Source organism: Bos mutus, chromosome 13 (genome assembly GCF_027580195.1).
Source record: "Bos mutus isolate GX-2022 chromosome 13, NWIPB_WYAK_1.1, whole genome shotgun sequence".
Taxonomy (NCBI): domain Eukaryota; kingdom Metazoa; phylum Chordata; class Mammalia; order Artiodactyla; family Bovidae; genus Bos; species Bos mutus.
In genome coordinates, this window is record NC_091629.1 from 76,501,465 (window position 1) to 76,573,553 (window position 72,089).

Below are 72,089 nucleotides of genomic sequence, written 5' to 3' on the forward strand. Positions count from 1 at the left end.
TTTGAGTACAACTGCACAGCAATGCCAAGGGCAGGTATACAAGAGCAGAAGGGATGCTGTAAGTGACAAGACAAATCTGACACTGAGGTGTCTGCTAGCTCCAGGTGAAGACTCCAGGGTGAGGAGCTGGAGCTAGCGGGCAAGAAGTGGTCTGGGGAGAAGACACAGTTGTGCCTGGGGGACTGGGAACCTCTTGGTAGAACAACCAACTAGTTACCTGGGGAGGAGACCTGCTAAGGGAATGTTTTGGCAGTTTAAGGGCACGAAAGGGATTCCTTCTCCTCTCCCCTACAAAATAATCATGTTCACTAGTGCCTTTTGCTCAAGTGGAGTCTCTGTGGACAACTTCAGCAGGAACTGAGTCTGGGGCCAAGTTAGAAGCAGCACTGTATGCTCGTGTGGGCCCCTCCCACATTCCAGGCACATGTGCTCACTGCCTGATGGCATAAATGGTCCAATTAAATGAAACTGGGTCATTTGTAGAGACACGGATGGACACAGAGTGTCCTGTCCTACAGAGTGAAGTCAGTTAGAAAAACAAACATCCTACACTAATGCATATATGTGGGATCTAGAAAAATTATATAGAAGACCTTACTGACAAAGCAGAAATACAGACACGGATGATAAACGTATGGACACCGAGGGGGAAAGGCGGGGGGTGCAATTGGGGTTGACACATACATACACTATCGATGCTGTGCCGTGCCGTGCCCAACTGTGTCTGACTCTTTGCAACCCCACGGACTGTAGCCCGCCAGGCTCCCCGGTCCATGAGATTTCCCAGGTGAGAATACTGGAGTGGGTTGCCATTTCCTCCTCCAGGGAATCTTCCCCATAGGCATCAAACTCTTGTCTCCTGCACTGGCAGGCAGATTCTTTACTGCCGCACCACCTGGGAATCCAAAGCAACTACACTCCAGTAAAACTTAATTTTAAAAATTTACTAAAAAAATTTTTAAAAGGAAATGTGAACATAAATAAATGGTCTGATTAGCCACCCCTACTTACTCACAGCCTCCGCCACGTGCCTTTGCTGCACTTCTCAGTAAAGAGATGGAGCCTAAATCCCCCTACCCCCCGTATCGGGGGGTCTTCTGACCTATTCTGGCTGCTGCTGCTGCTAAGTCGCTTCAGTCGTGTCCGACTGTGCGATCCCATAGACAAATGATGATATGCAAATTCTGAACCCAAGCCTCGAGAGGCCCCCCGTTTCCTCCTGCATCAGCAGGTGACTTTCCTGGCCTCGGTCATCACCATGGGACCAAACCCAGGCTAGCTTGCTGGAGGACAGACAGAGCAAAGCCGCCCAGCCGAAGGCGGCCAGCCCTCACACGTGAGGCCGTCAGTGTGCAGAGCTGCCCAGACTGCCCGCATAGCTCCAAAACTTGGGAGCACAGATGGATTTCTGTGGTATTGTAAGTATGCCATTCTAGGGGGTCGGGTCAGAGGTACGAAGAAATGAACAGAGAGCAACAGCTACAGGACAGGCTGGACAGGAGTTTCCCCTAGGACCAGGGAGTGGATCTCCTGATCCACTGGGCCTGGAGTGGAGATCAGCCTGAGCCTGGAGGCTGGGAGAGGATATGTCAGCCCGAGTGGCCAGCATACTCCTGAAGGAGGTGGAATGTTCCAGAGAAAGGGCTGAGAACTGGAATCCCAAACGAGGGCAGGCACTGACACCAGTTAATGGTGATCTGAACTTAAACAAGTGGCATGGTCCGTGAGCCAGACATTGATGAAAGAGCTGGGTCTCTAAAGTTTGGGGCACAGGTTAGAGGGCTGGGGTACAGGAAGATTGACACGAGTGAGCCCAACAGGCAGAGGTCAGGGTCAAGAGGTCAGGGAATCAGAGACTGGGCCTTCTGAAAGCCCGCATTTATTTCATACACTAACGCCACCAACAGTGGTTTGGTTGCATTTGGGGTTCACTGCAGCACCCATGGTTTCAGAACATAAGCATCAGACCGATTTCAGGGCATGTGTGATGCCGGAGTCCCCAGCAGGGAAAAGAGTGCAGAAGCTAGACGTGCACGTGTGTAAAAGTTTTAGCACAACTTATCTACACCAGGGGTTCTCAACCTTTCATGGGCGTCAGTCACTCATTCATGCTGTCAGCTTTGCAAAGAAGTGACTGGCCCCTAAAAGAGAATCTCTGGGGGTGAGGCTCCTGAAGTAATATTTTGTAAAACAGAGAATACAGAAGAAAGGGATCAGAAATGAACTTCTGGGAAACCAGGGCCCAGTACTGATCCTGCAGATGGGTGTATAGTGGTGGGGGGGTGGTGGAGTGCCACCCTCGGGGGACACGACTCAGCTGCCAGGGCTCCTGACACACCTGTGTTTACCCGAGTGAAAACAATCAGCCATTGAAACAGTCCCTGTAATAGTCACATCACTCATAATAAAGGTCAAACCTGCTCTCAACACACAGCAAATAATGTCAAAGCTAAAACCCATTTTAATTCCCAAATATTTGGAGAAGGGGTTATGTCCAAAATTGTCTAAGACTCTTAGCCAAGAAAAGAGCTTACTTTGACTCTAGCAGAACTAGGAAAGGGGGCTATTCTTTTACCTGCAAAACAGACTCCTCCTGGAAAATGTCTTCAAAAGGTCTTTCAAAAACTCACCAAGTACTCTCACACCCAGCTTTTCCAGGGTACTTTTCTGAAGAATCCTAGATAATTTCCTAGCACAGAAGCCACTGATACACTAGAATCCATCTATCTCATTTGCCTCTCATTACCATCACAGAATTTAAATAATTATTAAAAATTCAGTTACAATATGAGAATTTCACAACAACACAGCTCCTTGTAACTTTATATACTCCTAGTCACTGGATATTTTAAAGGATAGCAACAAAATGACTTTAATTTTCAGCACTGACAACTTATTAAAAGTGTGTGCAAACTGGTTTTCATACAAGCGTACATAAGAGGAAAATGCATGGGTTTCATTTGTGGCCTTTTATATTTGGTTTCACATAATACTATAATGATGCTTCCTGTTTGCCAGGTACTGTCATAAGCTCTTTAGAAATATTAATTTATTTAATCATCAACATAACTTTGTGAGGAAGCAGTTATTACTGCCTTAAGAGAACTGAGGCTCAGAGAGGTTAAGTAACTTGCCTGAAGCCACATGCAATTAGAGCTTCAAATCCAGGTAGTCTTCCTGCAGCCTGTTATGAACCAGCACTCTAAGTGGACTCTCTTGTTTTTCTTCTTCCTAAAAAGTCCTGAGTGTTCACTGGGAGGACTAATGTTGAAGCTGAAACTCCAATACTTTGGCCACCTGATGTGAAGAGCTGACTCACTGGAAAAGACCCTGATGCTGGGAAAGACTGAAGGCAGGAGAAGGGGACGACAGAGGATGAGATGGTTGGATGGCATCACCAACTCGATGGAAATGAGTGTGAGTAAATTCCAGGAGTTGGTGATGGACAGGGAGGCCTGGTGTGCTGCAGTCCATGGGGTTGCAAAGAGTTGGACATGACTGAGCGACTGAACTGAACTGAAAAGAATCTTAGAATCAAGGATGGGTACCTATAAACCATCTATAGAGGATGGTAGAATAAAAGCTGTTTTCTTTCCCTCTCCATAAAGGTAAATATAAGACAAGAGGCTTCACTCCAGTCTCACAAGCCCGCTTCTGCCTGGATGTTGCAGCCACTGGACCCTGACTGTCTCTCCTCTGTTCCTCTGGAATCCTCATCCTCCTCTCCATTCCCCAGCCTTCTTTGATCTTTGCATGCATTACTCATAGGTCCACCCTCTCCTCCTGCCTCTAATCTGATCCAGGCTGGCCTTCCTTAAGTTCAGAAAAATGGTTTTAAAACAAGAAACTGCTGCCTTATCTATCTCAAATATCTTCAGTGTCACTGCTTTATTCTGCAGATGAAAGCCAGTAATTCAGCCAAACGTATAAGTGCTCCCCGTGCCTGCCCAGTTCATTATCCCGTACCACAGCTGGCACACAGGAGGCGCTCTTGTTCTCTCATAGGTGCCCTTTATGTGAGCTGTATTAAGCTGTTTCCAATACTATCCCTCTGCTCTCTCTTCTGGAATTCCCTTCATCCCTATCTGTGTGTGTGTGTGCTAAGTCACTTCAGTTGTGTCCCACTCTGTGACCCTATGGATGGTAGCCCACCAGACTCTTCTGTCCATGGAATTCTCCAGGCAAGAATATTGGGTTGCCATTTCCTCCTCCAGGGAAATCTTCCCAACCCAGGATCAAACCCGCGTCTCATGTCTCTTGCATTAACAGGGTTCTTTACCATCAGCACCACATGGAAAGCCCCAATCCTTATTCCTTCCCTTCTAATTTGTGTCATGAGTCTTCACTAGATGATTCTAACACATCCTTCAAAGTCCAGCTCAGCATCGCTTTTTCTTCTACCAGAGGTAGGTGGGAGCTACTCAAAGTGTGATCTGCAGACAAGGCTGTCAGTCAGCATCGTGTGCATGCTCCCAGGAGAGGCAGTTTCCGAGGCTCCACTCAATAGCCACCGTATCAGCACTTCTGTGGGTGGAGGCAGCCGTGCACAATGCTTGGCGCTAACAGGAGGGCAGCACTGCACTGAACCAGAAGCCGCTGAAAGCACTTGTTTCCTAGCACCTTATGCCTGGGATGAAGCCAAGGATCCATGAATGGTCAATGAATGAATGAACGTTGAGTTAACCCCCCGAATGATTCATTAAACCTATCTTTCCTGGGAAGCTGCTGCTGCTGCTGCTGCTAAGTCACTTCAGTCGTGTCCAACTCTTTGCGACCCCATAGATGGCAGCCCACCAGGCTCCCCCGTCCCTGGGATTCTCCAGGCAAGAACACTGGAGTGGGTTGCCATTTCCTTCTCCAGTGCATGAAAGTGAAAAGTGAAAGTGAAGTCGCTCAGTTGAGTCTGACTCTTTGAGACCCCGTGAACTGCAGCCTACCAGGCTCCTCTGTCCATGGGATTTTCCAGGCAAGAGTACTGGAGTGGGGTGCCATTGCCTTCTCCGTCCTGGGAAGCTACAATACTAAAATTCCTTAGTCCACTAATGCCTCCAAATATTCTCAGAATTGAAATTTTTCTTGAGTTTTGAACTGGATAAGGCTCAGGTGTTCTGAGTGTTTCTGCACTACTGGACAAGGTGCAGAAAAAAAATTTAAGTTTGGAGCTGGTTAAGGGAAGCACAAAAGTGAAAATTCTCTAAGATGTAAAGAATCTCAGAAGTGTGATTTTATGGATTCTACTATATAGCAGAAGGTGGTACTCTCCATTTCAAGCTTTGAAAGATTATTTGAAGCTTCCTTAAATAGTTATTATCTTCCTTTTGATTACCTTTTGAACATAATAGCTTAGGAAGGAAAATGCAAATTGTACAGACACAGTGAAGACTGCTACATATCAAAATATTATTTTGTACTTTTCTAGTTTCTTGCAAAACAGTCTTTATGCTCTATACTGGTCATGAAGACTTACTGCAACACTTCTTGTTAAAATGAACAAGGCCTTCAATGAGGTAACGCCTCAAATCAGTCAGAATGGCCAATATGCTGGAGAGGGTGTGAAGAAAAGAGAACCCCGCTATACTGCTGGGGGCAATGTAAATTGGTACAGCCACTATGGAAAACAGTGTGGAATTTTCCATAAAAAACTAGTGTTGCCATATGATTTAGCAATTTCACCCCTGAGCAAGTATCTGGACAAAACTGTAATAGTAAAATATAAAAAAAAAGATAATTCAAAAATATACTATATTCATAGCAGCAGTATTTGCAATAGCAAAGACAAGGAAGCAACCTAACTGTCCATCAACAGATGAGTGGATAGAGATGTGGTGTACACACAGTGAAATACTACTCAGCCATAAAAAAGAATGAAATAATGCCACTGGAAGCAACACAGATGGACCTAGAGATTATCATACTAAATCAAGTCTGAAGGAGAATACCATGTGATAAGGCTTACATGTGGAATCTAAAATATAACGTAAGTGAACTTCTCTCTGAAACAGAAATAGACTCACAGATAAAGCACAGACTTGTGGTTGCCAAGAGGAAGGGGGTGGGGGTAGGATGGATTGGGAGCTTGAGATGATCAGATGCAAACTGCTATAAAGAACGAATAAATAACAAGGTCCTGCTGTATAGCACAGGGAATTGTATTCCCCAACACTCTATAGTAAGCCATAATGGAAAAAGGATGTATGTGTTCAGCTCAGTTGCTCAGTTGTGTCCAACTCTTTGTGACCCCATGGACTGCAGCACGCCAGGCCCCCCTGTCCACCACCAACTCCCAGAGTTTAATCAAACTCATGTCCATTGAGTTGGTGATGCCATCCAACTGTCTCATACTCTGTCATCCCCTTCTCCTCCTGCCCTCAACCTTTCCCAACATCAGCGAACAGTAGCATCTGCTGGTACAACTGCTGTCCAATGGACATTTAAGTAAACAGGCAAATAGAAAACTACCATTATAAGGACATTTAAGATCTGCATAAATATCTGCATAAATTATCAGGGTCTTTTCATATGAGTCAGCTCGTCACATCAGGTGGCCAAAGTATTGGAGTTTCAGCTTCAGCATCAGTCCTTTCAATGAATATTCAGGACTGATTTCCTTTAGGATGGATTGGTTGGATCTCCTTTCTGTCCAAGGGACTCTCAAGTCTTCTCCAACACCACAGTTCAAAAGCATCAATTCTTCAGTGCTCAGCTAGCTTTATAGTCCAACTGTCACATCCATACATGACTACTGGAAAAACCATCACTTTGACTAGACAGACCTTTATTGGCAAAGTAATGTCTTTGCTTTTTAATATGCTGTCTAGGTTGGTTCTAACTTTTCTTCCAAGGAGCATCTTTTAATTTCATGGCTGCAGTCACCATCTGCAGTGATTTTGGAGCCCCCCAAAATAAAGTCTGCCACTGTTTCTATTGTTTCCCCAACTATTTGCCATGAAGTGATGGGACCAGATGCCATGATCTTAAGTCTTCTGAATGTTGAGCTTTAAGCCAACTTTTCACTCTCTTCTTTCACTTTCATCAAGAGGCTTTTTAGTTCCTCTTCACTTTCTGCCATAAGGGTGGTGTCATCTGCATATCTGAGGTGATTGATATTTCTCCTGGCAATCTTGATTCCAGCTTGTGCTTCATCCAGTGCAGCATTTCTCATGATGTACTCTGCATATAAGTTAAGTAAGCAGGGTGACAATATACATGATGTACCCCTTTCCCGATTTGGAACCAGTCTATTGTTCCATGTCCAGTTCTAAATGTTGCTTCCTGACTTGCATACAGATTTCTCAGGAGGCAGGTCAGGTGGTCTGGTATTCCCATCTCTTTAAGTACTTTCCACTTTGTTGTGAACCACACAGTCAAAGGCTTTGGCATAGTCAATAAAGGAGAAGTAGATGTTTTTCTGGAATTCTGCTGCTTTATTGATGATTCAGTGGATGTTGGCAATTTGATCTCTGGTTCCTCTGCCTTTTCTAAATCCAGCTTGAACATCTGGAAATTCAAGGTTCACATACTGTTGAAGCCTGGCTTGGAGAATTTTGAGCAATACTTTGCTAGAACGTGAGATGAGTGCAATCATGCAGTAGTTTGAGCATTCTTTGGCATTTGTATATTTACATATATAGGCGATGGCACCCCACTCCAGTACTCTTGCCTGGAAAATCCCATGGACGGAGGAGCCTGGTGGGCTGCCGTCTATGGGGTCGCACAGAGTCGGACAGGACTTAAGTGACTTAGCAGCAGCAGCAGCATATGTGTATATATGTACACACACATATGTGTGTGTGACTGTAGCTGTACAGCAAAAGCTAATAACACTGTAGATCAACTATACTTCAATAAGTTAAAAAGTACAAAATTAAATTAACAAGCCCACTAGTACGACTTTAAAAAATTTTCCAGGTATAGTTTCATTCTTCTAAAAATAAACTGATGTGAAAGAGATGGTCTACTGAATACAAACTGTTCATCAAAGTCATAAAAACAAAAAAAATACACCTCCATTTTGAAACAATTTCTGTACTGCTGCTGCATGAAGTGAAAAAATCATCCCTGCCATCTAAAGCACAGCCCCTCGTCTTACAACTCAGCTTGGTTACTACTGGAGTTAGTGGGAACAAACCAACGATTCAGGGGTAGCAGTTTAACAGGAAACGTAAACTATATCCTATACACAAAGTATGGATTTGACAAAGTAAATGGTGGGTTTTCTGTTTAACTATCTCTCTTGATATTTGGCTTTTCAGATGGCCAAGTATAAAACAGTAGCATCTGCTGGTACAACTGCTGTCCAATGGACATTTAAGTAAACAGGCAAATAGAAAACTACCATTATAAGGACATTTAAGATCTGCATAAATAGGAATGGTACCTTCCCCACCTCTCCCACTCAAAAAGGCCGAGATGAAACAACAGGGGGGGTGCCTACGTTAGGCAAACGCACCCAGACTCTTCAGTGACTCACCTACAGATGCTACCGTCATATACTGCGTGGTGTGTGTGTGTGTGACCAAGGCAACCATTGTCTTCCTCACAAATAATTTCTTTACACTTACCGAACTGTATCTTGGTTGAGAGACTTTTCTCACCAGCCCTTAGGGTAGTTATAGAAATAAACAAAGTGATTCTATTGTGGAAATTTCCCCCTGGTTTTAGTTTTGTCAGATGATCTTTTCTTAAAAAAATGGAGGATAACGTGAAGTTTTGAGCAAAGAAAGTAGCTAACCAATAAATGTAAATGGCTTAGAAAATATGCTGAAACGTATTGATTAGAAATCAAAAAATACAGTCATCTTCTACTGCAGCACCTCAAAGGCACACAAAGCCCTCTCTAATCAAGATACTGCAGGCTCTCAGAGTCACTTGCTTGTTTTGGCCTCTAAGTTTCATGCTACTTACTTCCTCAGGAGTAATTTTTCTCCTTCCTGTTCTGTGTTTTTGTTTTTTCCTCCTCAACATTAAGTCTATGGCTTTTGTAGGGAAGTCAGAGTCATTGGGAAGAAAGTGTAATTTCAGTGAAGTGTTGACTCTGAGTACCAAAAATAAAGGAGGATCATTTTGAATTGTCTTGGGATATTGAAAACAAACACATGTGGGTTAAGCTTAAAGAGCGCCAGAGAGGACATAAAGGCTAAGACTCTGCTGGATTAAAGACCTTTGCAATTCAGGTGGTAATTAAGCTGATGAGAATGGGTATTTCCAGTTCTCTTATTCTATGGAATAATTCCAAAATTTCTTTGAGCAGGTATGTTATAGAAACTGAACTAAGGGTAGATGAAGTAGTTAAGCAAATACACAGGGCTTTACAATAAACTCTAGTATATAAGTAACAAAGTTATAGTGAAAAAAAATGCATGTATATAGTTATGTGTGTATATAAATGTACTTGATATAGGGAAATATAATGGAAAACCAGTTGAAGACATAAAATTATATTCATCACTGTCATGTCACACTGATCTTTATTCCTAGTGTAAGCTATTATAACAGCAGGGATAAGCAGCACTGGCCACGCTAATGCTAGATGTGATCTGCCATCAACAGCAGTGAGCTCAGGGAGCTCTACAGGCATGTGAGCAACTAAGCCATCAGAATACCAGCCAACTACAAAGTTCCGCAACTGGAACATAAACGCATCCACTCACTCTCGTGCATCGACTTAACACTCAGGTTTTCAACAATGCAACCAATTAACATATTCATTATTCTATTATTCTTTACCGGATTTTTACTTCTTTAGGGATCAATGATATGTGTTAGCTTAGCAAACAAATGCTCCTGAAAAAACCATCTCTAAACGGTTAAGTGGCACCAAAATGCCAGAATGGGTTTTTTTTACTACTTTAAGGAACCTACAAAAATGTTAAGGAAGACAAATATATGAACCGGTTTTATTTTATTTGCATTTAACATGATTACACACATTCATGTGTCTAACAAGATCTGCACTGTTACATTAAAAATACAGTACAATAACATTCAACATGAGGTACTTCATATTTATATATTTTTCCTTCATAAATAATGCGGTAAGCTCCTGAATTCAAGCACTCTGATGCACAACTGGCTAGTGTCTTGAATTAGCAAGCTTATTTAGACACCTTAAAAAAAAAGACAGTTCAGTGCAATAATTATGTAGAAATTAGACCATTTACTTAAATACTATATTAAGATATGCTTAAAGAATGTTACATTAGAACTGCTAGCCTAGTTCCCCTTATCCCCAGGATATAAACGACAACAAAGACTGCCAGATACGTGGGGAAAAGCATCTACAGGGCAGTGTTTAATAAAATTGTGTTTATGCATTGCAGTTGCCTGCCTTGTCAGAACAATGGTTTCTAGTTTTGAAAGCTACAAAATTTGAGATTACCAAAGAAAATAAAGCAAGCATATTAGCCTTAATTCCATGTCATTGAAAATGCAGAAGGAAGAATAGGATTTAAAAGATAACATTTTCTTATTTTAAATACAATCTTCAAATTTATACCACAGCTCTTGGCACCAGCCAATGAGATGACGGTTTTTTTATTTTTCTTCAAGTGACAGCAATTATCATAAAATTAAGTTCTTCCATACCCAGTATATAGGATCTCATGGGGCTCTCACCCAGCAGATTCCCAGCCTCTGGAGGGTAGCTACTAATAGGAGCACTGATCGTGGGTGTTACTGAATGAACAAGGTTATCACACTCCCCTCCAAAACAATCTAGTATGATGAAATTAGTGCTAAAAAGTTTCTTCTCCTCTGGCTTATAAATAAGTGCCTTCCAATCAGGTAAATCTACAGTCTACCAATTGCAAGGTAGCTATGAGTTACCGAAATGTTTAACCATAATTTATAAACAAAACCCTTTGTAGAAATATTTTTTTAATTGAAAACCTACCTCCGTTTCATAGACGGTTTGCCACAACTACTACCTGTCATCTTGCTAATAAGAAATAACTGTTAGATAATTTTGGAAGCTTGTCCTGGGAGCACGCATCTGTTAATCACTGGTAACAGCTTCTGAACCTCCATGCTAACAGACATGGGTAGGGGTAAAGATGATTAAAACATTTCTGTAATCCAGTGTTTTTCTCCATTGGGGAAGCTGGCTGAAGCAGCAGCCCACGTCTACGGGAGAGAAGCGGCCCGGAAACACAGGCAGTCTCCCTCTGCGGGCCGGGTGGGCCCGGCAGGGGGCCCCTTCTGTCCCAGCCCCGCTGGCCGGGCAGCAGGAGACAGCTCCTGAGCCGGCGCGCACCGCATGCGCACGGGCACCCACGCACACACCCACCCCGGGACTAGCCCCCGCTCCAGAGCCAGCTTCGGGCTCAGAACAGGAGAAGGAGGTGGCCAGGGACCACACTCTGGGTGGCGGGGAAGCCATCTCAGGATCACACTGGGCAGAAAAGTTGCCCAGAAACACGTGGATACTTCAACTGGGAGCGACCACAGTGTACACCACTAGGGTCACGGGCACTAAGCCAGCACAAGCCTTTGTGAAGGAGAATGTTTTGACGAGCTTTTCCCGCCTTTGTTTACACTATCCATGGGAAAAAAACAAAAAAGAGAGAACTGGATGTGATGCTGAGGCACTGAACATTAAGGTATCATCGAGTTTATTACTCCAGACCACTTTTTAAAAACCCTGCAGGCATATATGGCTCGTTCAGATGGTCACAGGCCAGATTCTAGCAGTCCAGGAATGGGACAGAATCATAATTAACGAAGAAGAGACAGTGTGGTCAAAGCAGATTAAGTAAAATATATTTCAGATTAAAAATAAAAAATCAATGCATAAAGTATCTTATTACATTAACATGTGGCACTACAAAACTAACCGTTATTCTATTCATCTGAAGAAATCGTTTGGTCCTCTTTTCATGGGAATGGGGGAATAGGAATTCTATACAGTACAACTTTTGAAAACCAGCAAGTGGCAGGGATCAGAAGCTAAGCAGGGAGAAAAGAGCTTGACTTTTTCAAACTCTGGATTATAATGTGCCATCAATTAAACTATTTGTCATGTGGGACTTTTTCAGGCTTCAAGATTATTTGAGTTTCAATTAACAGACCTGCAATTTTTCTCTAGTTGACAATAAAGTTTTGCAATTTAGTTACTTCCAAAAGAAGCCTCTGTACTGGAATTGCCTGTCTTCTAAACTAAAAGAACACAAATCTGCTTGTAGCAAAAGTCGTGATCTAAAACTTCCATTTTTCTTGTTTTACCTTCCGTTGACAGCTGCAGTTTAAAAATCTGACAAACTTATGAATTTAGGATTTAAGAAAAAGCAATGTCCAAAAGCAAATGCCCAAAATATTTAAAAGGAAATAAGAAGGTAAAGATGACTACTGTCTACTTTCTAAATTATTACTTATTATCAAGCAAAATGTCTTTCAAAATTGTACACTGAGGTTTATCTGTTTGGGGAGAGGGAGGGTTTCCGTTTAAAAATAATTGCTACTGTTACTTTAGAGTATTTCTTTCTCTTTGTCAAAATAAAGCCCAAAAGGAAATCTGAGGTGATCCAAAAATCTTCTTAAACTGGGAGGTCAGTGGGGCAGTCGGAAAAGAATGCAAAATCTCCCTGGGTGGATAGGTGCAACTCTAAGAACCACAAGCCTTGCTAAGAATTTGGCTTTCCGACATACAGTTAAAAGCTGAGTGCTGCATTTTTGCCTGTACATAACGAAAAAGGTTGAAAGAAATCAGAACCGGCGCATAGCTCTGTTCCTTACGAACAGCCCGCGCCGATGGCTGGCTGCGGCCGAGCTGAGCGTGAAGCGGGGAGCCGGAGCGCTCAGGCGTAGAAGATGAGCTCGGGGATCTGGCCGCCCTGCACGCCCGTGCCGTTGGTGCTGTCCGACGAGCACTGGAACTGCACGGTGACCTTGCCGCACTGCACCTCCGTCATGCCCTCCTGCCCGAAGTAGCTGAGCTCGTTGCCGTCCAGGATGACGCTGGCCGTGTAGAATGTGTCCGGCTCGATCTGCACCGGGTACTCGAACCACACGGGGAACGTGCTGCTCGAGCCGTCCGAGAAGTACTTGCTGAGGTTCTGCCCCAGGACCACGCCCTGCCGCTTGAGCTCGATCTTGGCGCTGTACTCGGCCGAGCCGCAGCTGGAGCCATACAGCCCGAAGCCCGCGATGAAGACCCTCTTGTCCACGGCGAACTGGATGCTGTCACAGCGGCCCCGGTAGCGCCACTGGTTGCTCCGGTAGGCGCAGGACTGGAAGCGGTGGCAGCGCTGAGGCACCAGCCCCTTGCGGGCCTTGCTCACGAACTGCAGCTCGGGCTTCTTGGCCGCCGTGTACCAGAGGAAGATGTCGTTGGTCTCGTTCAGAGTCAAGACGCCGGACTGTGCAGCACCGTTGGCGAAATCGTCCAGGGCCATGGTCGGGATGCGGATCAAGTAGAGCGCCTTGCCCAGCACCTTGCGCTTGTTCTCAATGCTCAAAGCCAGATCCTGTCGCTGGCATTCCACCTCAGCCCAGTTGAGAGCGGCCTCGAAGACCACAATTTCTTTGGCATTCAGAGTTTCCCTGCGGAGGATGCTTTCCAGGGTCTGGAAGTCGATGTCGCAGAACCCCTCGGACTTGAGCGCCAGCTCGGCCTGGGCGTCGATCACCTCCCAGCAGCGCTGGGTGAGGTCCGGCTCCTCGAACAAACAGCTCTGGGACAGGAGCACACAGGCGTTCTTGGCACTCAGGCTGGTCTCCAGGAAATTGACGCAGGCCCTGGCGAGGTGAGGGACGATGTACTTTTTGGCAGCATAAAGAGTGGCCAAGACCGTGTCAGCAGCCAAGTCAATTTCATCACAATAGATGTATCTGCAAGAAAGAGTCCGGCGTGTAAATCGAATTTTCACCAAATGACTGTGTCCAGCAAGAAAAGATGCAGCTACTTTCAAGTTAGTTCCAAGAAAATCATCTTTAAGTGACAGTTATTACAAAAATGATTAGACATTACAGCAACATCTGAAATACATTCATAAATCATCAACACTTCAATTTAGTAGAAAGTGTGTATAATTAAAGACATTAACTTCATGTAATTATTCTAGCCTCTATTTTAAAGCTATGTTCCCTGTCCTCTCAAAGGGGGGCGAAATTGAGGATTCGAGAACTGTTTGAGAAAGGACTGAGATCAAAGACAGTTAATATTAGGGAAAAAATAGCAAAATTTTATATATATATATATATATATATACTGTATTATATTAGAAATAATCCCCATGTTTTAGGAGAAATATATGTATATAGTTTTACTTAAAAGTGTTTCTGTGCATTCAGATGGAAACAAATATCTTTAATACTATAATGTTAGCAATGATTGCATCTTAATGCTTTTAATTAAGAATGACTTGGATTTTCCTGAAGCACAAAATAAAATCTGATCTTAAAAAGATATTTTTGAAGTAGTCCCAAGTTCAATGGATTTTTAAGTATGGGCTTCGATGCTTGATGCTATCTCACAGTTAACTTTATGTAGAATCCAATGCAGGCTTTGTATCTGCTCTTTTTTTAAACTCTAAATTCTTTCCTCTCCTCCACACATTCCTTCCACCTTCAGAATTAAAGAATACATTATTTCTAGATATATTTAATTAAAAGACAAATAAAAAAGTCTAAATATGCACTATTTGTGTGCTTCTCTCAAGTGTCTGTATTTCAGGAGACACTTCTTACTGTTTTAGGGGACAGTGGCAATCTCCCAGGATGGTATGTCAAGGTAGAAATCATCTGCTTCTTTCATATTCTATTGTTGATCAAGAGATAAGTCAGTGAGAACTGCACACAGGTGAAAAATACATACTAATAAACATAATTTTTTAAAAATTTCTAGCTAAGGTGTTTAGCAACTTGCTATTAAGTTTTCCTTAGTGAAACAAGAAATTAGAGGGCTTCTGGAAGAAAATACAAAAAATATAAGGATGGCAATGAGAAAAAGGACCGCAATCACAAATGGAAGCTGCATTTTTGCGCCGAGGAAGCCCTTCCTTGTCTCTGAGACTAAGACAGCTACTGGCAAGATGGCAAGACTGCTGGACAAAATACCCGCAGCAGTGATGCTCTGCCCGGAGCACGGGGACCGTAGGAGGACTCTGCAGCACGGTCAGCGCTTTGCAGCTCTCTCCCTGGAATGGGCAAGTGAGCAGTCTTCTCTTCCTTCCTGACAGCGCCCTTCCCAGTAGTCCTGGCGCTTCACCCACGAGGCAGGGGTGAAGCGAGCCTGGCCTCCGCTCGCCCAGGTGATCACGCAGTGCTGATCCAGCATGGCACGGCAGTAAACGGCACCTGCTATTCTTCTGATTCTCGCCGCTTTATGTGGACTGCACGTATAATTTTAAAAGCTGTGTCAAGATATATTCTAGGCAACACATTTATAAGAAAAGATGCTTGTCAAATGATGAATCAAACGGCTTTGGTGAAATGGAACTTTGTGACTAGTACTCGGGCTTTCTAATTATGTACATATTTCTGCAGCAACAGAACACTCTACTTGACTACAGTGACGCCGAAACACCAAACTAGTGTCAGCATTCTCCTCTGCAACAGAAACAATGTCAAACATACAAAGCTAACTTCACGGGGGAAAAACAGCACACAAAAATTCCTACAGGTAAGACAGGTTTCTGCAAGTAGATCTCTAAGAGATTACAAAAGTCATAAAGTCTCTGTTGGTTGAAAGTGGTGGATTAGTTTATGTTTTGGTACTTTACATGCTCATTTGCCTCTAATTTTCCAACCTCTCCCACTGTGAAAGTTCTAAAGAGTAGCAGATGGATTTCAAAACTAGACTATAAATAAAGAATTACAACACTTTAAAGTTCAGGAATTAACTATAATACTTATTTTTCAGTAGGCAGAAGACAATATATATTAACATTTTAACTGTTTGTGGGATTACTGTCCAACTTGACCCAATGAATAATTTTTTTTCAACATCCATTGTAATGCACTCCAATGACTCAACATCCCCACAGGAGCATATAACCTTGAACTCTGAGACACTTTGGTCTGCTAGAATAAGGCTCAACAAAAATCACCTAAACATCACTTAGAATAATCACTGGACTCTAATCACACACTGTAGACTATAACACTCTCCAGCATCAACCCATGTCAGAGAAGAAGATTCTGTTTATCTGGTTAACATGTACTGGATTTTGAAAAAGATTCATGAGATAGAAAACTATTTTTTAAATAAATGTATATCTTATAACTGTATTTCTGAATGACCAATTAAAGTTTTTTGGAACAAATCCATATAAAACTATAGAAAATTAATCAAATTTTTCAAAAATTTCTCCTTTACTACAAAATGCAAATGCTTCTTACCCCTGAGAAATGGTATGTGACTTTATGTGAGAGCATGTGTATGTACATGTGCATCAAGATCAGATAATTAATTTTATATTTGCTGATAGGAGACAGTAACTCCTAGAAAACTTAAAAACCTCCTAACTGGTAGGATTTAAATAATGCATACAATTTCCGGAACTGTGACACCAAAGTATAATTTATGTGTTCTTAAAGACTTCACACACAGAGAGAACATACTCTATTAGATAATCCCTAACCAGAAAGCTATTTTTAATTGTAAGTCATTAAAGATGAAATCACTGTATGCCTCTTGCTCCCAGATCCCACGCCAAGGTGTGATTACAAACTCCTGCTTCCTTCCACATGCTTCCCATGGAAAGACACACAGGAGTTTTCTTTGAAAACATGTATTAGGTAAGGCAGCACCCTCTTTCTTCATCGGCCTCCCTTTTGTATTACCTGGAAGTTACACTTAACTGTGAAGCCAGCAGAGCACAAACACAGCACAAACAAACTCTCTGCAAACATACGTGTGATGCTTACTTCAGCATGGCGAGAAAAGCAGCAGGGTCGACATCTGGTATTCGGATCTCATCTTTGTCCTCGGCAAGTTCTCCGTAAAACATTGCATGGAACACAGAGCTCCCAACAGCTAAAACGTACTGTGGAGAAGGGGAAATCTTATTTCATGCACCAAATTGAAAACATTTTCAGCAAATTATTCCAGAAAAACACTCTAAAGTGATCAGCTTTAGTGAACACAGAGTACCTAACACCTGCTCTACTAACAAAGCCAAGGTCCAGAGGATCTGGCTGTGAAAGCAAAAGACAGAAGTTCATGCAAACTAGTCTCTGTGCTGCTAATTATCAAGGCTTTCACAGATTAATACACAAGGTCCCTCATTATAAAATAAATAAAAGCATATCTAACTGATTTCTAGGAGAAGGGTCAGCATATGACTTTCCAAACCTATCACAACAACTTCCCATGACTGGGGAGTGAAGAGGGCATGTTTTTGTGGGGGATATAAAGCAGGGTAGAAGGAAACAAAGGAAAAAAAAAAAAAAAGCAAGCGTGGCCAGGGCCCTCTGGAAAGGTTGTGCCTACTCTGTGATGGGGGGAAACCAAGCACTGCCTGCGAGCTGCCCAGCCCTGTTCCGGGATCAGGGAGAGGGTCCCTCTGTGGAGAGCTCAGGGCGAAACCAGTAATGCAGCTGTTGCTTACTTTGTGTCCTGGCAACCGCTGAGTCCCACCTGGTGGCCCAACCACAAAATGTACATCTGCCATCAGATCATTATTGAACATCACCGCATTTCTATAAACAGAGGCAATTCATTAGTTCACAGCATTGTAACACCCCCTCCCTAACATAGAAAACCCAGGAAAGAGTCACAAGATAAACAACCGTTGAGTAACTTCGGGGTAAAACTACAAATAAAGGTTCCAACTATACAACTGCATTTGTAATCACTGCAAACACATGGAAGTAACTGAAGTTTAAAAAGAAAAAGTTATCCAAACTTTTTTTAGACTTAAGGACAAATAAGAGGTTTCTGTCTCCTATAACCCAAAGACACAACCCTGTCACTTAAATGTTACAGCTTACAAAAACATTTTTATCTAAGAGGAAAACAGCTGTACTGCTCTGGAAAAGATACAAGGCAGTTTTCCATTACCAATAAAGCTGCTGGGAAAAGAGGAAACACAGATTTATGTTAAAATACATTACAGGTTGTGTAAAAGCAGAGACTTCAACACAGGAAAACTTTTCAAGTAAATATGTTGCCCCGGCACTTACCTCTCCCTAATGGTGGGATAGAGCCCCTGCCAATTGGGGGCAGGAATAAGGTTGTTGTTACTGAGATTCTGCTGGTGGTGCTGCTGGACAGTGCTGCTGCTGGAGCTGGCTGGTTTTTTGCGGGGGAATATATCAGCAGCCATCTTCTTCTTCTTTTTAGTCTTCAAGGTAATTATTTCATAACAAACTGGAGGCAACTTGCTGCTGCTGTTGCTGCTGCTGCTGCTTGGATTTGTTTTCTTCGAGCTTTTCTTGGACCTGTTCTTTACCGTCTCTGGAAGCATCAAGAAGAAGGTGAGACATTTCATGTTCCTTTCCTTGTCATCTACCATGAGTACAGTAGGTCTCTCTTTATAGCCAGATATCCCAAGTCGGTGCGAGCATCAGGGAAAAGAGGCTAGCACGAGCTGAGATGAAAACAGAAACCAACAAGCTGATATTTTGCTTCTTTTCTCAGGCAGGCAAGGTGACCTTTTTACTATGTTGAATGAGACACAGGTTTTAAGTTTTATCCAGTACTGGGTCTGTTAAATACATCCCCATCATGATTCCTGTTTCTCTTATTTGCTCATAAAAATAACCCACTTTCCTAGATCACCTGAAAATGCTACACTGAGAGGAGACGACAGGCAGAGAGAGCCGTAGTGCTTGTTTTCTGAATTAGGTTATCAAGATGTGCTGGAGCTGCGTGAGTCTGTTCAGCCGGCTGAAGTTGTGTGGTGAATGGACCGGAGGAGAGTAGGTATTACAGCCCTGCAGATGGAGTCAGACAGCCAGTGCTCAGAGCCAATAGCTGAAGTCACCAACCCTGATTGGGCCAAGCCAAACAGTGACACCTATTGCAGCGTGCACAGTTCTGACGTTAAAGGAGCAGCAGTTGCATTCTCTTGGCTACTATATGTCTGTACGTTTAACTAAGATAAACACCTACGGAACATATTTGAAAACAGGAAGAGTGTATGTCCACAGACTTCTCTTCAGCAGACGTGCATTTTTATTTCCCCGGTTAAACAAGCAGGATCAATTAACAAAGCTTAGGGACTGATATCTACTCTATGTTTCTAGTAAAATCCTTCTGGCAGCATTTAGTTTCTAGTACTTCAAACAAAGCCCTCCATTTTACCAGCTAAGAGGGATTACACATAGAGAAGTCATATTAAACACATTTATTAACGCTTAATGTAATAAAAGAATGAAAATTTTCTTTTTCCATTTTTAGTCTCTTTTAATGCAAGTTAGAGTCTAGTGCAAAACAGGAGATGAGGTCATGTGTTCATTTTACCTCCCAGGGTTTTCTAGCTCTTATGATGAACTTTGATAGGAGCCCCAGATCACAAAATACTGTTAATTAGACTAAAATGATACCAGCAGGTTTAGCTGCACTGAAACATAAAACTCATTCTAGATGTAAAAATAAGATTCAAATGAGACCAATCTGGTAATCAGCATTTAAAGGTTACAACTCACTAAGAATATGTGAAATGGGGCCCTGTTCAGAACTTCGAAAAATCCAAACTAAATGGTATGGTTACATTTAGCTTCATCACAATTTTAGAGTATAATCCTCAAATTCTAACACACATTAACAAGGCTATCCAAAATGATGTATGTTCTGATGCTGTGTAGTTGAGACGCAAACAGGTTCCCTCTGCTTTGAATCAGAATAATACCAACTCCTGTGTGGTTTCCACAGACGTGAACCCTCCAACAGTTTCTAGCTTTGCTGAGGAAGGACAGGCCCCACACACGCACAGGTACCTTCAGGGGGCCTGATGAGCCAAGCTCTGCACTCTGGCTGCTCCCGGGCGGCCCCATCTGCCGCCCCTGCAGGACCACAGCCCGGCGCTGCACCACTGCCATCCCAACAGCCAGTGCCTGACAGCGAGGGTCCAGTGAGCGGGCCCTTTGGTCATGGTTATAACCAACCATCTACTACACAGAGCACACTGGAAACCAGACTTTAAATCCCTGGGACTCTGAATCACTAAAGTCAATCGAGGAATGCCCTCTTTACTGTCATCATTTTATTCTCAGACCTGTTTACAAAGCCTCTGCAGGACAGACTGTGAGCAGAGAACCATGGCCTTTAGCACAGGTTCTTCACCCCTGGTTTGTTGTGCCACGTGTACTGCCTTCTCAGTCACAGGGTGAACACACACGTGAACGTGCGCCCACGCACACACACTTCCAATTCACTTCACCAGAGTGTGTGTGTGAGCCAGAACGACAGAGAGGGAGGGAGCAAAACTCATGCAGAAGGGCACGGAGAAGGAGCGAGCGCATTCCTCCAGAGCTGCCTTCTCAGAATACAACTAGAGCCAGAGGGTCTCGTGCAGGCTCCGTGATACTGAGCTTCCTGACCGCCACCCTCCCAGGAACAGGCTCCATGCCAGGCAGCTCCTTTTGACTGGGGATAATTCCCTTCGTATTTCTAAAAAATCTAGTAGCTGGCTTTTTAGGTCAGAAGTAATCAATTAGAATGGAAGGGAAATGAAGGCTTTTGAGACAGACTTACCAGCAGCTGGAAAGACAAAATAGAAAAAGTATAATAGGCAGACACAAGCATGTAGTTTTGTGGGTTTTATTCATTTTTTGCATATAGTTCAACAGCCTTCACCTGTGCCTACAAAAAAACACTGCTCTTATGTGGCTAGAATAAAGGAGAAAGTGCACGTAATAATTTAAGAAAGAAAATTATATAATATTTTAGAAAATGCTCTTTATTTAGAAAGTTAAGTTTGCGGAGAAGCTTGGAAAAGTGTGTTAACCTGGAATCACCTAGAACAGCGCTGCCAAGAGGGGCCCTGCCCTTCCTCTCGGCCGTGGGGACTGAGGAGCGCGGCTGTTTTCAAGACGTGTCTTTCACTACAAAAACTAATCCAGTTTTTAAAAAACAAGAAAGACATTTTAATGTTTGTAGCCAGTTTGGAAAGGCATGAAAATGCTAATAAAACCATGACAAAAGCTTGCCGAGAGTTCCCTCTTACCACGATGATGAGGCAGTTAATACATGGCACTTGCGCCTGCTCATGTGGTCCGGGGTGCAGCAGCAGCATCTCCTGGGGGTGCTGCTGGAAACCTCGGTCTCGGCCAGCTTCTGCATCAGAATCTGCGTTTTCAACAAAACCCTCCAAGCCATTTCCATGACATTCAAGTCTGAGAAAACCTCATACAGATGAGGTTTGTATAACGGAATAAGGGAATGTTGTAAGGTCTTCTCAACATCTGGGGCCACATATCACATTCCATTTTCAAATGAATGGACAAATAATTCAAAATAACTTCATTTTGAACCTTCATGTCTTGTTCTGAAATTCTGATTAGCCCCTAAGAGTCAGATTCTATGATTCAGATGTGCAGACTAAGAGGGCCAATGGGGAGGCCCCCAAATACTTTTCAATACTCAGGAAAAGAAGCTCAAGCCCAAATTATTTCAAATGGTGATGAAAGAGACAATTAGTGGGAAAAATGAAGGATTAAAAAAAATGCCAAGTGTGGAACAGATGAATAACTTAATTTTTAAAATAATCTATCTCACAGTTAATTTTCAAAAAATTAGCACTGTGGTGCAGCACAATTAGCAATCAAATAGTCTGCTTCAGTCCTGGTTAGCCACTACAAATGAGAGCTCTGTGTGTGTGTGTGTGTGCATGCGTGCCGGCAGGGAGAGCGTCTGAACAAATCATTTAGCCTTTAAAGCGCCTACACAGTGAAGAGGTTCATCCAGAATTGATGGGTGTTTCTCAAACTTTACCCTCAATCCACAATAAGAAATCTATTTTTGTCTTCAGACCTAGCAGTGACACACATAAACACGCAGATCTATACACAAAGGAAAACGCAGGTCACAAAACTAAACTTATGCTTGGCATGTTATGAAACACTATGATATTTTCTGTTTTATTCTTTTCTTTTAAATATTGGTTTTGATACAGTCACCTGACTTAAAGACCACAGCTGAAGTAACACTGGTCTAGATTATTTCTAAGGACTTCTAAGGCTTAACATCCAGGGTTTTTTCCTACCGGGAATTTGGATTAAGAGCCACCAGATAAGGAAAAATACAAGGCTGCATCAACCTAATGGGGCCCATGAAATCCCTCAAACTGCGTGCAAAATTGGGAGTTTGTATTTATTTTTTTGAAAAGAGAAGCTATATCTGTCTTTTAGAATAATTTATGATGCAGAACACCATAAAATGTTATGGAAATCTCAGGTTAATTTGAATAGTCAAAATATTCATATCACTTTTATTTTCTGCTTTTATTTCTATAGTTTATTTATTAAACACAAATAATGGCTTCTTTCCTTCCCTTGAAATTAACTTCAAATAGTTAAAACTCCCTCTATTGAATCTGTAACCCAGAAACACTGGGTTACAAGAATAAAGAATATTGAATACCCACTGGGTTGAAGAATAAAGAATACCAGCCCAGTATCTACCATCAAATTTCACCTCTAAAATTTCTTTCTGTCTAGCATATCACTTGTTCCTACATGTCCTGAATTTTCAAAGCTGTTATGAGACATGGTTAATTTGCCCTAATAAAGTAAATAAATAGGTCAAGTCGAGAAGCCCATCAATTTTTTATGAAAGTATTCTCAAAATACAATATGCTGATCATGCAGTATATTAGGTGTCAGGCATGCAAGGGTGACCAAGATTAGAAGCCAAGCTTAAAAGGTTAGCTAACAGCAGTGGATTTCAGATAATTTTATAACTGTCAGAAAGTTCAATCACTTTTATCTCTTTCCATCCAATTCCCAGTAATAATAAAACTATGAACAGGATTTAAACTCACTTAGTTCATCTTCCTTACCACTGGAAGGTTTGCCAGACACCCTACCTTCATATCTCTTGGACTGAAAGGAGTCCCTTGGACTGCAAGGAGCTCAAACCAGTCAATCCTAAAGGAAATCAGTTCTGAATATTCACTGGAAGGACTGATGCTGAAGCTGAAACTTTAAAACTTTGGTCACCTGACGCGAAGAACTGACTCACTGGAAAAGACCCTGATGCTGGGAAACACTGAAGGCAGGAGGAGAAGGGGACAACAGAGGATGAGATGGCTGGATGGCATCACTGACTCGATGGACATGAGTTTGAACAAGCTCCAGGAATTGGTGATGGACAGGGAAGCCTGGTGCACTGCAGTCCATGGGGTCGCAAAGAGTCAGAGGCAACTGAGTGACTAAACTGAACTACCTTTATACAGGAGAATCTAGTTTATTCAATTGGGGGACTTGAGTAAGGTTTGGAACTAAAAATATGAGAGTAATGACTTAATGCAAGGGGTCCAGAAGATGAAGGGATTTGAGAAAACTCCACAGTTAGGTTGTGGGCAATGTTTGGACTAGGGTACAGATTCCCTGACTGCTTTTTCAACTGTGTCTGTTCTATTCACTCTAATTTTCGCCCACAGTAATCACCCTACATCCTTATGTAATGCTTTATCTTTGTATTTCTAATCTATTTTAAAAGAAAACTACAGGTCCAAATTTACAGCTATGAAAACCATGAACATACACATGCTCTCTGCCCTGCAGGAAGAAACTGCTAGACAAATGTGAAGCCCCTTTCTGGAAAGAAATGCAGAGGACCTGTAACAGGAAGGAACCCAGGAGCACAGCAGTCATGGGGAAGCAGTAACAGAACAGGCTCTCCAACAAAATGAAAATTAGAAAACCAGCCATTCACGGTTAGCACCAACAAATCCTATGTCAACAACTAACCGCACTGGCAACTCTTGTTTAACTTGCTCTAACCCTGCACTCCTGCCTGGACTTGTATTTGGTTTACTGCAAGACTGAAGTTTAAAGAAGGTAGGCTGGACATTTCCAGAACCTAACAGAGAAGAGTAATGATACATTACGATGGAACAGTGTTTGGTTTTGCTTAGTTTTCTCTTCAATACTGAGCAAAAGTTATGCCTGTGATTTTGGAGGGGAAAAAGTACATATATAAGTGACAAAATGTTGACAGTTCCTAAAGATAGCAGCAGCTGCTGGAAAACAAGACTATATGTGTGCTAAATTTGGAAATAAATATTGAGTCAAGCATTGGCAACACAGTATAGTGAAAAAAGTAAGTGCCAATAATACATGACCTTAGGGTTAGTTACTCAGAATCTGTGAGCCTCCTTCTCCTAGTCTGTCAAATGGGGTGATTCCGCTCAGCTCACTCCTTTCAGGATGATCCTGAAAGGCAAGATTACAGGTCTGTGAAAGCACTTTGATAAAAGCTGAAAACACTCTGCAAAGGTAAATTTCCACTATTAGCAACAATGGTACCCAAAGCAGGGAACATTTGTGATACAATCTTTCAAAACACAAACACCCAAAGATTAATCTGGCTCCCTGCCCTCCTCATCTTCCTGCTTTACAGCATGGACATTTCATCCATCCGCAGGCTCGTTCGGCCCCACCACGATGGCCCTGGGCTGCTGCACCTCTCCTTCCGAAGCTGCAGGTGAGGCTCAATCAGGATGTCTGGGGTGCACTGTGACCAGGTTCCACCCAACGCTCAACTGTGCCCCTGGAAGACACACTCCAGGCTGAGTGTCCCTGGACTTCAAGACCACCTACTGGCAGATGCCCAGCTGTGCCCTCCTCCTGAGAGAGCCCAAAGCAGCAGGCAGTCCAGAGCCACTCAGCAATGTCCACAGTAGCAACTCAGTTTGGCCTCTCAACAATGACCCGACGTGCATTCTAGCACCAAGTATGATGAAGCTAAGACAAATCCTCGGGCAAGGCATGTCTCCATGTGGCTGGAGGGAGGAAGCTCGTGGGCTATTTCCTTTGTGTCATTTCCTCCTCACCAAGTCCCATTCAACCTTAAACTGTACGTTACATTTGGGTAAACTGTCCAAAGGCAGAATGTGACAATTCTGTGAAGGCAAAAACAATGATTCTTTTAAAATTTCATGTAACAGTTAACACGATATTTGATGATTATAGCTGTGTCTGGGTGTACTTTGTTTGCACTATTAACTCATCTAAATGCCAAATCATTCTCTATCATGTGTTAAATGAGGTGATCCTGAAAAAGACCATATAAAATATATCATACAAGATACTCTAAGGATAGATATTTAAAAGACTACTACTATGATCTCTTTTGTAAAGTTTAAGATACTTTAGTACACCAGGTAATCAATTGCTAATTTACATGTACTCTGGGTGATCTCATATTAAGTTTCCTCACGTGTAAACTTGCTGACTACATAATCTCTTATCTAGATTTCTAGAATTAAAGAATCTGTATAATGTTTGGCAGAAATAATGATTTATTTAATATAGTCTTCTTTATATTTTAACATTATGATTATGATCAAAACCCACCTAAAACTCTATGTATTATATAGACATGTATTACAATTTACTGATTGTAACATTCCTTTTTCTCTCACTGCCCCGCCAACATTTTAACATCTCTGAAATTGGGTTGAATCTTATAACTGATGGCATTCTATAACTTTAAGCTCCTCCATGTTCTTGTTGGTACATAAAGGCATAACTTACAACTGATGGCTCCTTACATTCAGTGAAATAAAGTAAAAGATACATAATTCAAAAGGAAAAAAAAAGGGCTCTCTTCTTTAGGTTGGCTAATTATTCTGCTAACCAGGTAAGATGATGGCTCAGAATTCTGGCTGAACTACATCAGAATAATAGAGCTTTCATCAAGTAGTCATTTGATAAAGTATTAATATATAATCGAAATCCTCAGCTGACAACTACTACTGTTGACAACCGATGACATGGTAAAGCTTATTTTGGATAAACTAAAGCCAGGCCTCAGGAGATGTCTTCTGAGAAGGCCCAAGGCGGGGGCTGCTCTGACCCCAAAGGGGACGTTAATCCCATCGGAGATGCCAAAGGGAAGGCCCTGCCCACCATGGCTGCAACTTTCTCCAGGTTTACTGTTGGCTTTAGTTGACAGAGGAGGAAAATAATGTTTTAGTCAAAAGAAAAAAAATTTTTCCTAAGTATTTTTTTTTACTTTAGCTAGCATATATTTATTTTTTCTGATATTTGGAAGATAATAACCAAAAATATCTCCATAATCAGATCATTAAAATTCAAAGGCCTCTTCATTTATGCACTTAACTAAGGAATGTGTGGCTTTATCAGATGAAGTCACCCTTTCCCGAAGGGCACATGGAACAGGAAGAAGAAATCCCAACAGCCTTCAAACCAGGAGTTCTGTATCAGTTCCGGCTGTTAGCAGGGTGAGTGCATGCATGCTCAGTCATACTCTTTGTGACCCTATGGATTGTAGCCCGCCAGGGTCCTCTGGCCATGGGATCTCCCAGGCAAGAATACTGGTGTGAGTTGACATTTCCTTCTCCAGAGGGTCTTCCCGAGACAGGGATCACCCCTGAATCCAACCCCTGCGTTGGCAGGGGGGTTCTTTATTACTGGTGCCACCTGGGAAGGCCTATTAACAGGGTAGGTGTTGCAAACCAACTTCCCCAACCTCCACAAGGTAGTGAAAATGCTCTTCAAGATAAAATAAGATTCCCAAATACTAGTCACATCACCATGTGTGTTTGCCCTAAGTCACTCAATGACACTTAGAAATAAGCACTGCTCTGGTGGCTCAGACGGCAAAGCGTCTGCCTACAATGCGGGAGACCCAGATTCAACCCGTGGGTGGGGAAGATCTCCTGGAGAAGGAAATGGCAACCCACTCCAGTATTCTTGCCTGGAGAATCCCACAGACAGAGGAGCCTGGTGGGCTACAGTCCATGGGGTCACAAAGAGTCAGACACGACGGAGCGACTTCACTTCACTTCTCCTCTCCCCCAGAGCTTCCCTGGTGGCTCAGCGGTAAAGAATCCACCTGCCAATGCAGGAGATGTGGGTTCAATCCTTGGGTCAGGAAGATCCCCTGAGGAAGGAAAGAGCAACTCGGACCAGTATTCCTGCCTGGGAAATCCCGTGGCCAGAGGAGCCTGCCCAGCTACAGTTCATGGGGTCGCAAAAGAGCTGGACCGACTTAGCGACTAAGCAGCAGCAGCAACAACAGCACAGCTCTGCTCCCTCAACACACTACACAACACCTGAAGTAAGGGTATGTGTCACCTTAAATACTTTCACCACTGTAAAAGCAGGAGGATACTCTTGGTAAAGGCAAGGCAGATTCAAAGAAAAAAATTTCATTTCCTATTGTAGCAAAGCCACACAGAAAAGACTAGTTATCAGTTTTGTGTTTTGACCATCACCACACATGTCCACAAGGGCCTCAATTAATTACTATTTAATGAAATGCCTTCCTTCATTTTTATAATGTATGTGACCAGAATGAAATATAGTTATTTTAGGCAAACAATACAAGATCTAAAAATAAGAGATGTGCTACACAGAGAGAAACCGTGCTACAGGAAAACACAAACACATCTGAAATCACCAGGCACCTTCAGGCCCAACTTTTACCCTATCTTTCTGGAGTGGAGACCACCAAATGAAAATGAAAAACGCACATGCATTTCTATACTGAGCCACAAAAATATCTTCTAACAAATAATCCAAATAGAAATAGAAGCCTGTGACAGAGGGTTATTATAGAAACCAGCTTCTGGCAAAAACTCAAAGTAAAATCTGTTTCTGCTTTAAGTCCAAATAAAAAAAATATGTTTTATGCTACTTTTAATTAGCTTTAAAGTCTACAGTTCCCCCACGATGTTTTGAAGGACACAGTATAAAGGCACGCTGACTGTAAATGTTGGATAACCGTAACTGTATCAACACCAAGTAACACTCAGAGACCGCCACCATTCGCTGCAGGAATAATTGTTTGGCACCACTGAAGAACCCCTTGTTGCTTCCATCTCTCACGCTGTTTTAATCAGAATTAAAGTTGAGGGGTTTCTATACTTAGTTTCAGAGAAGGCAATGGCACCACACTCCAGCACTCTTGCCTGGAAAGTCCCATGAACGGAGGAGCCTGGTGGGCTGCAGTCCATGGGGTCACAAACAGTCAGACATGACTGAGCAACTTGCCTTTCACTCTTTACTTTCATGCATTGTAGAAGGAAATGGCAACCCACTCCAGTGTTCTTGCCTGGAGAATCCCAGGGATGGGGGAGCCTGGTGGGCTGCCGTCTATGGGGTCGCACAGAGTCGGACACGACTGAAGCGACTTAGCAGAATACTTAGTTTCATTGCCTGTGTCAGAACTAAGAAAATAAGGTGTTTCAAACAAAAATTCCATTCTAATAATATATTCAGCAAGTTTTTTTTTTAATTAAAAGCTACTCTTTAAGTAGGTCAATACTTGAACTACCCAGAGATATAGAATAAAACAACTGCTTATAAAACAACGCTCAAGTAAGCCTCACTTAGAAAGTCAAGACTATTCACGAAAATATGTACTCAAATTTGGGTCTCCCCAAACTCCGCACCACATAAAAATAGGCAGAGTATTTACACGTGCACCTTAACCACAATGAGCAAATTAAAAGCATTCAAGTCAAAATACATCTTCAAAAAGTAGCAACTTAATCGTTAGTACCTCAAATTTTTGGTTTGGGATTTTTGTTTTAGTTAACACTCGGAGAGGCAACCATTTCATCACAGTCAAGAACTGCATGGACTCATACAAGAGCCACTGTTATGATGATGACTGGAACCAAACCACGGCAGAGCTGACAGTCTCTGAAAAGGGTGATCAAATTTACAAGAGCCAGGCCTCCGCATAAGCACTCCACTAGGCAGCTGCAGGGACGCCGCGATCCCCTGAGCGCTCAGTACAGGAGACCTGGCCACGGTCAGCATTTCTTTAATGCAGCACTGTTTCAAAGAATTTAAAATATGGCATAAAAAGGAAATGAAAAGTGGTATCTAAGTGGCATGTGGCCAGGTCTTAACCAACTGCTCTGTGCTGCTCTTCCTAAAGAGGTCATCACGGGAAGAAGGGTGGCCTGTCTTTGCATCAGCATGCTCGAAGTGCGCACCAAGCACCTAGCCACAAAAACAATAAATAAAAGAAATCCTGCCTCACCTTTCTCGGCGAGGGAAAGCCACAGTTTGCAGTGCATTCTGGATCTCCACGACTTGCCTCCAAGGCCTGTGACCTGTCCTCTTCATTGACTCCCTTTACAAACAAGACTGTTCTCGAACTGAAATGAGCCTGCTGCTTCCTGCCATCCTCACTGTTAGAAGCCGTTCGTCCTTCACAATGCAGTCCTGAGACTCCTCGACAGGGAGGGTCTCCGGGCCTCCCCAAGACGCACTGCCTCACGTTTCAACTGCCTTGGGTGGTCTGATGAGGTGAGTTCTCCGAGGGCCTCCCAGCAAGACCCAACAGCGCCACTCCCACAGCCGCCTTCCAGCTGCTCTACAGCAGGAAAGAGCGAGTGCAGCACTTCTCAATCCACCTGGAACCCTAGACTGCCTCAGGGAGTGCAACTGGCCCTGGGCTGAAGCGGAGGGAGGTGAAGCCACAAGAGACACCAGTAAAGAACTGAGACATCTGGGCAACAGTGTCCTGAGGCTTCCTGAACATGTCTGAGCACAAACACAGCTTTATAACCCTGCATCCACCGAGCATCTAGTCCAACTGAAAATATTAAAGCTCGACTTAAAGCAAGTCCCCACATGCACTCAGACCAAGGCTTCGCTTCATTACCATCTAAAACTTAACTGGAAGACAGATCTTCACACACTCAGAGAGAAGTGTGGGCTAATGAGGAGCAAGACTCCGTTACCGGGACAAAGCTGCCTTTATCAACTGGTCTCAGCTCATGGTCTAGCATATTTATTCATAGCACCAGTAGAGAATTTTAGTGATTTAATGAACTAGGAAGGATAATAAATTCTCAGCGACTCACATGAAAGGAGGAAAGCAGTCATATGAATAATCTTAAAAAATGGGTAATTAAAAAGACGTTTATATGTGGCTTTGAAATGTGTTTCGTTTGTACTTAACATTGAATGGGTGAATTTCCACTACATTAGACACACCCAATTTTCAAACAAAGTAATAAAACAGGCTTGTGTGTTTAGGGCTGAGTATATGAATAGTCTGGAAACTCACCCCCATCCTGCAAACAAGCCACACAGCTAGGGACGGGCAATGTCACACTTCAGATTACTGCACAGCACAGGCACAAGCAGAAAAACTCACTTCTTAACATGTGCGTGTCTCCACGAAAACACTCTACTGTAAAGAACTGGAGTGTTAAGTAATCATGTGTTTGTTTTTTTCCCCCCAAAATAAAGAATTCTCAACTTCAGTTTACATACTATCTGACATTACTGGAGTAAGCATTAACGGAAATGATCCCATCAACAGTGGAGGAGCTGAACAGCCTAGCCATGGCTGCAGTCTCTTGCTGGTGTGTTTATTCGTCTTACCACCAGCAGCGATTTTTAAAAGCATTAGTAGGATTAAACTGCTAAAAAGTAATGGCTTGTATTGTGTACTGGCAAAAAATATAGCTTGAATTTCTAAATAACAAGTTCAACTGGCTGGAAGAACACATTTTTTTCGAAGGTGGGATGAAGTAAACACATTGTTTTGCATCTGTTGGTTAAAGTGTGTGTGTTTTAACATATTAAGTATTTTAAGCAGGTCTGAATTGCACTGGTTCAGACGGTAACTGACATAGGTACTGAAGCCCTCTGAAACCGCCTTGTGATACCAGCGGTGGTGACGCATCACCAAAAGCCCTGCCTTCTGCCCCAAACAGAAAAGGGGGCTTCAAACACATAAGGATGGGTCTACCACCAGGCTCGGGGACTCTTCTTTCCTTTCACAGCTGAAGTTGCTGGTTCCTAAACCTGGATGGTCACTCCAGTGGACCCTCAGCAGCCAGAGTGAACATCACCGAAAGGCATGTCAAGTGGTCTTGACTTCCCCATGCCTCCCCAACTCATACTTGGGAGACTTGGGGGACTTAGGAACCCTGATGAAACAGCTTGTGTGAAGGCAGATTAGCTACTGTGTGTTCTTCTGCCATAATCAATGGACCATCTCACAGGGAATCTCTGGGAGATGCAGCAGTAAAAACTTTTGATTTTATTAAATCTCAATCCTTGAGTATACATTTTCTTAACAGTGTATGTGATGAAGTGGAAAGTATGCTTAAAGCACTTCTGGTGAAACTGAAACAGAATGGTTGGCATGGGAAAAAGAAAAAATTGTGTGAGAACTGAACCAGCCACTTAGTTCATGGAACACCAATGCACTTGAGAAAATATGCAAAATATGCTTATTCACACTTAGGTATTTAAAAGACATTTCTTAAAAATGAATGCAATGAGCTGACTATTTATTGCAAATGAAAAAATTCAAACTTCGAGCAAAAGTTGGAATTTTGGAATTCTTGATTGTGCCACTATGAGCTTGATAGCCTCCCAAGACTGTCACCGACTTCTGAAAGACCATTTCTGATGAACAGTTGGTGACATTAGTTTTTTAACACTGTATAAAGAAACATGTCAACATTTTAAAGATTTGCATAACTCAGTGAACCAATATTTTCTAATAGTACTGCAATTACATTAAAGAATCATGCATGTTGGTAAAAGGTTCATTCAAAGTATACAGCAAACCAGTGGATTTTAGTATAAGAGTAATACAGAAAGTTCACTGATGGTTTCATCAGTTGATTCCACACAGCAATCAACTTTTAAGAAATTATCATTCAAGTTTCAATGAGGTATCAGAGAATATCCACAATTATCTCAAAAGACTATTAAAATGCTCAGCTGCTATCTGTGTGAGGCCATATTTTCTTCATAAGCTTCAATCAAAACATTTATTTTTAAACAAAATATTAAAATTTTTTCTTTGTTTTCATTTCTATTTCAGTAAATATTACATAAACAAGAGCTCTCTGGGTTGCTTGAAATATTCAAAAGTATAAGAATCCTGAAGTCAAAAAGTATAAGAACCATTGATGCCCACTTGACATAAGGAGTTTGGATTTTACTCTGAGTGTAATTGTGGTAAGCTATTAGCAGTTTTAGTGAAGATTCCTAAAAAAAAGAAAAAAAAAAACTTTAAGTGATCAGGGCCAGGGTTTTACACATACCTGTTTTTTGGTTCTACTCTTCCAGAAAATAATAATTAATTCCCAGAGCATAATTCTCAACTATTAGGTAGACAGAATGGAAGACATGAGAAAATGACAATCTCTGTCACAAAAAATAAACAGCAGTCAAGGAGCTAATATTCCATGTTTTATTACATTGGTTGGCACCGTAACTTTGTCCTGTCCTCAGAAAATTCAAATGCAAGCTGCAAGATATAGACATCTTCTTCAAAGATCTTAAGAAAGAAATTTAAATGAGCTTTGAGGAGACTATTGTCTCCAGTAGCGTCACATAAACCAGCAAGAAAGAAGCAAGTTTCTCTCTGATAGTTTGCTCTCTGCTACAGGAAAATGAGAAGTAGTAACATGGTTGCCGACATTTAGGAGAATTTGTTCACATTTGCCTTCGTTTAAAGATACATTAGACAGAAACTGCCTCCACTTCCAACACACCATTTTAATTGTGGTTTATGTAGTATCAAAATATTCCTCTATATTAAATAATTGAAAACAGTGCGATGGAAATAAAATTTAGGTTAGGACTCTGCAGAAGTCCAAACAAAGGGAATATATCTACTAGATGTGACTTTTCATTTAAAAACTGCCTTTCCTTAAAGAGCTGGTGTTCACTTTCTCAAAAGATTTTAGAGGTTGTGTCAGTAGGTTTGTGATTCTCCTACCTACCTTACATTCAGTAATTATTATTAAAGAAAGACTAGAAAATCAAAATACAGATTGATCTGATCTCAAGAATCTGATTTTCCTATAGCCCAATCCAAACACCATTAGGTTTTGACATCTCTAATCGACACCCTCCTGGTCGAGTACATGGCGATCTGGTGAGGATTTTGAGAATGTGTCGGGAGCTGTGTGCTGTCCTGGAGTCCAGGCCCAACTCTGGCATTCTGAGGCATCCTTCCTGGTGCGGACAGCGGAAAGAGGCTAACAACACAGCTCAGAGTCTCACATACACATGGGCTGATCCCATAGTCCCAAAGAAAGACTTGTTCAATAGTGTTACATTAACTAGAAAATCTACTCATTCCCATAAAGGCGTTCTCCAGCGTTCACTAGTATGTGCTGAAATCCTCCAGCGGAGGGGTGGGGAGTCGGCCGCCAGAGACCCGCTCCTGCAGCCAGGCCAGCTTCTAGCTCTTCAGCTCATCTCCTGAGGCTGCAGGAGGAGTGAGGGAAGAGACCGGGGCGGGGGATGGGGGGGGAGACCTGGGGTGCACACAGTGGGTGTGTTACACGGGGCTGGAGACGGGTAAGGGCTGTGCCAGAGAGAAAGCAAAAGCCAGAACAGCTGTTGGGTATCTGAACCTGCAAGGGGAGCAGCTTCTCACACTTTTAATGTGGACGTTAACATTATTTTAAGAAGAGAGGCTTGCTGTAACCCTAGTCAAGAATTTTATTATTCTCTCAACTTTCTAGGAATATAGGTCATTTCCCAGGAACATATCTAGATGGAGTTTGACTACTACACTTGACTTGCCACTGCACATCCCATGAACACAGGTATGAAAATAGGTGATGGTCTAGATGTAAGCCCTTGTCTTTGCAGAGGCTCACAGTATAATGGCTGATGGCCAAAACCAGCCCCTTGCTACAGAGGAGGTGTGTTTGCTGGTGCTGGACAGGCAAAATCACCACTTCTAAAAAACTGGCAAATACAAGAAAAGGTGGCAATTAAAAAGAAAATCTTCACAAAGAAAACAAACATTGTACTTGCCCAGGTCCCAGCCCAGGTGTGTAACTGTAAAAAGCAAGGTGTGCTTTCCAAGTGGGCTATCCATTAACAGCCTAAACTAAGGGGTGTTTTGTAATTCAACAGCAGAAAAGCAGTGCTTTCCATTCAACCTTGGCCAACAGCACTGACTGTTTTAAGAGTTCAAAATAAAATAAACTGTAAGTGATAACTCATAAAGAATGAATCTTTGTTTTAACGAAACACAAATACAATGATCGGAGCTTCAAAGACAACACAAATTCATCAAGTGATGCATTCAGAACAGTGGTGCTTATGACATTTTATTTCTAATATGTATGGTAATCATGGCTAAAATGTTTACACCTTCTAAATATGGGGACCTACCCTGCTCACATTACTATTACTGAAAAATTAAGATTAAAAAAAAATAAGGAACTAGATATGTTTTGTAGGAAACAATTTAGAAATTGAAGCAAATGTTCATATTTGTGTTTACCTCACTGGTACTGGGTTTATGCATTTCTAGAGATGACACACATCATGGTTTTGGTTTATGGTCTATTCTTTGGCTGCCGACATGATCCCTAAAATCATCTTCTTCTGGCACATGACACCACTTAATTGCACAGCAATTCCAATAGTATAAAACACACGAACATTTCGTGCCCTATAGAAAGAGAGTGAGGCTGACGTTTCTGAGACGTACTGATATTTGAAGCACAGCAAAGACACTAAGAGACTGTATGCAGAACTGTAAATGACTGCTCTGCTGCAGGGATGGCCACAACGCACGCTTGTCGGGGAAACTGAGGCCAAAGGCCTGACTGCCTTTGATTTTGTGGATTTAATACCATGTTCAACTACGTGCTTCTCTGTGGCTCTGAAGGACTTCAAAACCATCTTATATAAGAACTTATTTCAGCTAGAACATTGGAGGAAAAACGACTTAAAGATGGGGAGAGAGATGGGCTTAGAGATGGGGAGATGTCTGAACAGCAAGAAAACACAGAAAAGCGAAAACAAGTGGCTGCATCCCATTCTGAGATGGGTTAGAGAGTAAACAAACCGTAGATCGCTGATACTCACCAGGGAGAGCAGACCCCTTTATTCTGAAATGTTCCTCACCCCATTGGTTAAAAACTGAAAGCCAAAGAGAGCAGATTCTAGAATTTAATTCATATCATTCAGATGTGAATTAATGCAATTGGCTAAGGCTTTCTGATAGTTAAGTGGCCTGTTCCTACACTCTGGCAGGGTTCAGCACTTTACAGACAGTACCCTATTTAATCCTCATAACCACTCTCTGTATTATTATATCCATTATGAATTATACATGTTCTGCAACTTCTGTTTTGCTGGGGGGATGCTAAATCACCAGTGTTGGATCCAAAGATGCTATACAACTACCCTGCTTTATAAGAAAGTCATTGGAAAAAAATAAAGTAGACTATATTCATTTATTCAAAAAAATTTTACTGACTACATTCTGTGTATCAGACACTTGAGACACATTAATGAACAGACATAAAAATACTTGGCCACATGGAACTTATTGTCTAGCAGGGACAGGGAGATTCACCAAAAACAATAAATAAGTCATACAGTAATTTAGATGCTACAAAAAAATGGAAACATAATGCATTCCACGAAGGACACAAGGCATAGTTTGCAGCTGTAAACAGCGGCGACATCACTGCTGAGACTGCAGTTTAGTGAAGACCTGAAGGTGCAGAGGGACACAGGCAGAGTGAACACCCTGCACAAAGATCTCAAGGGGGAATGTGCCTGCAGGGTTCCAGGGTCAGTCAGGAGGGAAGGCTGGCTGGATGGAGAGCATTCCATTCCAGAGAAAGGACTGGAGGGGAGGTCACAGTGGGGGAAAGAGAATGCACTGGGCTTTGTGAACCATCATGAGACTCTGACTTTTACTCTGAGGGACATGGAAAGCAGGTGAAGAATCTGAAGCATATCTGACCTATGTATTAAAAAGATCACTCCAGCTGTTAGGCTGATAACATACTAAAGGGAAGTCAGGACGGTAAAGGAGAGGCCACTGAAACCACCCAGGCAGGAGGTGCTGGAGACCTGCAGGAAGGCGCTTGAAGCAGAGGTGGGAAAATAGACTGAGCTCCTGGGTTTATTCTGAGGACAGGATTGTGGAAACATCTGGAAGATAAACCAGCAGGATCTGCTAACAGCCTGGATGTAGAGTGGGAGAGAAAGAGAAGAGTCAGGATGATTCCAAGGTTTCTGACTTAAATAACCTGAAAAATGGAACTACCCCAACACAGTAACTGAGGCAGGCTACAGGGAGGACAGGTTTGCAGAGGAAGATCAGAAATTCTGCTTTAGTCTTTAAAAGTGAAGTATCTTTTACATATTCAAGTCAAGAAAGGAGATGGATAACACACATCAGGAGTTTAAGAGTGCCACCCTAGCTGGAAGTATATACTGAGAGTCTTAAGCTGCATGGTATTTTATTAAAATCTTACAATTGTTTGTGACAGAAGTCCTACAAAAACTGAGCCCTAAGCACTCCAAATTAACGGCTGTGTGGGGGGAAAAAAAGCACACATTAGAATTTAAAAATGACTGAAAAGTCAGTGATACAGAAGGAAAAGCAGGAGACTGTGGTGTCCTCAAAATCAACTGAAGAACGTTAAATGAAAACGGGAATGACCAATTATATCAAATGCTGCCAAGAGATAAAGATGAGAGATGACTGTTGCAATTTGCAATATTTTCTTTCGAAAAATCCCTGGAAAAATCCCACTCAGCCCCCATTCCAGAAAACATGAGTATTGTATTAAATACGTTGTCTTAGGAGCACAGGGTTCAGGGCGCGCGGGCTTCAGTAGTTGCGGCACGAAGGCTTAGCGGCTCAGCAGCATTTGGAAACCTTCCGGGACCAGGGATCGAACCCGTCCCCCTCCTGCGCTGGCAGCCGGATTCTTTACCACCGAGATACCGCGAAGCCCCGAATGTGACGTTACCTTAGTTTCGTCACGAACGGAATTTATTTTTCTAAAGAACTATTCAAAAGGGAAGGATTTACTCCAGTTTAATATTTGGGACTCAAGTCAGTAGATTTGTTAAGAAATACTAGTGATAACTGTAGCTGCTAACAGTAATCTGCTAATATTCCATTCCTCAGTTCAGTTCAGTCGCTCAGTCCTGTCCAACTATCCGTGACCCCATGGACTGCAGCGCGCCAGGCCTCCCTGTCCATCACCAACTCCCGGAGTTTACTCAAACTCATGCCCACTGAGTCGGTGATGCCATCCAACCATCTCATCCTCGTCCCCTTCTCCTCCTGCGCTCAATCTTTCCCAGTATCAGGGTCTTTTCAAATGAGTCCTATCTCTTTAAAAAAAAAAACAAAAAACCTCTAGGTAAATTGGAAATAAAAGGATAGATTTTCTCTGTCCTGATGAGAAATTATGATAAACAAAAGCCAATACTGTACTACTGTTTTTCCTATTAAAGAACAAAAGTTTGCACATTATTGCCATTACTATTTGATAATGTTCCAAAAGTATTTTATAATATTCCAAAAGGCTAACACTAGAGCAGTCTGCCATAAAACCAAAATAAAAGGTATAATTATTAGAAAGAAGTAGATACAAGTGTCACTATATACAACTGATTATATAACTAGGAACCCCCAAAAAATAAACTGGAAAGCTCTTAGAATAACAGCCAGGTATAATACAAAGAACAAAATCAACAACCATCTTATACCAACAATAGCCAACTTGATGAACCCTTCACAACAGCAACAAAAACATAAATACCTAAGAGAACCCTAACAAGAAATGTTAGGACTTAATAAAGATTAAGCAAACAAACAAAACACCTCCGCTAACAGACAGGTCTGTGTAACTTTTCACATCCCTTCAGGAAAACAGACTACTCTATGTATACGTGACGATTCTTGTCAAAGAACCAAAATCACTGGATACTTCTCAGGTCTAAGGATTCATCTGCAGAGGCTTCCAGGTTAAGACGGCAAGTTTAACAAAACATCAAGCATTCAAACATCCTCTTTCTACATGCCACATAGATGTCAGTAAAGAGATCTTTCCAGAACACACGCATCAAGCACAGAAAGACCTGTAGTGAAGATGACAACAAAATCACAAAAGTGAAAAGCAGACAGACAAACAGCAACTCAGCAGACCTGAGAGTGAGATGCCCCACCGCCCGTGAGGAGAGCTGAGAAGCACTCCAGTTTGCTCCAAGACTGGAGGAGAAAGGGTCAAGGCGGGGTAAACTAAGCCCGACTTCCTGGACGCCCTTCCCACCTGCACACTGTAGAGTTCTGGCCCTCAGTCCCAGAGCCCTAACAGCCTGGACCTGATTAAGTCTTCAGACCGTAAGAGCATCAGAACCTTCCCCAAAGTGAAGAGGATGCTAAGACTCCAGCCAGAGGCCTCAGGATCACTGGCAGCTGGACCCTCTCCCCAGCACAGGGTGTCACCAGAGGACCAGCTTCTGACTAGCCCAAGAGGAAAAGATGGTACTTGTGGCCCCAGTGAAAAACTCAAAAACCCATCAAGAGCCTAAAGGCTGCCACTGAGGAGCCTGAGGGGATGGAGAGATGGCCACTTATTTTAAGTATTTCAGTACTCTTACATTTAATTACATGCATGTACTACTATAAAGATAATAAGATCATTTTTATCTGAAAGGACAGATGTCTGTAAGTGGGATTTTTAAAAGAATAGTGTGACTTCCTCTAGCAGATATTTCCATATATTCTAAATGTACAATTAAAAAGATTTAGCATGGATTAAGATTATAGATCAATCACTGATGAGTAAGACCTAAAACAGAATCAGACCCAAAAGTTCGTCAAGATCTTAAAATATAAAATGGAAGACCACAACCCAGTGAAGAAAGGGTGGACTGTCTAACAGATCTGCTGGTAGACAGGGCTGACTCAGGAGGAGAGGGTGCTGTAAGACAGTTCACACCCGTGTGCTAACAGAAAATTAAATGTGCAAACCTGTACTGTGCTAAGTCACTTAGCCGTGTCGGACTCTGTGATCCCATGGACTGTAGCCTGCCAGATTCCTCTGTCCATGGGGATTCTCCAGGTAAGAATACTGGAGTGGGCTGCCATGCCTTCCTCAAAGGGATCTTCCCAACCCAGGGAAGATCTCCCTCGTTGCAGGCAGATTCTTTACCAACTGAGACACCAGGGAAGCCATTGTACAAATCTAATATACATTAAACAGACGTTTTAAAATCATTAAAAAAAAAAAAATTAAATAAATAAAATCATTTATTAAATGATTTTATTCATCAATTAAGAGTACAATGGGCAAAGTACCTGAACAGACAACTCTCAAAAGGCAAATGAACGAATAAAAAGCAAATTACTAATTTCTCTAGCTACCAAAATAATATGAATTAAAATAAGGCCACCTTTTCCCTGCAAATTAGGCAAGATTAAACACTGGAGTGCTGACACTACAGGAAGGCCATCCGGCATGTAAGGGAATCAGTGTGTCCTGGGATAAGCAATTTGGCAACAGGCCTCAGGAGTTATAAAGGAGTTCACCTTTGCCCCAGGAGTTCTGCTATAAATCTAGCCTGAGGCGTCACAGACATCCAGGCTTTCAGACAAGTGCCTTTACCCCAGCTCGACCTGTGTGTGTATTACATTCTACCTACCTCCTCTGCCAGACTCTGCTGAAGACCTTGCTCTATTTGGTTCATTCCATTGCTCCAAAACTCTATGTTGCAGGCACAATTATTACCCCCATTCTATGCATAAAGGAAGCACAATCAAGTAATTAGGTAATTAAGGTCACTTAATGGAAAAGGCCAAGATTTGCAACTAGAGTTTAATATCATATTCCCAAACACTAAAAATGGAATATGTCAAACAAGAGAAACCTAGTTAAACAAACTTTGACATATCCATCATTTAAAATTTTACTTTTGAGGACGATTTAAGGGCACAAGAAATGTCTGTGATATATTCGCAAAGGGGCAATATTTAAAACTACAAATGAAATTAAAGTACCAATTTTGCTTAAAAGTGTATCTATGCAGACACATAAAATGGGACAAATGGAAGCATATCATGCCATGCATAGCTGTTTATTTCTGGATGATACTGCTGTGATTTTTGTGTCCTTAAGACCAGGTGAAGAAAGCTGAGCGCCGAAGAATTGATGCTTTTGAGCTGTGGTGCTGGAGAAGATTCTTGAGAGTCCCTTGGACTGCAAGGAGATCCAACCAGTCCACCCTAAAGGAGATAAGTCTTGGGTGTTCATTGGAAGGACTGATGCTGAAGCTGAAACTCCAATTCTTTGGCCACCTCATGCGAGGAGTTGACTCATTGGAAAAGACCCTGATTCTGGGAAAGACTGAAGGCAGGAGGAGAAGGATGGATGGGGAGACAGAGGATGAGATGGCTGGATGGCATCACCAACTCGATGGACATGAGTTTGAGTGAACTCCAGGAGTTGGTGATGGACAGGGAGGCCTGGCATACTGTGATTCATGGGGTCGCTAAGAGTTGGACATGACTGAGCGACAGAACTGAACTGAAGATTAGGTGAGAAGTTACCGCCTTAGCTGCACAGCATTACTGCTGAACTACAAGGTCCATCAGATCAAAGGGTTTTCCACTATTTTTCTTTGCTGAGAGTAAAATGGGAAAAATCAGCCTTACAGAATTTGCTTGATAGTCCAAAAGTTAACTAGCACAAAACACCAGAGTAGAGAAAACTTCTTCAATCCCTAATACATGCTGGAAATCTCTGTATTACCACCATAAGTATTTTGGATTGACTGACCAAATTCTGATCATTTACACAGCAAAGTTTAAAGATTTCAAAACACAAACAAGCCTGAAGACACGTCTAAACTGTTTTACATGAACAGTTTTAAGAGTTCCTTGCAAAATAAACTGGAATGAGTTGGGGAGGGAATAACTGTTTTGTGCATAAAAGAACAAACATTAAAAAAAAAAAACCTGTCTTTGGATATGTGTGTGTTGGGGAAGGGAAGGAGTGGGTGAATCTGTAGAACTGTGCCTTTCCTTCGTTATTTTAAAGTATAACATTACAAGTGGTCTAACTTTTTGCAAAGAATCATGGCAAAGAACTTTCTAGGAATGAAACAATTTACAAGCTGACAATAGTATCTGGTCACAAACTAGCAAAGGTTTTGGCAAGGATGTAGGGTTATATTTCACTTTTAAAACTTCTTAAGTATGTTTTCAGACTTTAGGAAAATGACGCTTACCCTTCGAAGATGCGTGTGCCCCAAAGGAAAATCAAGGTTTTTTTTTTTAAAGGTGTTTTTCATCTCTTTTAGAACTTTTGTTACACAAGTTCTTAGTGCAGAGATTGGTAAAGAGAATCTCTTCAGGGGAGAACAGCAGAGCCGCTCGTATTGTCACTCCATACAACAGCATTGATAAATAATTCTGTAATCACTTAAAAAGAAAAACTGGGACTGTGTGAACACACCTTTACCTGAGCCAAGGCCAAGAAAAGGGAGATTCAAACTCTTTAGAAAAGGAAGCGTCCTATTCAGCAAACCAAAGGTGGACCCGCCCACTTCCCCTGGAAGACCCGTTGCTATGGTAACCCGCATCTCACAGCACCCCCCCCCCAAAGAGTCAGACCTTATTGGGGGAGGGGATCCTCCCAGAGGTTGTGGGATGGATGGCTAAAAAGCGGGAGCTGGGGAAGGGTGGGGAAGGAGGCTGAGAGCGAGTTGGAAGAAGCCAAGGCAGCGGTCGGAGAGGGTGGCCTTACTACTAAGAAATTCAACGCTGTAGTTAGAACAATGCCTGGACGCCGGAGTCGTGTTTAGCCAAAGTTTGAACCTTTAGAGACGCTTCCCTCCGTCCCCTGGCGGGGAACAAGCTACTCTTTGTGAGTTCCTGCCTATGGAGAACGAAGCTAGCGTTTCATCTCAGCGGTATCAAACTGCTACTTCGCAAAACTCAAAACTTGACTTTCTTATATTAAACCGGTGCTTCCCAAACTCTGTTGCACTGCTGGAATCACTGAGGGAACTTTACATACTGCGTTTTAATTGGTCTGCAGTTTTGAGACTAGAGTTTTAAAACTCCCCGGTGACGCTTTCGTGCAGCCAGTTTTGATAACTACAGTATTCCAAGATGTGGCCGAGAGTATTTAAATCAAAGGATGAGAGAGAGAGAGAGAGAAGGGGGGAAAGAAAGCACAATCATCGCTCTTTGTCTTTTCACGGCTAATAATAGAAATTAGCTGGCTTTCTCCAAGCGCACACGGGACAATAGGTTTCTTGATAAATAGGAGTCCCCGGCATGCCCTAACAATACTTTCTTTGAGATAACAAGACCAGGCAATATAAGTCTCTTTTTCCCAAGAGAGCAAATACCCTTCTTAACAAAACACCAAACCTGCACATCTATCTCAAGAGCGAATGGGCCGTGAACACCGCTCAGAACTTGGAGGACGAGCTGCAGGACCACAAGAAAACCGAACTCGCAGAAGCCCAGCAGCGTTCGCCTGGGCCCCGCAGCCCCCGGGGAGGCCGAGGGCGGGTGTCGGCCACCGGGACCCCCGGCGCCCCGGGACAGTCACTCCGGGGAACTTTGCTCGCGCTCAGCCCTCGGCTCCCAGGCGGGGGGCGCGGCCGCCACCTGCCCGACGGCCCGCCGGCCCCTCCCGGACCGCGGCCGCCTCCCGGGGTCGCGTTCGCGACGGGCGCCCGAGCGGCCGGCAGGGACCCTGGGGGGCTCGCCTCGGCCCTCCCCGGGATCCCGGGCTGCAGCGGGCCCTGCCCCGGGCCGGACGCCGGGACCAGCAAGGGACCGGCGCCGTTCCGGGGAGCCCGTCCGGAAGCCGCCTGCGCGGCCCGCGCCCCCAGAGCCGGTGCCCCCTACACCGCCAGCCGCGGCCCCCACGCCCCGCGCCGCGCCCGCAGCCCGGCCCCGACCCACCGCGCTCTGCCCCTGCGGCCCGCGGTCGGGCGCGCGCCCCAGCTCGGCGGCCCGGCGCTGCGCACGCGCGGAGGCGCCCGCCCGCCTCCGCCCTCACTCACCGCGCTCCGGTCCCGTCTCCGCAGGCGGCGCCGCCGTGCGCACCGCACACCGCACTCCGCTCGCCGCCCGGGGCGGGGGCCGCTGCTCAGGCCCCGACCAGGGCTCTCGGGGATGCGGCGCCCGGCGGGCTCGGCGGGGACCCGCACGCAGGGTACGCTCCGCGGGGCCGCGCGCGCGCCCGAGCGCGGGGGGCGGGTCCGAGAAGTGCGCGCGCCCGAGCGCCGGGGGCGGGGCCGAGCGGTCCTCGCGCTCCGAGGCGCCCCTGGATACCGGGCATGCGCACTGCCCTGCCTGCCCCTGCCCTGGTGGCGGCGGGCGCTGACCCTGGACCAGTGAAACCTAGGCCGGTGGACGAGTGCCAAAAGGCACCCTTCACGGAGAGGCAAGTTCGCCCTTATCCCAGAGGTTGCAGTCTTTTACTCGGTGTCATTTGTCAATTAAGGTGTTAGATATTTATTGAGCACCTACATTGGTAGTAGAGCCTTCGTGCAGAACGCGGGACATACTCAGGTCATGGGGAACCTATTGCATTTGGCTTTGGGATTCCTTTTCGGACACTGGTTCAAGCCCTCTCTTTGACCAGATGAGAAAAGCGCATAAATAGAGATTAAGTTCAGTTCAGTGGCTCAGTCGTGTCTGACTCTTTGCGACCCCATGAACCGCAGCACGCCAGGCCTCCCTGTCCATCACCAACTCCCAGAGTCCACCCAAACCCATGTCCATTGAGTCAGTGATGCCATCTAACCATCTCATCCTCTGTCGTCCCCTTCTCCTCCTGCCCTCAGTCTTTCCCAGCATCAGGGTCTTTTCAAATGAGTCAGTTCTTCGCCTCAGGTGGCCAGAGTATTACCCAGTACCTGAACCTGCAAACCTTAACGACACTGTTAAGCAATTTGGGGAATGAGAGTTCCCTCTGGCTGGGGTCTTGAGAAAACTTTGAGAAGCCTAAAGGGGAAAGAGATGGAGTCAGAAGATAAGATCACCTGGGTCAAGGCAAAGGCAGAAATCACACACACACATACACACAAAATCAAATAATACATGAACTTTTCTTGGGGCCAAAATTAAACCTGAATGTCTTGTTCATCAGATCAGATCAGATCAGGTCAGTCGCTCAGTCGTGTCCTACTCTTTGCGACCCCATGAATCGCAGCACTGGCTAGGCCTCCCTGTCCATCACCACCTCCCGGAGTTCACTGAGACTCACGTCCATCAAGTCAGTGATGCCATCCAGCCATCTCATCCTCTGTTGTCCCCTTCTCCTCCTGCCCCCAATCCCTCCCAGTCTTGTTCATAGTGAAGGGCAAAAACGGTGGCTAGAAAGGTAATTGATGCTCCTTTGGAAAAGACTGTTGATGCTTCACTTCAAATTTTCGGCTTTTTTCAGTAGACGATTGGTAACTACTAGAGATGTCGGGGAGAAGGGTCCGGTGGTGTCGGGGTCTGATTAATGCCGAATTTTGGAACATAAAGTGAAGACCAGAAAGGAAATTCTGTTGAAGTAGTAGGGTCCTGAATTCAAGTGTTGGCCTCAGGGAATGCATGGACAAGTTTTCAGAGATTGTGAAAGAGAGAATTCCCTAGATTTTGTCACTGTTTGTTCTGTCACAGCCTAGTTTCTGTCACTGCTCGTTTGAGAAATAGCTCTCTATTTCTCATGACGATGCCTACTTCATTAGACTTGATCATCAACCTTGGTAGATATTTATTAGTGGATAAATTAGACCTCTAAAATATACAGCTGCTGCTGCTGCTAGGTCGCTTTAGTCGTGTCCGACTCTGTGCCACCCCATAGACGGCAGCCCACCAGGCTCCCCCATCCCTTTGATTCTCCAGGCAAGAATACTGGAGTGGGTTGCCATTTCCTTCTCCAATGCATGAAAGTGAAAGTGAAGTCGCTCAGTCGTCTCCGACTCCGAGCGACCCCATGGACTGTAGCCTACCAGGCTCCTTTGATTTTCCAGGCAAGAGTACTGGAGTGGGTTGCCAAAATATACAGCTACAAACCCTAAATATGGGTTGGCCAAAAAGTTCATTTGGGTTTTTCGTAAGATGTGATAGAAAATCCCGAACAAAATTTTTGACCAACCCAATACTTCTTTTAAAATGAATTTGGCCTTGGGAGAATATACTTCTTCTTAATTGAAAAACAATAGCAACATTAATTTGGGAGATAGTACACAAAATGAAAAATAAATGGATTTTGGAAAACAAAAAGTTCTTTTATAAACTCCAGATCCTCCATAGTAAACTGTTGGATGTTGTGCAATTGTTCAGTGCTTACTGTATTCGTTGGTTATGTCAGGGAGGAAGAAATTTCACTCTACCTGTCTTATGGCTGGTCTAAGAATTCAGTTCAGTTCAGTCACTCAGTTGTGTCCGACTCTTTGCAACCCCATGAATCACAGCATGCCAGGCCTCCCTGTCCATCACCAACTCCCAGAGTTCACTGAGAGTCACGTCCATCGAGTCAATGATGCCATCCAGCCATCTCATCCTCTGTCATCCCCTTCTCCTCCTGCCCCCAATCCCTCCCAGCATCAGAGTCTTTTCCAATGAGTCAACTCTTCGCATGAAGTGGCCAAAGTACTGGAGTTTCAGCTTTAGCATCAGTCCTTCCAAAGAAATCCCAGGGCTGATCTCCTTCAGAATGGACTGGTTGGATCTCCTTGCAGTCCAAGGGACTCTCAAGAGTCTTCTCCAACACCACAGTTCAAAAGCATCAATTCTTTGGTGCTCAGCCTTCTTTACAGTCCAACTCTCACATCCATACATGACCACAGGAAAAACCATAGCTTTGACTAGACGAACCTTTGTTGGCAAAGTAATGTCTCTGCTTTTGAATATGCTATCTAGGTTGGTCATAACTTTCCTTCCAAGGAGTAAGCGTCTTTTAATTTCATGGCTACAATCACCATCTGCAGTGATTTTGGAGCCCAGAAAAATAAAGTCTGACACTGTTTCCACTGTTTCCCTATCTATTTCCCATGAAATAGATGCCATGATCTTCGTTTTCTGAATGTTGAGCTTTAAGCCAACTTTTTCACTCTCCACTTTCACTTTCATCAAAAGGCTTTTTAGTTCCTCTTCACATTCTGCCATAAGGGTGGTGTCATCTGCATATCTGAGGTTATTGATATTTCTCCTGGCAATCTTGATTCCAGCTTGTGCTTCTTCCAGTCCAGCGTTTCTCATGATGTACTCTGCATAGAAGTTAAATAAGCAGGGTGACAACATACAGCCTTGATGTACTCCTTTTCCTATTTAGAACCAATCTGTTATTCCATGTCCAGTTTTAACTGTTGCTTCCTGACCTGCATACAAATTTCTCAAGAGGCAGATCAGGTGATCTGGTATTCCCATCTCTTGAAGAATTTTCCACAGTTTACTGTGATCCACACAGTCAAAGGCTTTGGCATAGTCAATAAAGCACAAATAGATGTTTTTCTGGAACTCTCTTACTTTTTCCATGAATTAGGTTGAGACAAAGTAACAGGAGAAAATCAAAACAAAAGTTTAATATCGTATTCATGGGAGAAAGCCAAAAAAACTGAGTAACTCACCAAAATGGCTCAAACCCCACCTTAAGTATCTTCAGTGTAAAGACAAAAGATGTTACCAATTGTGGCTGGGACTTCAGAGGGGAAGAAGACAATTCTTATGAAGGTGGAAAAGCAAATGTTTGGTAAATGTTTTCTAGGCCCCGCAGAGACAAGAAGACACTGAGTAGACTCTAGTCTGTAAGCTCTATTCCCCTACCACCCTTAGCACATATTTTTTTTGGCTGGTGTCTCTGGTAATAGCGCTATTCCTGGAATATGCCTTTTATCTGAAATAATTAAAAAAAATTTTTTTTTACTTCATTGAACATCATGTAGGATCTTAGTTCCCCAACCAGGTATCAAATCCAAACCCCTTGCATTGGAAATGTGGAGTCCTAACCACTGGATCACCAGGAAAGTGCCTAACTAAAATTTGTTGCAGTTTTGGGGAAGGTCAAAGTTTCTTCTGAGTCTTTTGGGTTTGATTGTTTTCAGTTTGAAAAAAATCTGCATACTAAAGAGACATTTGGGATGGCAAGTTTTGTTCCCCTGCAGTAGCATGGAATCATAATATTTACCTTGTATGATGGTTAATTTTATGTGTCCATTTGGCTAGGCCACCACTGTACGCAGATATTTGGTCAAATATTGTCTGTATGTCTATGTGAAGTTGTTTTTTTTCAGGTGAGATTGACATTTAAGTCAGTGGACTTTGAGTCAAGCAGATTGCATTCCATAATGTGGGTGGCCTTATACAACAGAAAAACACTGAACTCCCTTGAAAAAAAAAAAGAATTCTGGACTTAAACTGCAACTCTTCCCTGGGCCTCCAGCATTCCCGCTCACCCTGAGGATTTTGGACTTGTTGGCCTCCGCAATCATGTGAGTCAATTCCTTATGAGTCTCTCTCTTTTTCTCTCTCTCTAGTTGGTTCTGCTTCTCTAAAGAACCCTGGGTAATATACCTTGTGTAGTTATGAATATAACGGAAGTTAATTATCATCTGAATCTAAAAAGTGGATATTATAATCTTTAATTTATACTGTTGTGAAAAGTTAAATAAAAATGAGTAAGGCACCCAGCAGATGTTAGGGTCTGAATAAATGGCAACTACTATTACTTTTGAATGAATACCGAAGGTAAAAACCAAAAAAGGAGAGAAGGTGGCTATTGAGCCTGTGAGATTTTCCTCAGTTCCCTGGGTAATATTATTAAATTTTAAACATTGATTTAAGAGATAACAAAATTTTGGTCTCTCTAGCTGTGATATACCGAAAAAGGTGATACACCAAAAAGGTGATAACATATGAAGATTTTAATTATTTGCAAATAAATGCCTAATAAGTCATTAGCTAAAGATCACTGTACCAGACATGCAAAGCAAAGATATGAATTCACATCTGAGCATTTTATTTCAATTCAAGTGCCAGTTCAATTAACTCTACTGGCTACTAGGAAAGAGAAACCTTAAAAGTGTTTACACTGGAAATACTTCCCAACCTCAGAGTAGGTGCGTGATATAGCACTCAATCAGTGCGTTTATTGAATCCCTTTTGGGACAAGCCTATAGCTATTAGAAGCATGCAAAAATGGATAAGATATCCCATTTAATCTACAAATATTGCCATTTATTACATACTAGGCAACATTCCTGACCTCGGGGAACTGATCAAATAGCCTGTGAGTAACCATAGCTGTAATTTAAGGCAGAATGTGGCAAGAGCCTCAGGAGGAACATAGATGATTGAGCTATTTGTTACCTCGTTCAAGAGGCTGATGCTGGGGGCTCCCTTTCCCATCCTGCCTCCATTGTGAGCCCCAGTTTTGCACAATTTGGTTTGATGCAAACCAGTGGAACAGAGGAGTATCTTTTAAAAACGTTTTGAGCAAAGTAATGAATATTAAATAAAATAACCTTCTGATTCCCCTGACTCACTCACTCCAGAGCTTACAGGGTATAATAAGAAAGGGTGCGGCAGGCCTCTTCAAGCCATTCAGAGGTGAAAGCTCCTCTTTTCTTCATTGTCTTTCTTTTCATGTCGAAGCTGTTGTTTTGTTTAAAGGGGAATTTACTTTAGAGTTAAAAACAGAAAACAAAAACAAACCTAAGGTAAATTCCCCTGATCTCATGAAGATTTATGAGGAAAATACATAAAAAACAAACATGACAATAGCAAATGGTGGGGATTGGTGTTCCTAAAATGACAAGGAATAATTGAGTTGGAAACTATAAACCAGGTGGCCAGACATGGCCATCATGTTTACCTGTAGCTGCTGCCATGATGTGACCTCCTTTTTCCTTTTGGCTGAGAATAAAAGATTCCACCATGGATGAGAATAAGCCAACTGTAGGACTGACAGAAGCAAGTGATTTTGGGGAAAATACACAGCAATTTTAGTCATTTTTAAATAATCAGGATGTTAAATTTTATCATAAGAATTTGTGAATATATTCATTTCAGGAGCTTTGCCACAGTGAATGGGAAATAAATTAATCTGGGATTAAAGGAAACTCTATACTAGAAAAGGAAGAGTTTTAATAAAATCGCAAGGAATGGCCTCCAGCCATGGGTGTTAATTATCATCTGATGAATAATAATGATAATAATAGGACATGTGAAATAAGTTAAAAAATACATGCTGAGTCAAATTTTTTAATTTTTAAAAAAAATTACCAACCCTGGAATGGTGCATTGCAAATTTAAGCAATGTGCTGGCATTAAATGGTTTAAAATTAGCTGAAAACAGAATTAGCTCTACACTACAGTTTCATACACAGCGTCTTTTTTCTGTGATTTTAAAAAATTATTATTTTAAAAATATTCAACTTGATTAATATCCTGAGTGTTGCCTATTCAATAAAGAGAATTGCAGTATACTTATTTCTTGTTGTCAATGTTGTTTAGTCACTAACAGTCGTGTCCAATTCTTTTGCGACCCCATGGATTGTACCCCACCAGGCTTCTCTGTCCATGGGATTTCCCAAGCAAGAATACTAGAGTGGATTGCCATTTCCTTCTCCAGGGGATCTTACCAACCCAAGGATGGAACACAAGTCTCCTGCATTGGTAGGCAGCTTCTTTACCACTGAGCCACCTGTGAACTTATTTCTTATTATAAGAATATTTGATTATCAAAAATCAAAATTTATTAGAATGCCCAGCAGGCACATTTGCTGTTGTTTTTTCAGATCCTACCTTCCTCTTCCCTTTTAATATTTTATCCCACTGACAAATGTCATTGATTGACACATAGCTTCTCAATATGATGAGTTTGCACATTTTAATTATACTTGTAATTTTAAATCCTAAGTTAACTTTCCATCAGGGTTCCTGTGATGGCTCAGTGGTAAAGAATCTATCTGCCAGTGCAGAAGACGCAGGAGACGCAGGTTCAATACTTGGGCAGGAAGATCCCTTGGAGGAGGAAATGGCAACTCAGTATTCTTGCTTAGGAAGTCCCTTGAACAGAGGAGCCTGGTGGGCTACGGCCAATGGGGTAACAAAGAGTTGGACATGACTTAGCAACTGCTGCTGCTGCTGCTAAGTCGCTTCAGTCGTGTCCGACTTTGTGCGACCCCATAGATGGCAGCTGACCGGGCTCCCTGGTCCCTGGGATTCTCCAGGCAAGAACACTGGAGTGGGTTGCCATTTCCTTCTCCAGACTTAGCAACTAAACAACAACAAATTATTTTGCATAAGCAATGATAAAAACCGTGTGGCAAACCCAGGACTGGGTTACAGAGGGTTATTTCTTTAAAAATGAACTGCCTACAGAATATTATATCTAGTTTGCAATGTAAACACATACTTCATTAAGCAACAGTTTGTAAAGTCACATGAATATTAAAATTATTTATATTCTAGTTTAGTGGGAGAGTCGAGGTGAGCGCTGTCTAATGGAAAGACGTGGTAGCCACAAATTCTAGCTACATATGAAATTTAAAATTTTCCAGTAGCATTTTAAAGAGTAAGACTAGGTGAATTAACTTTAATAATGTCTTTTATTTATCCAGATATTCAAAATATTATCATTTCATCATGTAATAAATGTAAAAAATTTATTAATGGCCTATTTTACATTTGTTTTCATACTGCATCTTCAAAATCTGGTTCGTATTTTCCTCTTATAGCTCATCCTAATACAGACAACAGTTTCAAATAGTCCTTGATAGTAGCTGCCTGTGACTAGGTGCCATAGAACTGGACAGCAAAGATCTAGGACTTGGTCATTGGTTCTGAAACGTGGCTGCACAGTGGAATCACCTGAGAAAAGATGAAAAGATGTTGATACGTGTGTCATGGTCCCATGATTCTAGTGTGTTTGCTCTGGGGTATCAGCTGGGCATTGGGAATTCAAAAACAAATTCAGGTGATTCTAACATGTAACAAAGGCAACAGCACCCCACTCCAGTACTCTTGCCTGGAAAATCCCATGGACGGAGGAGCCTGGTGGGCTGCAGTCCATGGGGTTGCTAGAGTCGGACACGACTGAGCGACTCCACTTTCACTTTTCACTTTCATGCATTGGAGAAGGAAATGGCAACCCACTCCAGTGTTCTTGCCTGGAGAATCCCAGGGACAGGGAAGCCTGGTGGGCTGCCGTCTATGGGGTCGCACAGAGTCGGACACGACTGAAGCGACTTAGCAGTAGCAGCAGTTTTATTTAAGACATTATCAAAACTTTAATGTTATGAAAGCAGTGTCAATTGTCCTTGAAACCAATAGAATTTAAAAATCATGCTGAAACATACTAGTGATGTGCCATATATGGCACATGTACATCACTAGTATTTTTTTAAATTTTAATTATTTTTGGCTGCACTGGATCTTTGTTGCTTCTTGCAGGCTGTCTCTGCTTTTGGACAGCAGAGAAAGGGTCTGCTCTCTCGTTGCTGTGTGGGCTTCTCATTGTGATGGCTTCTCTTGTTGTCGGAGCATGGGCTCCAGGGCGTGCAGGCTTCAGTAGTTGCAATGCCTGGGTTTAGCTGCTCTGTGGCACGTGGGATCTTCCCCGATCGGAGATCAATCTCCTGTCCCCTGCATTGGCAGGTGGATTCTTATCCACTGTACCAGCAGGGAAGTCCACTGCTGCTGCTGCTGCTAAGTCGCTTCAGTCGTGTCCGACTCTGTGCGACCCCATAGACGGCAGCCCACCAGGCTCCCCCATCCCTGGGATTCTCCAGGCAAGAACACTGGAGTGGGTTGCCATTTCCTTCTCCAATGCATGAAAGTGAAAAGTGAAAGTGAAGTCGCTCAGTCGTGTCTGACTCTTAGCGACCCCATGGACTGCAGCCTACCAGGCTCCTCCGTCCATGGGATTTTCCAGGCAAGAGTACTGGAGTGGGGTGCCATTGCCTTCTCTGAGGGAAGTCCACTAGTATTTCTTAATAAAATTAACGGTTGCTAATAAGATTTCACGTTTTGGTTATCTGGCCATGAATTCAGCTGTAACATGGACAATTCCAGTCAAGATTTAACTTCAGTTCTTAATGAGAACTGTTAAGTATGACATTTCTGTATTTGTTCCCTGGAATTTTTAACTTTATGTTTGTTTAGCAAATCTCTTAATAGAGAAATCACCTCTGACAATGGAATCACAAAATTTTTCTATGATATCTGCATTTATTTAATATGTTTAACTCTTGTGTCCAACTTCTTACTGAAAATATAAGAGCTAACCCACATTCATGACAAATATTTCCCTCCTGGTTTCTACTCTGTGATTGTTGATTATCTGTGCTTCATATATTAGATATATTCTAATACTGCTTAGTAACAAACCACTTTAAGAGTTAGTGAATTTAAAACAACAACCTTTATTATCAATACTTCCATCAAGCCTCTGAGTCTGCTCTGCAATTCTGCTCTGGGCCAGGCTTGCCTAATCTTGCCTGAACAATCTCAAGCATCCTGATTTAGCTGGTAGGGTGGGTGTCTGGAGGCTAGCTGGTCTAGACTGGACAACTGGAATAACCCAGCGCTGCTCCTCGTGGTCTCTGATCTTCCAGCAGGCTAGCCCAGTGTGTTCTCACAGCAGTGGTGGCCTTCCAAAAACTAAAAGTATGAAGGCATATTTTAAAGCATCTGACTGCATGAAGTTGACACTGTTTCATTGGCCAAAGTAAGCCACTGGCAAGCCCAGAGGGGATACAGGTAGATTCATTCAATCTGCCATGCCTTGGTCCTATTTGATTAGTCTTATCACACTTGATTCTGTGTATTTCCAGTTGCTCTTACTCTGCAGGGTATGTTGTTGTTGTTTGTTTTTTATAAATCTGCTCTGGGTATTGCAATGTTGAATATCTCCTCCTATTGTAGATAGGATTTCTCTTTCTCTGAGTGTTGCTAGTATCCTTTTGTCTTATAGAACTTTTCTTTGGGGTTTAGTCATTTTTATACTTTTAAAACCTCTTTTTAAAATTGATTCTATAGATGAATAGCAAAAACAAATACAATCTTTGATCAGCCCAACAATCAGTAAACTGATATAATACGTTCAAAAGACTGTGCATTGTATTGAGTTCCAAAAATGTTTCAAATGCTTTATATTTCATCAAAATTCTTAACCTGATTTCAAAATCATTAAGTGAACCAATGCTTATGTACATACAGTGTTGATAAATACTCCCTACTTGTCTGTTATCCATTTAACATTTGTAGTTCACATGTGTGTTTTCCAATGTATTTATTTGTAATTAATGGCTCAATTCATCATATAAAATAATTTCTGATTGAATTTTCAGGAAAACATGCTAAAGAGTAATATAGAGAGATTTTCTTAAAACCAGACTTTAAAGTAAAAGGCATTGGATTTTATCACTTGGTTATATGACTGAGCTGTGTTTTTAAGAAATATAAGCAAGTACATTTCCTTCTCTGGGTTTACTTACTTGGCTTATTTGGAGGTTCAGAGTCCTATAGAAACCTTTATCCTTTTTCTCTTTAAACAGGCATTGTAAGTTGTTTGTTACTAGACTATAACCTTACAAGAGTAAATTACAGTTCATGGAGCTGTGAATTACCATGCAACATTCTAAGCCTACATGAGTAATGACAAAAAATAGATGAAGAAAACACCACCTACTTATATTGCTCTGTTTGCCATTCTCAAAAGGGTTATTACTGAGCAGCTCCCCATAAAGCTGGAAAAGGTATTATTGCTGATCAAATAACTTGGAATAGAAGAAGCCCTGAGGAGTCTAATTCTTCCAAGGTTAGCTTTGTAAGTTGGGAATATTCTGGAATGTGATAGCAAGAAGTTGTATCCTACTGGACAGTCTTGGATTGATTTTCCGCAGAAACCAAGCCCTCCAAACAGAATTTAAGTGCAAGTAGTGTCTTTGGAGGTGGTCCAAGGAAACACTGATGGGGACGTGAAACACGGGGAAGTGAAACACTGAACGGGAGCTCGGTGCTGTGGGTGGGGGAACTGGAATCATTATGCACTGATTCTCCTCTAGACCATAAAGAATGAGGTTCTGCTCCCAGTTCAGTTCAGTTCAGTCACTCAGTCGTGTCTGACTCTTTGCGATCCCATGAATTGCAGACACCAGACTTCCCTGTCCATCACCGACTCCCGGAGCTTGCTCAAACTCATGTCCATCGAGTCAGTGATGCCATCCAGCCATCTCATCCTGTCATCTCCTTCTCCTCCTGCCCCCAATCCCTCCCAGCATCAGGGTCGTTTCCAATGTTTCGGCTCTTCGCATGAGGTAGCCAAAGTATTGGAGTTTCAGCTTCAGCATCAGTCCTTCCAATGAAAATCCAGGACTGATTTCCTTTAAGATTGACTGGTTGATCTCCTTGCAGTCCAAGGAACTCTGAAGAGTCTTCTCCAACACCACAGTTCAAAAGCATCAATTCTAGAAAAACTGGCTTTGACTAGACAGACCTTTGTCGGCAAAGTATTATCTCTACTTTTTAATATGCTGTCTAGGTTTTTCACAGCTTTCCTTCCAAGGAGCAAGCATCTTTTAATTTCATGGCTGCAGTCACCATCTGCAGTGATTTTGGAGCCCAAGAAAATAAAATCTGACACTGTTTCTGTTATTTCCCCATCTATTTGCCATGAAGTGATGGGACTGGATGTCATAATCTTCATTTTTTGAGTGTGGAGTTTTAAGCCAGCTTTTTCCCTCTTCTCCTTCACTTTCATCAAGAGGTTCTTCAGTTCCTCTTTGCTTTCTGCCATAAAGGTGGTGTCATCTACTTGTCTGACGTTATTGATATCTCTCCCAGCAATCTTGACTCCAGCTTGTGTTTCATCCAGCCCAACATTTCTCATGATGTACTCTGCATATAAGTTAAATAAGCAGGGTGACAATATACAGCCTTAATGTACTCCTTTTCCTATTTGGAACCAGTCTGTTGTTCCATGTCCAGTTCTGTTGCTTCCTGACCTGCATACAGGTTTCTCAAGAGGCAAGTCAGGTGGCCATTGCTGTTTTCCAAATTTGCTGGCATATTGAATGAAGCATTTTCACAGCATCGTCTTTTAGGACTTGAAATAGCTCAACTGGAATTCCATCACCTCCACTAGCTTTATTTGTCATGATGCTTCCTAAGGCCCACTTGACTTCGTATTCCAGGATGTGTGGCTCTAGGTGAGTGATCACATCATCATGGTTATCTGGATTATGAAGATCTTTTATTTTTTTCAATAGTTCTTCTGTGTATTCTTGCCACCTGTTAATATCTTCTGCTTATTAGATCCATACCGTTTCTGTCCTTTATTGGGCCCATCTTTGCATGAAATATTCCCTTGGTTTCTCTAATTTTCTTGAAGAGATCTCTAGTCTTTCCCATTCTATTGTTCTCCTGTATTTTTTGCATTGATCACTGAGGAAGGCTTTCTTATCACTCCTTCCTGTTCTTTGGAACTCTGCATTCAGATGGGTATATCTTTCCTTTTATCCTTTGCCTTTAGCTTCTCTTCTTTACTCAGCTATTTGTAAGGCCTCCCGAAACAAGCATTTTGCCTTTTTGCATTTCTTTTTCTTGTGGATGGTCTTGATCATCACCTCCTGTACAATGTCATGAACCTCTGTCCATAGTTCTTCAGGAACTCTGTCAGATCTAATCCCTTGAATCTATTTGTTACTTCCACTGTATAATCATAAGGGATTTGATTTAGGTCATACCTGAATGGGCTAATGGTTTTCCCTACTTTCTTCAATATCAGTCTGAATATGGCAATGAGGAGTTCATGATCTGAGCTCCCAGGAAAACTGATTTCTCTGCACTTCCATTCAACTCTTGTTCGTGAGTTAAAGGTGGTTCAGACCAGATCAGATCAGTCATTCAGTCGTGTCCGACTCTTTGCAACCCCATGAATCACAGCATGCCAGGTCTCCCTGTACATCACCAATTCCCGGAGTTCACCCAGACTCACATCCATCGAGTCAGTGATACCATCCAGCCATCTCATCCTCTGTCATCCCCTTCTCCTCCTGCCCCCAATCTCTCCCAGCATCAGAGTCTTTTCCAATGAGTCAACTCTTCGCATGAGGTGGCCAAAGTACTGGAGTTTCAGCTTTAGCATCATTCCTTCCAAAGAAATCCCAGGGCTGATCTCCTTCAGAATGGACTGGTTGGATCTCCTTGCAGTCCAAGGGACTCTCAAGAGTCTTCTCCAACACCACAGTTCAAAAGCATCAATTCTTCGTGCTCAGCCTTCTTCACAGTCCAACTCTCACATCCATACATGACCACAGGAAAAACCATAGCCTTGACTAGATGGACCTTTGTTGGCAAAGTAATGTCTCTGCTTTTGAATATGCTATCTAGGTTGGTCATAACTTTTCTTGCAAGGAGTAAGCGTCTTTTAATTTCATGGCTGCAGTCATCATCTGCAGTGATTTTGGAGCCGAGAAAAATACAGTCTGACACTGTTTCCACTGTTTCCCCATCTATTTCCCACGAAGTGATGGGACCAGATGCCATGATCTTCGTTTTCTGAATGTTGAGCTTTAAGCCAACTTTTTCACTCTCCACTTTCACTTTCAAGAGCCTTTTTAGTTCCTCTTCACTTTCTGCCATAAGGGTGGTGTCATCTGCATATCTGAGGTTATTGATATTTCTCCTGGCAATCTTGATTCCAGCTTGTGTTTCTTCCAGTCCAGCGTTTCTCATGATGTACTCTGCATATAAGTTAAATAAACAGGGTGACAATATACAGTCTTGACGTACTCCTTTTCCTATTTGGAAAAGGAGTCCAGTCTGTTGTTCCATGTCCAGTTCTAACTGTTGCTTCCTGACCTGCATATAGGTTTCTCAAGAGGCAGGTCAGGTGGTCTGGTATTCCCATCTCTTTCAGAATTTTCCACAGTTTATTATGATCCACACAGTCAAAGGCTTTGGCATAGTCAACAGAGCAGAAATAGATGTTTTTCTGGAACTCTCTTGCTTTTTCCATGATCCAGCGGATGTTGGCAATTTGATCTCTGGTTCCTCTGCCTTTTCTAAAACCAGCTTGAACATCAGGAAGTTCATGGTTCACGTATTGCTGAAGCCTGGCTTGGAGAATTATGGAATAAGGTTTGTGACATTGTACAGGAGACACGGATCAAGACCATCCCCATGGAAAAGAAATGCAAAAAAGCAAAATGGCTGTCTGGAGAGGCCTTACAAATAGCTGTGAAAAGAAGAGAAGCGAAAAGCAAAGGAGAAAAGGAAAGATATAAACATCTGCATGCAGAGTTCCAAAGAATAGCAAGAAGAGATAAGAAAGCCTTCTTCAGCGATCAATGCAAAGAAATAGAGGAAAACAACAGAATGGGAAATACTAGAGATCTCTTCAGGAAAATCAGAGATACCAAGGGAACATTTCATGCAAAGATGGGTACAATAAAGGACAGAAATGGTATGGACCTAACAGAAGCAGAAGACATTAAGAAGATGACAAGAATACACAGAAGAACTGTACAAAAAGATCTTCATGACCCAGATAATCTTGATGGTGTGATCACTGACCTAGAGCCAGACATCCTGGAATGTGAAGTCAAGTGGGCCTTAGAAAGCATCACTATGAACAAAGCTAGTGGAGGTGATAGAATTCCAGTGGAGGTATTCCAAATCCTGAAAGATGATGCTGTGAAAGTGCTGCACTCAATATGCCAGCAAATTTGGAAAACTTAGCAGTGGCCACAGGCCTGGAAAAGGGCAGTTTTCATTCCAATCCCAAAGAAAGGCAATGCCAAAGAAAAGGTGGTTCAGTGACCAGAAAAAAAGGCAAAGAATCTCAATTGCTGGCAATTGGAGGCCAGGTATCTTGCACCAGTAAGTGTGAGGGGATGTGAGCAGGGTAGGTCCACGTGCGTCAGGTATACATGGACACAGAGGGGCATCATCAGGCCCGTCCCAGGGCCCTGGGAGGCTCAATATTGTTTTAATTTCCCTCAATGATAGTCTCTTGTCCCTTGAGTTCTTCTCTGATCCTCTCTGATCTCCTGAACCTCTCAGTAGAGGTATGCCCTAATGATATGCATAGCAGATAGTGATCCCACTATTCCCTGGTTGCTCAGATGGTAAAGAATTCTCTGCAGTGTGGGAGACCTGGGTTTGATCCCTGGGTGGGACCATCCCCTGGAGAAGAGAATGGCTACTCACTCCAGTATTCTTGCCTGGAGAATTCTATAGACAGAGGAGTCTGGCAGGCTCACATGGGGTCACAAGAGTCGAACTTGATTGAGTGACTGACACTTCATGCCCAGGACAACATGGGTTTGCCAAATGACCTAGTTATTTGCACACCTGAGCAGGGCACCTTACATCCAAATTGTTTGCAGAAAGTTTGGGAAAATTGTACCAAGGTATCAACAACTTGGAGATGATCTGAAGAAAGGGCATTAGGCAATTTCCATCCAGGGCAGTTGTTCTCACCTGGAGGAAATTTTAACCCTCTCTTCCTTCCTGGAGATGTTTGGCACTGGCTGGAGACCTTTTTGCTTGTCTCATCATGGGGGGAGGATGGTTAGAAGTCAAGGCTGCTGCTGAACATCTTACAATGCACGGGATTGCAGTTCCCATGCCACAAAGAATTAGCCATCCTAAACGTTCAGTTGTGGTATCCTTCGGGAACTCTGATCTAGAGAAGAAACATCAGTCGGAAAGGAAGAAGCTACAGGTCATTCATTCCAATTTTGTCTCCTAATCTTTACTCCCAATTTTTGCTTTAACAAAATTTCCATTGATTTCTAAAGGTGTTTCTAAGCATGTTGGGAGGCTCATTATGTTTGTGAAACTTGAGTAAATGAATAAAGGAATAGCATTCTGACCTTTTCAAATGTTTTCAGATGCTGGGCACTGAATTGAAATGTTAAATCCAAAGAACCAACTAATGCCGATTAGTAGTGATATGGCAAAAAGGGCAGTTTTCTTTTGACAAACCAAGTCACGAAGGACAGAAAGAGACTGACACTCAGTGATTAATTTCTGGAAATGTGGCTGAACGAATCAAATTATGGATCATTTGATGCCATTAAATTTGAGTTCCTGCATTATATGTGGACCTTTTGCTTTTCAGGCATTCTCAATGTGTGAAATTGAATGTGCCATTTACAAGCTATCATGTAATTTTCTGTTTTCTGAAACAAAAGCAACAATCTGAGTACATTAAAGACCATTATATAATTGACAAACCTGCTTTTTAAAACTTGATCTAAAACACAATTACTGTCATATGCCAAAGAGAGTTATCCGTAACAGTGAAAAATCATTTAAAAATTAAAATTAAAACCCTCTTTGCTTTATTACAACAAGAATGTCTTCCTTGTGTATGCATTTTCACAGTTTACAGAGTTTCTTTTTTTCATACCTGTTAACTCACTTGATTTTCAAATTAACTCTGTGAATGGAGTAGATATCATTTTTCCCATTTTTAAAATTAGGAAGCTAAAATTCAGAGGACATAGTGTACTGAAATAAAAATTTGGTTGTCAGGAATTCACTGGCAGTCCAGAGGTTAGGACTGTACTTTCAGTGCCGAGTGTGCAGGTTCAATCCCTTACCTGGGAAATAAGATCCTATATCCTGCAAGTCGAGCAGCCACCAAAAAGAAAAAAAACACTGGTTGTCTTACAAATAGCAAACACTAAGGCTTCCCTGCTGGCTCAGATGGTAAAGACTTCCCCTGCAATGCAGGAGACGTGGGTTTGATCCCTGGGTTGAGAAGATCCCCTGGTGAAGGGAATGACTACCCACTCCAACATTCTTGCCTGGAGAATTCCATGATTAGAGGAACCTGGTGGGCTACAGTCCATGGTGTCACAGGGAGTCAGACACGACTGAGCAACTAACACTTTCTCTTTTATCAAAACCATACGGTATTGCTATTTGTAAGACAAGCAAATTTTTATCACATCATATCACATCATATTTCTTTGACAGTGTTTAATATCAAATTTTAAAAATGTTATCGAAGTATAACATACGCATGGAAAAGTATGCAGATCATAATTGTGCAAAGCAATTAATTTTCACAGCCTAGAAGCATCCATGTAACTAGCACTCAGACCAAGACGCAGAGCATGACCATCATCCCAAAAGCCCACCACATACCCATTTTGAACACCACTGCACAATTCCCCAGGGTAACACCTTACTTGTTTCTGACAGTATTGGTTTATTTTGCCTATTTTTAGATTTTCTATAAATGTAATCATACACTGTATATCTTTTCTGTCTTTCTTTTCTCAGTGTTAAGTTTCTGAACTCCATTCAGATTTTGGGTTTGGTTGTAGGTCATTCGGATTATTCATCCCACGTGTGACTATTTCAAAATTTCATCGTCCAGTGTGACCATTGATGACCATGGTGGCTGTTTTCCAGCCACAGTGGTGTACATGTACATGTCCTTGGTGAACACAGGGACATATTTCCACTGGACTTAAACCTAGAAGGGCAAGCCACTCCAGGATTCTAGCTTGGAGAATCCCGTGGAGAGAGGATCCTGGCGGCTACAGTCCATGGGTTTGCAAAGACTCGAACACAACTGAGCAACTAACACATATATACTTAGAAAGAGGATTGCAGAGTCAGAGGATTTGTGTATAAGACATCTTAGTAGACATCACTCAACAAATTTGTTGTACAAATTTACAATTCCAACAGTCATTGTGTGAGAGTCATTTCTTATCCTTGCCAACGCTTCATCTTATCTGTCATTTTTCATCTTATTCCTTCTGTTAGGTGTGGTATCACATCATAAAGATACTGCATTTTGTTTTAATTTAGTCTAATTTTTAAAAAGCATAATTTCTTTTATTTGAATACTCTGTTGGTACAGAGAGTGCAGAGGATGAAGACTTTTAAAGAAAAAAATACCACTGGCAGCAATACAATTAAAATGGGAAAAAACATAATTTCAAATATAACACAAATCACAGATACATTAACATTCTCTAAAGCCCACTTAGGGCGGGCCATCATCTGATAAGTTGTAGTTTAATTTAAACACAGCACAGAGTTGGACACGACTGAAGCGACTTAGCAACAGCAGCAGCAGTAGCAGCAAGACATGAATATTTGGAACTATCAAAAAAAAATACCACAATTATGAAAGATGACCCAGAAAATCAAAGAGTGTATCATGATTAATTAAATATCTTTATTGGAACCAGCATGTGAAAATTAGAAAACAGTGAAACCATTTGCTTAATAAAACACCTCAAACAAGGTTTCTTTTATGAAGTGAAAGTGAAGGTGAGTCGCTCAGTCATGTCTGACTCTTTGCGACCTCATGGACCATACATTCCATGGTATTCTCCAGGCGAGAATACTGGAGTGGGTAGCCTTTCCCCTCTCCAGGGTATCTTCCCAACCCAGGGATCAAACCCAGGTCTCCTGCATTGCAGGTATATCCTTTACCAGCTGAGCCACAAGGGAAGCCCAAGAATTCCGGAGTGGGTAGCCCATCCCTTCTTCAGGGGATCTTCCCGACCTGAATCAAACTGGGGTCTCCTGCATTGCAGGTGGATACTTTACCAACTGAGGTATCAGTTTGTACCATAAATAAGACTGTGTTGGACATTCCATGTTGAAATTTATCTTTCCAATACAAAGAATAGGCTCTGCCTATTATAGCAGGATGACACAAATTTAGTTTTCAGTTTCTCCAGATTCCCAGAGTGAAACAAGAGCAGCAATGAAACAAGTCTCAGGATCATCTGAGACTTCAACCAGCAACCAGCACAGCTGGTGTGATTTTCTCAGATCTCCTTAAATGTCACGCCCATTACAGTGGCCAAGAACAAAGCTGTTAAAGTGATAGTTTACCGTCTCACTTTTCATTGGAGACACAGTAAGCTCCATTGTTATTGTTTGGTTCCTCTGTCATGTCCCACTCAGTCTTTGTGACCCCATGGACTGGAGCACGCCAGGCTCCCCTGTCTTTCATCATCTCCTGGAGTTTGCTCAAACTCATGTGCATTGAGTCAGTGATGCCATCCAACCATCTCATCCTCTGTAGCCCCTGTATTCTCTCTCCTGTATTCAGTCTTTCCCAGCATCAGGGTTTTTTCTAATGAGTCGGCTCTTCACATCAGGTGCCCAGAGTATTGGAGCTTCAGCTTCAGCATCAGTCCTTCCAATGAATATTCATAGTTGTTTTCCTTTAGGATTGACTGGTTTGATCTCCTTACTGTCCAAAGGACTCTCAAGAGTCTTCTCCAGCATGACAGTTGGAAAACATTAATTCTTCAGCACTCAACTTTCTTTATGATCCAACTCTCACATCCATGCATGACTATTGGAAAAACCATGGCTTTGACTAGACGGACATTTGTCAGTAAAATAATGCCTCTGCTTTTTACTACAGTGTCTAGATTCGTCATAGCTTTTCTTCCAAGGAGCAAGCGTCTTTTAATTTCATGGTTGCAATCACCATCTGCAGTGATTTTGGAGCCCAAGAAAATAAATTCTGACACTGTTTCCACTGTTTCCCCATCTATTTGCCATGAAGTGATGGGACCAGATGCCATGATCTTAGTTTTCTGAATGTTGAGTTCTAAGCCAGCTTTTTCACTCTCCTCTTTCATTTTCATCAAGAGACTCTTTCGTTCCTCTTCACTTTATGCCATAAGGGTGGTGTCATCTGCGGATCTGAGGTTATTGATATTTCTCCTGGCAATCTTGATTCCAGCTTGTGTTTCTTCCAGCCCAGCGTTTCTCATGAGGTACTCTGCATATAAGTTAAATAAGCAGGGTGACAATATATAGCCTTGACGTACTCCTTTTCCTATTTGGAACCAGTCGGTTGTTCCATGTCCAGTTCTAACTGTTGCTTCCTGACCTGCATACACATTTCTCAAGAGGCAGATCAGGTGGTCTGGTATTCCCATCTCTTTCAGAATTTCCCACAGTTTATTGTGATCCACACAGTCAAAGGCTTTGGCATAGTCAATAAAGCAGAAATAGATGTTTTTCTGGAACTCTCTTGCTTTTTCCATGATCCAGCGGATGTTGGCGATTTGATCTCTGGTTCCTCTACCTTTTCTAAAAGCAGCTTGAACATCAGGAAGTTTGCAATTCACATATTGCTGAAGCCTGGCTTGGAGAATTTTGAACATTACTTTACTAGCATGTGAGATGAGTGCAATTTTGCGGTAGTTTCAGCATTCTTTGTCATTGCCTTTCTTTGGGATTGGAATGAAAACTGACCTTTTCCAGTCCTGTGGCCACTGCTGAGTTTTCCAAATTTGCTGGCATATTGAGTGCAGCACTTTCACAGCATCATCTTTCAGGATTTGAAATAGCTCAACTGGAATTCCATCACTTCCACTAGCTTTGTTCAAAATGATGCTTTCTAAGGCCCACTTGACTTCACTTTCCAGGATGTCTGGCTCTAGATGAGTGATTACACCATCATGATTATCTGGGTTGTGAAGATCTTTTTTGTACAGTTCTTCTGTGTATTCTTGCCATCTCTTCTTAATATCTTCTGCTTCTGTTAGCAAGACATATAGTAATTGAAAATTAAAGCCAAAGGTAAAATATTAAAAACAACAAGGAAAGAATGACAAATAATGTACAAGGAAACTCTCATCAGGCTATCAGCTGATTTCTCAATAGAAACTCTGTAAGCCAGAAGGGAATAGCATGATATATTCTAAGTGATGAAAGGGAAGAACCTACAAGCAAAAATACTCTACCCATCATGGCTCTCCTTCAAATTTGATAGAGAAATCAAAAGCTCTCCTGACATAGACTGGCTGGGTGGATAAGAAAATGTGCATGTATGCACTTCCACTTAGCAGATCACTCTACTTAACTCCCCAAATTATGTGTAATTATTTCATATTTTTAGGTTAATCATGTTTACAGTATGGTTTGCAATTATAATTATCTTTTGTTTTTTTGTCTATTGATTGTGAAAACTGATAAACAGCTTTTACTTTGTGATTATGTAACTATTATTGGCTTAATACCATTGTATCATGATTGGTCAATAGAAAATAATAGAATTCTATGTCACTAAAACTAGCATTTAATAGAAAAACCTGCAATCACTTTTTAAAATCTAGATGCATACCAGATTTATCTTGGAATTTTTTGAAAAATACAAATGCCCAGGTATTGCTGTTCTTCTACGAGGTCCAGTTGTGTTTCTAATGAGCAGCCATGTTTAAAAACAACTGGCTTTTGTTTAAAAACAATGATCTTTTATTTTTATCTAGTTTGTTTCACTTTATCCTTTATCTATTTCATACTCAGTGTTCCCATTTCATTTAGGTTTATGTTTTCCAGTTTGTCCTTTTCTTTTTGTTGTTGTAATTTCTTAATCCTTTATCAAGCATAGTAGAAAAGCTTTTGTATACATATACATGGGACTTCCCTGGTGACTTAGCAGTAAAGAATCCATCTGAATCCATCCATCTAGGAGACGAGGGTTCAATCCCTGGGTTGGGAAGATCCCCTGGAGAAGGAAATGGCATCCCACTCCTGTATTCTTTCCTGGAAAATCCCATGGATGGAGGAGCCTGGAGGGCTACAGTCCATGGGATCACAAAGAGTTGGACAAAACCTACCAACTAAGCAACAATATACATGCATACATATACATATGAATGTATAATATATATATTTTAGATTTTATGAATTTTTGCTAGTTTAAAACTTATAACCTTTTGATTCTACTTGTTTGGTTAGTATGAATAGAATACTTGATTTCTAATTTATATTCACTCAAAATTAAGATATAGTTTCATGTATTTTGGCATCTAATATTACTGCTAAAAGTCTACAAAGTTCATTATCTTAGTTATTAAAAAAAATTTGACTAAGACTTGAAACATCTAATCCAGTTGTGGAAATAATAGAAATACTATGTTGTAAGAAAAAAAAACAAACAAACAGGAAGTTAACAAATGATACAGTATTATTAACTAAAATATAGATTTTGTTCCAATTTCACAAAATTTTATTCTAGTGACCACTATTTGTTTTCATACGTTATTCAAGACTCCATATTGTATGTAATTGCATTGAAAGAGATAGGCTACCCACTCCAGTATTCTTTGGCTTCCCTGGTGGCTCAGTCAGTAAAGAATCCACCTGCAATGCGGGAGACCTGGGTTTGATCCTTAAATCAATTCCCAGGGATTGGGAAGATTCCCTGGAGGAGGGCATGGCAACACACTTCAGTATTCTTGCCTGGAGAATCCCCATGGACAGAAGAGCCTGATGGGCTACAGTCGATGGGGTCACAAAGAGTTGGACATGACTGAGTGACTAAGCACAGCACAGCACAGCTTTAGCTGTGTGCAACAAATCCTGGTAAATTCTGTTTACATTTTCATTCTATTACAAATATGTCCTAGTTTATGGCTTCTTAGATATACCCAACATTTAAAAATGAACATTTAATTTTTAAATACATGGGATTTTGTTTGAAGTACCTTTAATATTAATTTCTCTTAGTTCAGTTCAATCGCTCAGTTATGTCCGACTCTTTGCGACCCCATGAACCACAGCACGCCAGGCTTCCTTGTCCATCACCAATGCTCAGAGCTTGCTCAGACTCATGCCCATCAAGTCAGTGATGCCATCCAACCATCTCATCCTCTGTTGTCTCCTTCTCCTCCTGCTTTCAATCTTTCACAGCCTCAGGGTCTTTCCTAACGAGTCAGTTCTTTGCATCAGGTGGCCAAAGTATTGGAGCTTCAGCCTTCAGCATGTCCTTCCAATGAATATTCAAGACTAATTTCCTTTAGGATTGAATGGTTTGATTTCCTTTCTGTCCAAGGGAGTCTCAAGAGTCTTCTAAAACACCACAGTTCAAAAGCATCAATTCTTCCGCACTCAGCTTTCTTTATGTTCCAACTCTCACATTCATACATGACTACTGGAAAAACCATGGCTTTCTGTATATGGACCTTTGTCGATAAAATAATCTCTCTGCTTTTTCATAGGCTGTGTAGGTGTGTCATAGCTTTTCATCCAAAGAGCAAGGGTCTTTTAATTTCATGGCTGCAGTCACCATCTGCAGTGATTTTGGAGCCCCCCAAAATAAAGTCTGTCACTGTTTCCATTGTTTGTCCATCTATTTGCCATGAAGTGATGGGACCAGATACTATGATCTTCGTTTTCTGAATATTGAGTTCTAAGCCAACTTTTTCACTCTCCTCTTTCACTTTCATCAAGAGGCTTTTTAGTTTTTCTTCACTTTCTGCCATAAGGGTGGTGTCATCTGCGTATCTGAGGTTATTGATATTTCTCCTGGCAACTTTGATTCCAGCTTGTGCTTCATCCAGCCCAAAGTTTCTCATGATGTATTCTGCATATAAGTTAAATAAGCAGGGTGACAACATACAGCCTTGACGTACTCATTTCCCAATTTGGAACCAGTCCATTGTTCCGTGTCCAGTTCGAACTGTTGCTTCTTGACCTGCATATAGATATCTCAGGAGGCAGGTAAGGTGCTCTGGTATTCCCATCTCTTTAAGAATTTTCCACAGTTTATTGTGATCCACACAGTCAAAGTCTTTAGCATAGCCAATGAAACAGAAGTAAATGTTTTTCTGGAACTCTCTTGCTTTTTTGATGATCAAACAGATATTGGCAATTTGATCTCTGGTTCCTCTGCCTTTTCTAAGTCTGCCTTGAACATCTGGAAATTGTCGGCTCATGGACTGTTGAAGCCTAGCTTGGAGAATTTTGAGCATTACTCTACTAGCATGTGAGATGAGTGCAGTTGTGTGGTAGTTTGAGCATTCTTTGGCATTGCCTTTCTCTAGGACTGGAATGAAAACTGACCTTTTCCAGTTTTGTGGCCACTGCTGAGTTTTCCAAATTTGCTGGCATATTGAGTGCAACACTTTCACATCATCATCTTTTGGGACTTGAAAGAGTTCAACTGGAATTCTATCACCTCCACCAGCTTTGTAGTGATGCTTCCTAAGGACCACTTGACTTCATACTCCAGAATATCTGACTGTAGGTGAGTGATCACACCATTGTGATTATCCGGGTCATGAAGATCTTTTTGTACAATTCTGTGTATTCTTGCCACCTCTCCTCAATATCTTCTGCTTCTGTTAGGTCCATACCATTTCTGTCCTTTATTGATCCCATCTTTGCATGAAATGTTCCCTTGGTACCTCTGATTTTCTTGAAGAGATCTCTAGTCTTTCCCATTCTATTGTTTCCCTCTATTTCTTTGCACTGATCAGTTAGGAAGGCTTTTTTATCTCTTCTTGCTGTTCTCTGGAACTCTGCATTCAGATGGATGTATCTTTCTTTTTCTCCTTTGCCTTTCACTTCTCTTGTTTTTCTCAGCTGTTCATAAGGCCTCCTCAAACAAGCATTTTGCCTTTTTGCATTTCTTTTTCTTGGGGATGGTTTTGCATCACTGCCTCCTGTACAGTGGTACAAGTGTGTGTCCATAGATCTTCAAGCAGTAGGTCTATCAGATCTAATCCCTTAAATCTATTTGTCACTTCCACTGTATAATTATAAGGGATTTGATTTGGGTCATTCCTGAATTGTCTGTTTGACACTAATTTCTCATTTAAATGCTTTCTTTGCAATTACCCCTTATGTTTTTTACAGTCTAATTTATTGGAGGCTTTCCATGGCTAGGTCAAAAATCTCTCTTGGTAAATGTTGCATTGACTCAAAAATATGTGAGTTATTTTCACATATCTCTTGATATTGATTTCTAACGTAATTCCACAGTAATTAGAGAGCAGACTCTGTGATTTCAGTACCTTTAAATCATGAAATGTTTGTACCCTGTGTTTTGTCCCTGGATATGTTCCTGTTTATTCTAGTTTACAGTCTATGGGAACTTGAATAGAATTTGTATCCTACTGTTGTGTTAAAACTGTATAATTCTTGATTACATTGAAATGGTTAACAGTGCTTTTTAGGTCAACTATATCCTTCTGCTTCTCTGTATATTCATTCTATTACTTTCTGAGAGTTTGATATTGAAACTCCAACTAAAACCCTTAATTTAAAAGAATGATTGTATTATATAGTGGAACTATATGTGACCTTTTTGTGTGTTTTCCAAGTCTCCTGTAAATGTGCTATCATGCTCTCATAATTTAAAAAAATTAAAAAAGAGTAGAAGAGCCTAACCCTTCTCAGAGGGCACTGAAATAGATAGAAGTAACTCCACACAGATAGAAAATATTGAGGATGACTTCAGACAGACTATGCACTTTTCTGAGGGAAAAGTGGACTAGGATTGGTGGGGATCATACATGAAAAGACTAGGTTTCTCAGCTACAATGCAGATCACACTGGCATCCACTGTCATAAGTGCTTCCACCTGGACCATGGAAAATTCGGTGGAAATCTGTGTATTCCCTACATGGTGTGTTAACTCACAATGTTTAGGCATTAGGCCCTGGGTTTGGGCAGCTAGTCATAAAGAACTTAATGGAACAATATTAAAGAAAAAAATCATTTCCCTGAAACAAAATGTGTAAAAGAGTGATAAATTTATCTGCTATCCCTTTCAAGTATAATTGATACAGTCTTCAGAGTCATTAATAAGTTTTCATTTCTTTCCCCTAGTAATGTAGATTTGTAAGGAAATTCAAGATTGATTTACTCTCTTGAGCAAAAGATAGGCAGGGAATATAAATGAAAAGATAAAGTGAGCTAGAAACTATGGACCTTGCCCTTTGTAAAGGAAGCAGCTCTGTTTCCAGCCCCTATCTATAGTTGCAATGTGGTAATGAGAGGCCTCATGTTATCAGACCTTCTGAGGACTCAATAAAAAATGGAAATTTGAGCACTTCTAATATAAAAATTTTGTCAATTATTTAAAAAAAAAAACTACTACTCTGCTAGCCAAACCTCATAAATTGTAAGGACATGGTTTCACAACAGAATAAACTATGAAGTTATTGCTTAATTTTGAAGTTATTATATTGAGGTTTATAATTAACCTTTTGATATTGAAGTAAATTTGATTTATTGCTTAGTTTTAACTTACATCTACTTTTTTTCTCAGCCCTTTGCAGTCTCAGTGTTATGTTTACAGTCCTGATATAAAACCAATCCCTTAACCAATATCTGTTAATCTCTGCTCTCTTTTCTGGGGGTTCCAATGTTAGAAGGATCTTTAGTGTACCTAATTGTCCATATGGACTGCTATGACCATCTAAACATCTGTAGTCAATAAGAAAGTGAAAAGAACAATAAACAGAATTTAAAACTTGCATTCTGTTCTTGTGTAACCTCTGTTTCCTTGTCCAGGAAGACAGAGGTATCATTGATTGCTGTATAACCCTTAAAGTCTTTGGAGAATTACAAAAAGGCTTCTTTGAGTGTTTGTTGTCATTCAGTTGCTAAGTCATGTCTGAGTCTTTACAACCCCATGGACTGCAGCACGCCAGGCTCCTCTGTCCTCCACTATCTCCCAGAGTTTGCTCAAATTCATGTCCATTGAGTCAGTTATGCTAACCATCTCATCCTCTGCTGCCCGCTTCTCCTCTTGCCTTCAACTTTTCTCAGCATCAGAGTCTTTTCCAGTGAATTGCAGCTCTTCACATCAGGTGGCCAAAGTATTGGAGCTTCAGCTTTAGCAACAGCCATCTCTAAACTATGTGACCTAAACATTTATACTTCCTAATATAAAATAGAAATTTTTGAGGTCTCTTATTTTGCTTGAATACAAATATAGTTCAGTCTCACAATTTGAAAAAAATGAAAAGTAGTATTTTACTGCTTTGGATAGCAAATATTAGAAAAATTACTAATAATAACTTTTGATGTGGATTCCTTTTGATCTGAGTCTTGAGTTCTCTTTCACTTCAGGAAGAAGTGTAAATTGGCATAACTTTCAGAAACTCAGTTCAGTGTTGTGCTATCTAATGAAAAAATATGCACACTTACCCTTTGATTTAGCAATTCTACTTTTAGGAAGCACATTATAGCAATGCTCATAATCATAAAGCAAAAGCAGTAATTCAAATGTCTTAATAAGAAAAACATTGTATAAATGTTGACACAGTCAGTGGTATATTTTGCATTCACTGTTGATTTAAATTTGTTGACATGGAAATAGTATATATGAAGCAAAAAAAGTAGGATTCACAACATTTCTATTATGATACCATTTTTATTACAGTGGCATGTGCTGATCTGACATAGAGAAGAGAAGAGAGAGAATGAGAGAGAACAAGCAGCCTTTGCTTTGCACAATAGTGTGGTCTATAGAATGGACTGTGAAAACTGTTCCTTGCCACCTGTTTTAACTGCATAAAGAAATAAAAAAAAAAATAAAATTTATATCTGTCTGGGTGTGTGTTAGTCACTCAGTCATGTCTGACTCCTTGTGGTCCCATGGACTATAGCCTGCCAGGCCCCTTTGTCTGTGGAATCCTCCGGGCATGAATACTGACTGGAGTGGGTGGCCATTTCTTCTGCCAAGTCTCTACCCAGGGACTGAACCCAGGTCTCCTGCATCATGGGCGGATTCTTTACCATCTGAGCCACCTTAGAAGCATTAAGGATTGAAGTGTTTCATTTCTTTAAAAAGTTATCAAGTGTGGTTTGAATAGTGCCTGTCTTCTTTTCTGTCATATAACTTATGATATGGAACAGCCATCTTTGCTATGTTGTGCATTGTCATTCTCCTTTGAAAGTCTGGGTCATCTTCCAACATTTTATTCTTTCCATCATGAATCACGACATTTGTCTGAGAGTTTCCTTACTGGCGTCACTTTGGGACAGCTTCTTCTTAGAACTACATTTCTCATTTCTGTCTATAAATGTCCCTTCATTTAGTTCCTCTTCAATGGTAGCAGTGTCAGCATTCCAATGGGCAGCTATTTCTTCCATGTGTGTGTGCTCAGTTGCTCAGTCATGTCCAAGTTCTGCAATCCCATGGACTGTAGCCCACCAGGCTCCACTGTCCATGGAATTTTCCAGGGAAGAATACTGGAGCAGGTTACCATTTCCTTCTTCAGGGAATCTTTCTGACCCAGTGGTTGAACTCACGTCTGTTGAGTCTCCTGCTTTGGCAGGTGAATTCTTTACTACTGCACCCCCTGGGAAGCTCATTTCTTCCATAGTCCATTTACATTCTATTCTTACTTCACTTCTAACATTATTCCTGGTGGTCCAGTGGGTAAGACTCTGAGCTCCCAATGCAGAGGGCACAAGTTCAATCCCTACAGGGGCACAGGTCAGGGAACTAAGATCCCAGGGAAAAAAATTATTATTATTATTATTTTTTTGCTTAACTTTCACTTTGTTGGCCAATTTCCTCTTTCTATTATTCATTTTTTGAAAAAAATGTAACAATTTTATCCCTGGAAGACAAAGAGGCAACACAGCTACAGACTTTGCTGTCTGTGTGAATGGAATAGCAAATGTGCAGTGATCCATCCCTGACAGACTTTGAAGGAAATAATATCATTGGTCACTGATCATGATGCATGTGTTATTTGTGAAGTGGTTGGTGGGCCCAAGAGCTAGAAGCAAAGTCTGCACTTTGTGCAATTACTCAAGGTCAGTAGAACAAGAAAACTGAAATTAGATCCATGGTGTTGGGGGACTAAACAGCTAACAACTAAACCATGATAGCTGGAAGTTTTGCATGTCAACATCACACAGATCAGGGACTGCATGGAAAGAGCCTGGAAGAGCTTGCAGCAAGATGTTAAGTGGGAGTGGCTCTCTCTGGGTTTTGTATTTGTAGGTGGTTTTATTTTCTATTCAAAAAATAGGTCCTTGTGTGTATCCTAAATTTTTCTACAATTAATATGTTACTCATATAATATAAAATATATGCTGTTAAGAAAAAATGTAGTGATTACTTTTTTCTCTTATAGAAGCTGATAGATGGAGATTGTCCATAGCATATGGTGGTAAATAGAAACTGTTCTTTAAAAATTCTAGGAAGCACACTGGAGGAGAGAGATGAAAGTTGGAGGGGAGATATTGGTTGAAGGAGAGTTATGGTTTCAGTGGGACAGACTCTTGAGCATGTCTAAAAGCTATTGGGAAAAGTGTGGTTTAGAGTATGAATAACAGGAAAAGGGTAACTGATAATGTAAGACCCCTAAGAAGGGATGGGCAGGAGTTCAGGCATGGGCGGAAAGGCTTGATCTTGGTTGGGAAGAGGGACCCCTGTTTCATTGATTCAGAAGAGGGTGGA

The 72,089-nt window shown here is 41.8% G+C and overlaps 1 protein-coding gene across 3 annotated transcripts; it reads right to left on the reverse strand.

Annotated features, from left to right (window-relative positions):
* Positions 1-9,884: 9,884 nt before the first annotated feature.
* Positions 9,885-43,114, reverse strand: BTBD3 (BTB domain containing 3). 3 transcript variants are annotated; one of them, XM_070381974.1, is made up of 5 exons: positions 42,931-43,114; positions 18,121-18,394; positions 17,547-17,637; positions 16,864-16,982; positions 9,885-13,824 (listed from the first exon to the last, which is right to left on the reverse strand). In XM_070381974.1, exons 2-5 carry the CDS (start codon positions 18,261-18,263, stop codon positions 12,792-12,794), a joined length of 1,386 nt encoding a protein of 461 aa, XP_070238075.1. In that variant the 5' UTR covers positions 18,264-18,394; positions 42,931-43,114; the 3' UTR covers positions 9,885-12,791. The 3 variants fall into 3 exon arrangements, with proteins under 3 accessions (XP_070238075.1, XP_070238074.1, XP_070238073.1); XM_070381973.1 differs by having other exon boundaries at positions 18,121-18,527; positions 42,931-43,060; XM_070381972.1 differs by having other exon boundaries at positions 18,121-24,318; positions 42,931-43,036.
* Positions 43,115-72,089: the final 28,975 nt, after the last annotated feature.

Bases quoted from the DNA above. Each gene is read 5' to 3' on its own strand.
- BTBD3 (XM_070381973.1), bottom strand. From the start codon at position 18,452: ATGGTAGATGACAAGGAAAGGAACATGAAATGTCTCACCTTCTTCTTG. The intron at 17,638-18,120 runs GTAAGTGCCGGG...CTCTGTTTATAG, and splicing joins TATCCCACCATTAGGGAGAG to AAATGCGGTGATGTTCAATA. The intron at 16,983-17,546 runs GTAAGCAACAGC...CCTTCTCCACAG, and splicing joins AGCGGTTGCCAGGACACAAA to TACGTTTTAGCTGTTGGGAG.